We start from the raw sequence: 70,040 nt of genomic DNA, 5'->3' as shown, positions 1-70,040 counted from the left end.
ACCCATACTTTCCCAAAGGCGGGGTGAGGGGAAACGGAAGTAGCTTGTAAGTTAACTAGAGCAACCTATTTTGTGCACTAGTTCATGTAGAAGCCAAAGACTATGTCCAAAGCAAAGCCTTATTTCACACAGATGGAGAAAATCTCCACATTTTAGGCAGTAGCCGTCATGGCTTTAACTTGATGTCTTACATCAACAAACAAGAACATCTCTCCTTCTCTTTATCCTTTTCCTCCATTAAGAAATCATTATAATTTCAGTACAAATTTGAGTCCTCACTCCCCCAAAAGCCTGGATAGATATAGATTGGGGGGTGCATTTACATCAAAGTTCCTTTCTCTTACATGTTGCTATAGAAACTTCCCTTTAGACTACACCAGACAGATGGTCTGCTTTTTATACTTTTCAAACAAGGGATTTCCTTTATTAATTCTCTGGGGCAGTTATCATTGATCACATTGGTAATGTCCCATAGTAACAATATAGTCTTTTTAAAAATTATTATTCCTTTTTTGCTCATTTCTTTATAGACAAAGGGTTTACTTTCCTTTCAAGAAGGTAACTGAGACCTTATTGGCCAGAAAGGAAGAGTTATTCTCTCATTGGTTGGCATGAATTGCCTTATCAACCAATAAGAGAATGCCATTTATCCTTTACTGACTAGCTGAGAGAACAGGTACCCAGAATGATTGAATCTGCTTTAGTTTTATCCAGTAGCAAAAGACAGGTTCAGGGTTCTGGAACACAGGATAGAGAATTTGCTTTAGCCAGTTCAGATTGACTTGATTTATAAGGCTGAACTTTCTACCTGGCTGTTTGCAGCTTACTTCAGCCTACCTACATAATACATTGTTCTATTTTCCTACCTTATAATATACCATAAATATATTTACAAGTTAGTGCAGGTTATTTCTGACAAGCAAGGATTTCTGTGATCTTTAGAAACACAGAAATGGTCCTCAGTGTTAGAGATTTGAAGAAAACTTCAGGGGATGAGGACGGAAAAGTAGAAGAGGGGGGCGCTGCCTTACCTGTGACCAACAGGAATCTTTGTGTCTGGACTCACACTGCTCAGCTTGGTGTTGTGGTAGCTTTACTTGTTTTCATACTTTGAATCTAAACAGGTACCTCTTTGGTGCACTATGACTGGATGGAGACAATGACTCTACTGCAGTGGAAGAGCAGACCCACCACTCCCCCAGAAAGGCCAGTAGCAGGTAGGTGATGACAGTCCCTGGAACTGGAGTCAGGCAGGGCTGGTTTTCTGTTATTTCTTGTTTTCTTCCTCCTTCCAACAAGCCCTGAAATGCTGGTGTTGGTTTTTACCTCTCCAAAAGAAAACAGTTCATCAAAGATCCTCTCCATCCAGGACAAACTCTCTGGCAACAGCCTGGAAGAAGTCTTAATGTGAGTACAGTCCCATTTGGTTGGTCTCTGTTTGGTTCTCCGGAATAGAGAGATGCTTGATTAAAATGTTGCCATCAAAGGCCACCTCCTTTGGGGTCCTTGCATGCTGAATTCAATGGGAACATGGGCTGAAATACAAGATCCTGCACTTCTGCATTAGGGACTGTGATGTCCTAAGCTTAGTCATGCTTGAGGCAAAGGTTCAGCACATGTCCGAATCAAATTTTTCTAGCTAGTACAAGTCCCTGAACATCTCCTCTGTGAGAGTGGGGGTTCAAGCCCTGCACCTACCCTCATTTCCTTCTTGTCCTCTAAACCCAAAGCGTCATATTCTTCAGTCTGCTTCACAAAAGATAAATGAAGACTCAATTAATTGTTACCATGGTTACATAGAGTGGCCACACTGAGGATCCCTATCACCCATTACTGTCATGAGGTAAAAGAGAGGAGGGGTTTGGTGATCGTTGTCATGGAGGAAGCCATGGAAACCAGGATTGCTAAGGGGACAGCTCTAAATTCAGGGGAAGGAAGTGAGAAGTGGGGAGTGGGACTTTGTGGGCCCAAGGGCAGGTCACTGAGACTACAGCAGCAGTTTTTGTTCCTTGCATCTTCCCCTGACTCAGAGAGAGACCAGAGTTTAAGGGCATCTTCACTGGATCTATAAGGAAGAAGTCAGTCAAAATGAATTGATCCTATTCACGCCACACAGAGCTGCCCTGTCTCTGGGTCTGCCTGCTTGCCTCCATTTCCCATTATGGGTCAGGTTACATGCTAGACAAGAGGGCTAGCTATTTAGCAAGAATCCCTACTACCATGGGGAGCTTAGCATAGGCCAGTGACTTGGTTAGTGGCTTTAAAGCCAGGGATACAAATCCAGGCCTACAAAGTTGTATGCAGATTGCTGCAGAGAAATTCTTTCTGAAGTCCCTCAGGATACCTTTGAGTAGGTCTGTTGCCACCCAAAGTTCATGTGCAAGATCCCTGAGAAAGTCCTGCTTTTTCCAGAAATGCTGTCAGTGTCTACTTCTACAACCTTGGCAAGCTTTAGTATCTTAGTCTGACTTGTTCTTTCCTATGCTGCTGAGGTCTTTGTCTCTAAAAAAAAATACAGGAAGAATGATGTGCTAGCCGGCTCCCCACAGTGGCAAAGAGATGCAGATTTTTTTAAAAAGAAATTTGAGACAATAAATTTCTCTCTGATCTGGATAAAGGGAGAAAGGGAGATGTCTCAACTCCCTGAAACTTGAAGTTTCAGACCAGCACTTATTGGGAGAGGGTGTAGCACTGGGAAGGGACATGTCTCTGATCCATCCCCATGAAGAACTTCTTAGAGTTTTGTTAGGACTACGAAGGACTGTGTCTTGTCCTGGGCTATGGGCTGCAAGGGGTTGGAGTGAGAGCTGGGTACTGCTAGCCATCTCCACAGCATCCCCGACCCTTGCCCCTGAATTTCTCCATGTCTAGGCAAGCTCTTCCCTAGTCTGGGCGAACAGAATAAATCAAAGGATGGAGGGGTGGACCAAAGAGGAAGAGCTGGCAATTAAAAAGCAAAAGAATTAAAAGCACCAATCGGGAAGGGTAATTATCTTTCAGCTGCTGCAGAAATACAATTAGGGCTTCGCTCTTGGAGCCACCAGGATATTGTGGCTTTTGCTAATTAAGGAGCGGATGTGCCCTGCCCATGCAATTAGAGACTGGTCCAGGCAGTGGGGGCCTCACCTCTCCTCTATCAGCCCACTGCAAGGGAAATTAACCAGGCAGCCTGTATCCCTTGCCCATTACTCCCACTTGTGTGGCTCATGAGCCCTGGGAGGATGTTCACCTTGGGCCCTGGAGACCCTCAGGAAGGGGAAGAGAGACCTGGGGTTGGGGGGGGGGATCTACCTAATGCTCTTTCTTTTCCCTTCTCTATAATAGTCCAGGGCTCTACAATGCCTGAAGAAAAGGTAGAGAAACAACCTGCCCATCTGCTTTCCCTATGATCGAGGGACACAGTATATTCGTTGTGGAAAACTGAACACTCCAGAAAAAAAAGGAAAATTATTCATTCCCCATCTTAAGCAGATTCTAGGGAATTCTGAGGAGAGGGATGAGTGGGGGGGGACACAAGGTAGGTAGTAGGAGGGAGGGACAAATGTTGGTTCTCCTGTGGGAGTATCCAGCAAATGACAGGTAGCAGACCAAGATAGGGAGGCGATGGCCAGGAAGGCCACGGACTGGCCAGCCCCATCTGGAAGACTAGTGATTTTGTTGTTGTTTCTCTATACCCAACAACAAGTCCCAGTCTGCCTCATGGTGTGAGCCATCACAGCAGGTGCAGGGAGGGGGTGGCAGTCCCATTTCTGGATATCTTTTCTGTGCCTTCTATGTTTCCTAGCTAACACCTCATGAAACTACCAGAATACTCCTGTTACCCCTCTACTGAGCATGCCTTGGGCAAACTCCCTGAATTCCTCCAGAAACAAAGATGGTAGCTCTGGAGTAGGAGAAAGGACAGGGTGTCTATCCTTTGGAGCCCTGGGCTGACCTGTATCCATGAACTCCATAAGGAATAACTAACTCCTTCACCCTACAAGTTTCTTCAACCTCCCTTCCCCCAGTGGGAGGTACCATGGGGCCAACACATATGACTCACAGATGGTGGTATGTGCCCTCACAAGGGCTTGTGTTCCTAACTGCGGGGTTCAAGTGCTTGGTACTCTGTAAGCAAAGTGGACAACCACCTGACCCTGGCTGGTTCCAAGCTTGTCTGTGTCTGCCCAATGGGAAGCAAGAGTGTGGAAGGAACTATCTGGCCTCAGAATCTGCTTCAATGCTGACACCAAGAGAAAAATGGGATTAGGGAAGCCCCGTCCCATCTGTATTTGGGGGCCACCTAAATACACCTAAAGTGGTTAAAAAAGTCATTTCTTGGCAGGCGTGGTGGCATATATCTGTAAGAAGGTCTCTTAGATCTGCCTGGTCTGCATAGCAAGTTCCAGGCTGGCTAGGGTCACATCCTGAGAGCCTATCTCAAAAGAAAGAAAGAAAGAAAGAAAGAAAGAAAGAAAGAAAGAAAGAAAGAAAGAAAGAAAGAAAGAAAGAAAGAAAGAAAGAAAAGAAAGAGAAAGAAAGAATAAATAAATAATAAATTCCAAGTCTCCCATTCCTCTCCTCCCCTCCCCCTTCTCCCACCTTCCCCTACTTCTCTCTCTAGAGCTCATGTAACCTAGGCTGGCCTTGAACTCTCCATGTCGCTGAAGATGACCTTGAACTCTTTGGTTTAGGCAGTGCTGAGGGACAAACAGAGCTTTACACCTGATAGGCAAGCACTCCACAGTCTGTGCCCTCAGCCTTCTTAGCTTTCATTTTCCTTTCCTTCCTCCCCCAGTACGAAGAAAAAATTTACAGTTTGTACACACAAAGCAAGCTCTGTACCCCTGAGCTATGCTCCAAGACCTCCCTTTCTTGATGCTCCAACCTGGGGATATCACCTTGCCATAAGGTGGACAACAAGTCCCAAAGCTGAGACCCTTGGTGAAAATAAATTTCTCAACAGCAATTCAAGTGTCCTCTCTATTCCTTTCCAAGCCAAGTCCCACCCTGCTTCTCTACCACAAAACAGAGAACACCACAGCACTTTATAACTTAGATTGTCTTGGGAGTTGTATACTGTTACAAGACACTAAAAATGTAACCATTGGCTAACCTCACCGGGCCAATAACACCTGCTAGCTGTGTGACCTTTGGAAAGGCACTTAGAGTCTCTGAACCAAGTCATCTCCTCCTGTTGTGGCCTCCACTGTGCCTTCCCCCCCCTCCGAAGTACACTTCTTCCCAATTTCCAACCTCTTAAATTTCTCCTTGCTCCAGCCCTGCCAGTGGGCAGCCAGTCCTATTAGAAATTTCATTCACACTTGACGAGTCTGCAAATTGGGTTACTCAGCAGGTGCTGGTCCTGCAAGGGATGGTGTATAAGTGCACGCACCCAAGAGTGTAGAAAAAGACCAGATGCACAGACCTGGGAACAAGAGAGGAGGGGAGGTGAATCTCTCCCTAGCAGCCCTCAGCATCCAGGGGTGATATAGGGATGGGAAGAGAGCTGTCTTATTTTCGTGAAGCAAACATCTAGGAAGGAAAGTAGGGTATGCCTCTGATCTGAGAGCTGGATAAGACAGCCCCTGTGGATATGGATGGAGTGAGGAGAGTCCTGACTGAAATTAAACGTACCTCAGATTCAATCCTCACTCCTCTACTTCCAAGCTGTGTGACTTGGAGCCAGTTGCTTACCATCTCTGAGCCTCAGCGGCTTCAACTGTAAAATGGAATTGATCACATCTACCTAGGTAGGTCGTTATGACAATAAGGTAGAGGGAGTGTTACAACACATGATGACAGTTTGGTCTCTATTCTTTTTTGGAGACTGGGTCTTATTATGTAGACCAGACTGACCTCACAGAGATTTCTTTGTCTCTGCCTCCCAAGTGCTGGGGCTAAAGGCAAGCACCACTGCCCCCAGAGGCATTTTGGTCTCTTTTGCCTCTTCTTTCATAGTTTTCCTCACCAGCATTGGACATCACAGGTCTTTTGCCCTGAAGTCAGAATGAATCAGAGCCACATCTTTCTACTGGTCTTCACTTCTTGTGTGGTTTTATCCCATTTAAATATTGACCTTTCACTTCTCCAGAGTAGCCCTGTCTATTTCAAAGTGCTCAGTGCATAATGAAAGAATGGAAATAGATCAAACCCTTCCTTTTTTTTTTTTTTTTTTTTTTTTTTTTTTTTTTTTAAAAAAAAAAAAAAAAAAATTCTGGTCTTTTTGAGACAGGGTCTCCCTGTAGCCCCAGCTGTCCTGGAACTCACTATGTAGACCAGGCTGGCCTAGAACTCATAGAGATCTGCCTCCCGAGTGCTGGGATTAAAGGCATGCGCCACCATGCCCAGTTTACCCTTCCTCATTTTAAAGGCACAAATCAAGGTTTAAAGAGATTGTAATTTGCCTCCAAGTTACTCTGAAAAAATGGACAAAATGTTTCACTTCCTAAGGAAAAGTGACATTCCAGGAGCTTCAGAACACAAAAAAATGGGTCACTTAAGGGTCAGGCCAACTGGATCACCCTCAGCCACTTCAAGGCTTCTTACCCCATCCAGGACTTATGTCCAAGTGGCGGGATGTCCATACTTACGTTTCCCAAAATACATAGGGCCGCAGCGCCCTCTGCTGGCCTCCCTGTTCTTCAGCCTTAGTTCTCAGTGGACCCGGTCAACAAGACCTGGGAGTTTCGAAAATTTCCCCATTTAGACCCCAACCCAGACCTTGATAAATCAGAATCTTGGGGGGTGACCCAAATGTTGGTAATTTTTCAAATTCTGCATGTTCAGCCGGAACAGAAGCTTCTGAATTAAAAATTAATTTGATATGTGAAGAAGCTTCTGTCTAGAATGGAAAAAGCAACGGTGGAGAATAAAACTCCCCTAGATGGAATTCCTCCAGCCTCCCATGGAAGATTAACCGTGCAACACACCAACCTGTGCCTAAGAATCTTAGACATTCTCAGGAGTTGGGGGACAGTATAATGGTATCACAAATGTCTTGGTTGACATATACCTTGGTAGTTCCAAAGTCCAGCCACTGTTGGGTTAGAAGTGCTGTTAGAAGGGGAAGCCGAAGTGAGTCGAGTGAGTAAATGATTGACATGAGGTCCCTTCTATCCTCTAACATGTGGATCTTGAACTTGCCCCTACTTGTGAATCACTGCTAAGCCCCTAGTCAGATTCCAGGCAGATTGCTGGGTGGGGATGTGGCTCAATAGTATAGTACTTACCTAGCATGTGCTAAAGCCCTGGGTTCCACCCCCAGTAACACACACACACACACCTCACACTCTTGCTTAGCTTGCCAGGGAACAAGCTCAGAGATGTTGAATGACTTGTCCAAAGACACTTGCCAAAGAGTGGCAGACCCAAACTGGAACCAGGTAATGACCTCATACAGCTTTGGGGTGATCAACTTACAGTATTGCATTGGTGCACACACACACACACACACACACACACACACACACACAATTGCTAGATTCCTCATCTTTTATTCTGTATGTCCAACAAATTCCCAGATAATACCTATGTCTTCTGGTCTGGGACCACATCTAAAGAGATACCACTCTGAAAATTGACCAGGTGAGCATCCCCTTTCAGATCTGCACTCGATCCAGCATCAAGGGGTCCCCCACAGTACCGTCTAGTTGTTTTCACAATGGGTACACATGGCAGGCAGAACAGAACTTTGTGCATAATAATTTGAAAAAGCGAAACAGAACAAGTCTCATGTCCCCAATGATTCCTGTCCCCGCGCCCCCCCCCCAAACTTGCTATGTAGCTGAAGATGACCTTTAACTCCTGATCTCCCCTTGCCTCCACCTCTCAGGCGCTGTGATTGCAGATATGCACCACACATCTGGTTTACGCACTGCTGGGGATCAAACCCAGGGCTTCCTAGGCAGGCCACTCTGCCAGCTAAGCTACAGTCCCGGGTCCTCAAGTGCTTCCTGATTGAAAGGGGGGAAAGGAAGGGAAGGGGTTCCTAAAGGTGGGGCTTGAGCAAGGCCCCAGATCAAAGGGGTTCTGTTACAGAAAAGCTCCGATCTTTGGGGAAGGAGAAGACAGACATTTTCACTCCACTGGGAAGGTGAGTTCAGAGGCTTCCCTTAGGAAGTGGGATTGGGTCCTGCCATCTGCAGTCAAGATGCCATCCTGACTGAATGCCTAGGACCTCTTTTTTGTTGTTGTTGCTGTTTGTTTGTTCTTTGATAATATTTCTGTCATAAATTTAAGTAGTCACAAAGGCTGTGCCAGAAATATTGACATCTTAAATCTTTCTTCAGGCCAGTGAGATGGCTGAACCTGTAAAGGTGCTTCCCGCCATGACTGAAAACCTGAGTTCAATCTCAGGACCCTTGTGGTATAAGGAAAGAACTGACTTCAGAACACTATCCTCTGACTTGAGTGCATGTGGTAGAGTGCTCATCTAATATGCAGGAAGTCCTGGGTTCAATCTTCAGCACCCCATAAACTGTGCATTGTGGCACATACTTGTAATCCCAGCATTGGGGAGGTAGAGGCAGGAGGATCAGATATTCAAGGTTATCCTTGGTTGCATAGCAAGTTCAAGGCCAACCTGGGCTACATGAAACTATTAAAAACAAAACAAGGGCTGGAGAGATGGTTCAGTAGGTAATGGTGCTTTCTGCTAAGCCTGATGACCTGAGTGAAATCCTGAAACCCATGTGGTGAAAGGAGAGAACCAACTCCCACAAGTTGTCCTCTGACTCCATACCCACTGTGTGGTACTGAAGCACCCACACAAATACGCACATAGGCACATACAAAATAAATACATGTTCAAAAACAAAGTAAAACAAAAAGCCAAAGGAAAAATCAAAATTAACAAAACCCAAGATTATCAAATGAACTGAACCAAATCATAGTCATGTGATTTTAACTTTATCCATTTTATTTTGTTTTGTTTTTGAGACAAGGTTTCTTTTAGCCTGGCCTCAAATTCACCATATAGCCAAAGATGGCTTTGAATTCCTCATGCTCTTTCCCTTGTATTTTAGTTTCTTTCTATTGTTGTGACAAAAACACTGACCAAACCAACATGGGGAGGAAAGTGTTTATTTGGCTAACAGCACAGTTCATCATCAAGGGAAGCCAAGGTAGGAACTTAGGGCAGGAACCTGGAGCACAGACCATGGAGGAACGCTGCTTACCGACTTGTTCCACTGGCCTGTGCTCAGCCTGCTTTCTTATATAATAGAGGACCACCTGCCCAGGGGTGGCATGGTCCACAGTTGGCTGGGTCCTTCCACTTCATTCAACAATTTAGAAAATGCTCCACAGACATGACCACAGGCCAATCCAATGGAGAAAATTCCTCAGTTGAGGTTCCCTCTAACTAGGTGTGTCAAATTGACAATTAAAGCTATCCAGCACATCTCACCTGCCAAGTGCTGAGATGAGGGGCATCCACCACCACTACCCAGCATTTTTTTTGTTTGTTTGTTTTTTGAGGCAGGGTCTCACTACATAGCTCTAGCTGGCTTAGAACTGGCTAGGTATACCAGGCTGGCCTCAAACTCATAGGGATCTGCCTGTTTCTGCCTCTCAAGTCCTGGGATTAAAGGTGTGTACCACCACACCCAGCACATTATCCATTTTAAAGTACCTGTTTAAAAAAAAAAAAAAAAGCTTTGAAAGAAAAATGTTGATTTTTACTTCCATGCCAGTCTTGAAGAAAACAGAAATTGTTAAGGACCCCCTTCCACCTTTTTGACTTCTGGAAATGGGTTACTGTAAAGCAACACCTCTCCTCATATAACAATAAAAAAATTCTGGTCTCTGAGGGGACAATAGACATTTCACATTTGCATTCTTTGCTTCCTTGGTGATTCACTGGACTCCTTGGCCCACAGATCAACTGGAACAAATAGCTTGTTAACCCAACTTTGGTTAAGCTTTGTACCTCCCCAAGGTCCCAGAATTCTTACCCACTCAAAGCCTGAGCAGCCTGGATTCCTTCTAATAATAATAATAATATATGAGGAAGAGGAGATTATTTGAGAGAAGGGGACACCAGCAAGAGGACAGAAGGACAGGAGTGAATGCAGAAGGGGATGAAGTACATTTTCTATAGGAAGGAGCATGTCAATGAAACCCGTTGTTTTGTACAAATGATATACACAAATTTTAGTTTTCCTTTTAAATTTTAATTTTTAATATTTTACTAATTCTTTGAGAATTTCATACATGCATAAAATGTATTTTGATCATATTCACCCCCAAATTCCTCCCCCTAATTCCTCCTAGATCTACCACCCACTCCCTACCCCATCTCCTAACTTCAAAGTCCTTTTTAAAAATGTTTATAACCCCCTGAATCTAATTAGTGCTACCCATATTCCCAAGGTGTGGGACCATCAACTGGAGCATGACCAACCTATAGAGGGCCACACCCTTAAAGGAAGATGACTCCTCTAGCAGTCATCTGCTGTCAGGAGCTCCTCAGCTAGAGGAGTCTTGTGAGTCACTCCTGAATTCATGCTGGGATGCTGACTGGCTTGATCTTGAACAGGAAACCACAGCTGCTGGAATTCTTGAATGCAGCAGTCCTGTCATGTCCAGAAGACACAGCTTTGCTCTGGTTCTTCCTGACCCCTAGTTCTTACAATCTCTCTGATTGTAATGATGGTCTCTTCTATGATGGTCACCTAGCCTTGTTGGGATATGGACATGATAGAGATAGCCCATTTATGGTCGAACACTCCACAGACCTATTCTTTGCACTCTGACTAGTTGCAAGTTTCTGCATTAACCTCTGTCCGCTGCACAATGAAGATTCTCTCATGAGGACTGAGCTGCGCTAATCTATGAGTAAGTATAGGGATTGAATTTTAGAGGGAAGTTTGATACTATGTCCATTTAGCAGAATAATAGTAGTAAGTTCACCCCTGGAACTGTGAGCCCTCCCTCGCTTTTGTTTCCTAAAATTAGCTTTTACAAATGTATTTTGTGTTTGTGTATGTGCGTGAGAGTGTGGTGGCACCACGGCCCACATGTGTGGGTCAGAGGACTTTTTTCAGATTTCTGGCTTTCCACCTTGTTGAGATAGGGTCTCTTGTTTCTGCCTCTACTCTGCAGGCTCGCTGGCCCCAGCTGGCCCTAGCTGACCAGAGCGCTTCAGGTGGATTCTCCTGTCTCTGTCTACAATTTCACTGTGGAAGTGCTGGAATTACAGATGCACACCATTGCATCTGGCTTTTTACAGAGGTCAGGGGATCAAAGAATCTCAGGCTAGTACTATTAAGTGCTTTTGCCCAGTGAGCCAACTTTCTGGCACTGAATTTTTTTTGAGGGGAGCGGAGTGGTTGAGACAGGGTCTCCGTAATGCCCCAGCTGGTCTTAGAACAGGCTGGCCTCGATCTCGCAGAGATCCGCCTGCCTCTGCCTCTCCCTCCCATGTGCCACCACGCCCAGCTCTGATCCTAATTTTAGAAATTTTCAAATTTTCAGAGGGAAAGGAGTATTTGAGTAAATTATCTCAAAGGAATAAAAGAGCTGGCTGTGGTGGGGAAAAGTTGTAATCCCAACACTCAGGTGTTGGAGGCAAGAGGATCAAGAGTTCAAATTCATTCTTAGCTACCTAGCAAATCTGAGGCCAGCCTGGGCTACCTGAGATCCTGCCCAAAAAACCAAAAATAAATAAATAATGAAAAAGCAGTGCACACGAAGTGAACTTGACTTTTTCAATACTAATGTTCATGGCTTACTAGGATTCTCAGAACCCCTAGGGAGGGAGGGGCTGTAGTCCGCCTCTGGAAGACGCAGGAGTGCTCTGAGCTTTATTGGTCTTTGAATGAAGACCGGGTCTTCCTAAACTCCCAGCCCCGCCCTCTCGCCACATAGGCCACGCCCCTTCATGGGCCTCGCCTCTGGCACGCCTACCCGCCGCGGCAGGCTCGACGAATCAGAAGAGTCCTTAAGGCGGGCGCCTAAGTCCAGCGAGCCAATCGGCGGGCAGCCAGAGCCGGACTAGCCCGGGCACGCAGCTGCTGAGGTGGGCTTCCACGTGTAGGCCGGGGAGCCGCCGGGGGCTTCAGGTGAGCTCGGGGACCTGCTGCGGGCCTGTGGGGCGGTTGGGCCGCCGCGTGACCCTCGGGCCACCGGGCCCCGCGGTCGGCCTCCGCGCGGCTCTCGGGGTGGGTGGCTGTGCAGCCCAGCCCAACATGCGGCCTCACGCGGTCCCAGCCCGGCTCCCGAGTCGGGGGGTCGGAGGGGGGAGCCGGCCACAAACCTCGGCCAATCGGCCGGAGCGGAACTACGCCCGCGTCTTTCTGGGAAGGCCAGGCCTGGCGTCTCACTGCGAAGCAGGCAGACGAGGCCCGCAGGGAGTGCCGGGTTCTACTCCGACTTTTAAAAATTCTGGTCCGCTGAACTTTTGAGAAGTATCGGGAATCTTATTGCCCTGGGCTGTCTCAAATTGGGGCTATTATCCAAATAGTGGCTTGAGGGGGGGGGCACTTTAAAAAAAAAAAAGATTCTTGGACCCTACCCCTCAACCACTTCTACCATGGGCTGCCCATTCAAGCCTGCAGTTGAAAGTGAAGGGACCGTTGACTTCCTGAGGTCATTTCAGGCCAGAGCAGGGCCTGGAACTGCCCACTGCCAACGTGATCGGCCAGCGGACGATTCTGGCTTTGCAATTTCTTGGCGGCGTTTGCATCTGTCGTCCTTCTCTTAGGCCAGGGACCCCCACGTGAAGGCCCAGTGCCTTCTATACTGATTTCCGGTTTCAGACTGCGGAATGATCTGTACTTGTTCTTGGTGAAAGAGTTGTGTCCTCCAAGCACTTCCCTCCAGCTAAATTAAGCCCCATCTGGTACCCGGAGCTGGGGAAGTAGGTGAGCTTGGTAATTGTTGGTTCTGACATGTCAGCAGGTCAAGAGATTATAGGAAATGGCTGCTTTTATCTCTTCAAATAACAAGGACACAGAGATCTTTTCTGGGGGAACCTAATTTTGGTTTCTTTAAAGCCTTGTCAGAAGGGTCAGGAAAGCTCCCCATCCCACTCCAGCCTTGACCTCAACTCCCCATGGTATAGCTATCAAGAAAGGGCTCTCCCAACCTCAAGATGATCATCAAGGCGGGCATGAGCTCTTCTCTGCCAGGTTTTCTGCCATTAGTGGACCAAGACAAATTGGTATTCCGAGTTTGTCAGTTCTGAGATGAGGTTTGTGAATATGAAGAAGTTGCTGACAGCTTTTTAAAAGCGGGGCTGCTGCTTGGAAAAGGGATGAGCAAGCCTAGAGTGAGTGAGTCAGCCTGGGTCCTGGAGCCTCCCCCTGGTTCAGAGGGCCCCAAGTGCTCATGCAGGTGGTGGCTTCAGAAAATGGGACTTTGCCTCACTCTTACCCCCTTCCTATTCTGGCAGTCTTCTGCTACCGTTTTGTTCCTTAGTCTAATCGGGACTACTTCATGTAAGGCAGCTGTGATGCTCCACTGCCTTCCTAAAGCTCAAGCCCTCCAGTGGCTCCCCATCTCTCTCTGATTGAGCCCACCCTTGTATCCCTTCAAGGAACAGTGTTGGCCTTCACCATCCCTGTACCACCTATCTCCGCATCCCTTGCCACCTAGCTGCTGTGCCAGTCTTTGCCCTCCCCCAAGCTCCTGGCTTAGTGCCTGCCGTTTCTTTTTCTGAATGCCCTTCCTTCCCTGGGCTGCCTGGTCCACCCATCTGAAACTCTGCAGTACCTCCCCACTGCCAAACCCTCCGTAGCCCAGTGTTTTTGCCTCTTCTGGTGCCTGTTCCTGCTCTCAGGTGCCCTTCTTGCTAGTCCCATTTTGCTCACTGAGCATGCCCTTCTAACTTTCCCTGCCTCTCTTGCCACCAAGCCAGGCAGCACTGAACTCTAGCTCTGTAGTCCTCACTGACTGGCCAGTGGTAGGCCCGCTTAGGCTTCTGAAGAGGGCCTGCCATGGGTCAGCTTCCGGGCTAGCTGTTAAGAGGGACAGACACAGTGGGCTCTGTAGCTGCCTTCAGAGAGCCCTGAGAAGACTGTACCTGCTGACTGAGGAGTGCAAAATTCTCTGTGTTGTCACACAAGGTGATTCCCTTTGTTCTCCTAAGACAGTTAATGTCCTAGATCAGAGCTACTGGGCCACACTTTAGTCACCTTCCTAGATGTCTCTAGGGCTCTTAGACACCATCCTGGAAGGGGTGGCTTGTGGAAGGACCACCAAAGTCAGTGGCAGAAGATGAAGTGGGAAAAAGGAGTAAGCAGCATCACCAGTCATGATCTGTCTTCTACTTTATAGCCAGCGACATCAGGCTGCTGATGGCCCCTCTGCTCAGCCCTGGGGTACTCCTCTGTCACACTTTTTCCTCTGGTGTCTCCACTGCCCACTCCCTCCTCCCTGCAGGGTTACTGTTCCGCATGTACACTGAAGTGACTCCTAGGAATCATCCTGAAGACTCTTTGTCTTGTGTCCTTGCACCTCTAACCAGCTCCCGACACCATCGGCTTCAGAGTCCAGGATCCATCTTTGTAACTGTCCAGCCTCGGGCACATGTGAGACCTCAAAAAGCCTCAGACTGGAGAGATCCTGGGGTTTTAGAAAGGCTTCTGGCTGGTGCAGAGCAGCAGCTGAGTCTGTAAAGGTTGGAGGGCTGTGGGTTGGGAAGAGCAGTGAGTTCAGACAGAGGCAACTCTGGCCTAAGGATAGTTGACCACCCAATATAGGCAGGAGAATTTGCCTCTCTGGGGAAAGGAGCAAATGACCATTGAGCTCTACTGTGTGTAAGATGTATGCATGCCAGATACTAGAACACAGCAGTTTATTAAGACCCAGGTTAAACCCTGCTCTGCCCTGTGCTGACCCTGCATCAGATTTCAGAGCTTTACATATTCTGGGTTTTTAGATTAGGAATGTTCAGTGGGAATACTGGTTCTGGAACTTTTGTTTTCCTGTGGCCATCCTTATAACAGTCTTGAATCCTGTCATGTTTGGAGCTTGAGGTTCAGAACAGGGGACTCTAAGGTTCTTACCAGCTTTTATCCCTTAGTAATTGGCCAGGTTACTCAACTTCTGTACCTGGGTTTCTTTCTTGTAAAATAAGGGTGGTAATACTTTGTGGGGTTAATGAGGAGGTGGAGTGATTGCATGTAGCAGTTGCAGAGGGGATTTACAGGAGTTGTGTATGACATACATGGCTCTAGTACAGTTCTTAATAAAGATTTCTGAGTCTCGGGTGTTTGAGCTTTGGAATGCCACAGGGTGAGAGACAGGGCAGCCTGGCACCCTCCTCCCAGCCCTTTTTCACATGTGTTCTCTCTCCAGCACACTGCCCCGTTGGAAGACAGCCTCCAGGGCTTCTCTTGCTCCCAGTAGCAAGCTGCCTGGCATGGTGCTGGGGGAAGCCCCTGAGTCTACTCAGTATCCATCCCTTACCAGCCTGAATGCCAAGGATGCCAAGGATGTGGTTCGGAGAAGACACAAGAGGACGAGCCGACAGCATGAGCGGTTCATGGCCCGCAAGGCCTTGCTGCAGGAACAGGGACTGTTGAACATGGCACCAGGGCCGGGATCCTGCCCGTTACCCTCCCCATCACAGGTGCCAGCAGGCATAGAGGCTTCAGGCAGCAAAAGGCAGCATCCCAAGGCTGGATCTGGTAGCCGTGGACTATGCAAAAAAAAACATGTCCCCAGAGAAGCCCCAGTGCCTGGGCCCAGCAATTGTGTGGCTATCGACTGTGAGATGGTGGGCACTGGCCCCCGAGGGCGGGTGAGTGAGCTGGCCCGATGCTCTGTGGTAAGTTACAATGGTGATGTCCTCTATGACAAGTACATCCGGCCTGAGATGCCCATTGTGGACTACCGCACCCGCTGGAGCGGCATTACCCAGCAGCACATGCGCAAGGCCATCCCCTTCCAAGTAGCCCAGAAGGAGGTAAGGACTGGGTTGGACTGGGTTCTTGTTTGGGCCTTCAGAATAGGCTGGGGAGAGAAAAGCAGCCCTGAGTTTGAGTCACCACTTTGCCACTGGGGGGTGAGCAGCTTTGAGAAAGTTGCTTCAGTTCTCTAAACATACGATTGCTTTTCAGGAAAATAGGATGAATATGAATCATGGGGCTCCCTCTGTAAAGACTTGCCAGGCTGTTAGGCAGGGTAATGTTCATAGAAACATTAAATAACAGTAATGGTAAGGGCACAACAACAAAATGTTTGGTGTCTGTGTAAAATTTGCACAGCCCATAGTCTTGTCATGTTCAGGGGCTATTGTTTCCTATTATGTTTTTTAGTGTTTTAGAGGAAAAAATTAATTAGTGGTTGGGTCCCCACTAATGTACTAGGACCCCTTAAAGGCATTTGACCATAGAAAACAATTAAGTGTTATGAACTAGGATCCTTGCTCTGATCCTGTAGCTCTCCAAGCTCTCCAAGCTTGACGTGTGTGTGTGTGTGTGTGTGTGTGTGTGTGTGTGTGTGTGTGTGTGTCTGTGTCTGTCTGTCTTAAAATCATGACTGGGAAAATTTGCACCATACATAAACCACAAGGTTTAGTCACCTGTTGGATAAAATAAACAGAACCATCCCTAGTACTAGTAAGGGGATGCTCGTACCAGTTTTAAGGTTCACAGTCCCTACCTTAGGAATCTGCCCCCTCACTCAACTGCCTACTGACTCCTGGCCTTCTGAACCACAGGGTTTTTACAAGGAAATAGTGTGCAGATATACAACACTCGGAAGACTCAATCTGTGCCACCACAGAAACAAAAAGAAACCTAATGAAATATGGCATTATAATTTTTCATATATTAAATGGTGAAGAGATGCATGATACACCAGTAAACAGGCTCTTGACTGGGAAAGGCCTGAAGTTTGCTCATGGAAGCCAGGAGCAGGAGGATGCTCCTGGGGCTATTGCAGTGGCGACAGTTTCTCTGAGTGTGGCACTACTAGATTATGCTAGTGTAGCTCAGCACCCAGGCAAACAGAGGTTGCTGGGAGATGAGAGGTGTGCACATTGTGTGTTCTTACTTAGCTCTAGTCAGCTGGCTGCAGTTTTCTGCATCTGTGCAGTATTTCTTCAGGTATAAAATTGTCCATAAGCAAAGGAAATCATCACATTCTGAATTTGTATCCTATCAACTACACTGAAAAAATTTGCATTTTCAAAACAAGCAGTAGAACAGAACTACTTTTTAATGTTTCTGGGTTACTGAGATCAGCAAGTTTGGGAAATAACTAATACACCTCATCTGGTGTCTATCCTGACAGCCTCAACATTGCTTTGGAAAGGTTTGATTAAGAATAGAAGCAGTAGGAAGGTGGGTCTGTGGTGAGTCCTCCAACTCTTTGGTCCTTTCTGTCCACTCATGTGGTTGGTAGTGGTCTCAGGAACAGACTCGTTTTCTGTCTCTTCACTTGAGCTAGTATGGGGTAGGTTTGGTCTCTTCCTACTTGTTGGAAGGTGGAGTATGAGATGGGTGGTGGCCTAGACTCTAAATGCATCTGTCCATCTGCCACAGAAGCTGGGTTCCATGGCAGCAGAGTTAGGCTGTGGAAGGCCAGCAGCAGGCTGGAGTTGATGGGCCTTTGGCTCTTGTTTCCCTGAGCATTAGGAGGGCATCAGGCAGGAAGAGATGGAACACATTGTACAGGTGGCCTAAACAACAGCCACAGCAAAGCAGTTTTAGAGGGTAGAAAGGAGTCTACACAGGGGTAAGGAACTGTGTTCTTTAATACTAGCAAGGGGCTCTGCTTATTGTGTGTCTGTTAGCACCATGGTTCTGTTGCTTTTACCCAGCAGGTCTTTATTGATTAGAAAATAAGTTGGGTGTGGAGGCTCAGGACCGTAATCTCAGCACTTGTGAGGCTAAGGTAGGAAGATTGCTATGAATTCCAACCTGGGCTGCAGAGTAAGCCCTGTCTCAAAAAAGCAACCCAATAAACAAAAGTAAATCATCAAATGCTGTGCTCTAGATGGAACACCACCACTGGTCAAGTCAAATGGAGCTTACAGTGAGGGAGGGGTTCCTTGCATCCTGGTTGGAGCTCAGGCTTGAGAAGGTCTTCAGACCAAGCAGTGCCTATGCTGGTCCAAAACTGATTTTATTTGGTGACTGGAATACTCCTTCCACACATGGCTTCCCTTGACCATCACACCTGCCCCCTAAATTGCTATAGGTAGGTAGTGTCCCCTTTTACAGGTGTTAAGAAGGTCTTGGATTCTAACATGGGGCAGCATGGTTGGCTGGAATTCATGGGTCTCCCTTCCTCTGCTGTTTAGAGAGGTCCATATACCAATAATAGGGAGCTCAGGTATGACTCCTATCTGACAATAGGGCCTTCCTGCCTCTTCTCTCCGCTCTCAGATCCTTAAGCTCCTGAAGGGCAAGGTGGTGGTGGGGCATGCACTGCACAATGACTTCCAGGCTCTCAAGTACGTCCACCCTCGGAGCCAGACCCGGGATACCACTTACGTCCCAAACCTGCTTAGCCAACCCGGCCTCCACATCCGAGCCCGGGTCTCTCTTAAGGACCTGGCCCTGCAGCTGCTGAACAAGAAGATCCAGGTGCGTGGTGCAGAAGTGGTGGAAGGGAGGGAGGCCCAACTGACCTCCATGCCCATTGGGCTGTGGATAAGGCTGGTGTTGTGGGCTCTTGTTCACTATTCTTTCCCTGGCCCAAGCCACCATGCATGAAGGAGGAGTCTTCTTCCTGAACAAGCAGCAGATGTTTCTACCTCCTTCCCTGTGTACATTCCCCAGTGACAGCTGCATTCTTCCAGGCACATCTCTTTAAGTCTTTTCACACCTGACTCCTGGCTATGTCCTGTATCCCCGTAGATTGTATTCTGACACCCACACCACATCTAGAGCCTTTGATCAAGGGGCTTGTGACACCCTGCTGTGCTTTGTCATCCATCTAGTCTTCTAGCCTCCAAAGCAGGAAATTTTAAAAAATATTTTATTTTTAGTGTGCGAGTAGTGTATTGCCTGCATGTGTGTAAGTGTACCCTCATCGTGCAGTGCCTTTGGAGGTCAGAAGAGGGCATCAGATCTAGAACTGGAGTTAGGATGATTGTTAGCCACCATGTGGGTGCTGGGAATCAAACCCAGGTCCTTTGTAACAGCAGTCAGTGCTCCTAACTTCTGAGCCAACTCTCCAGCCCCAACCAGGAAATTTTTTTGCATACCTTATATTCAAGGAAAACAGGTTTACAGAAGCTGGGTGGCCTGTGTCTGTCCCCGGCTCCATCCTTTCTCTGCATTTCTGTGTTAGTGTCTTATTGTCTCTATGACAGAATACTTGACATAGAACAATTTAATTTGTAATTTTTTGTGTATGACTGGCCTACATGTATGTAAATGTGGTGCCTTTGGAAGCCAGAGAGGCCATCGGATCCCCTGGAACTGGAGTTAACAGGTGGTTGTGAGCCACCGTGTGGGTCCTGGGAACTAAACCTGGTCCTCTATAAGAACAGCTAGTTTTCTTACCTGCTGAGCCATCTTTCTAGCCCCTGCTTTTTTACTTTTTTTTTCTTTTTTAATTTTATGTGTATGAGTGTTTTGTCTGCATGTTTGTAAGTACACCACATGCATGACATAAACAGTATAGAGGAAGGATTATTTTGACTCATACTTTCAGAGGGTTCAGTCCATGTGCTCAGGTAAAACGTCATGGTGGTAGCATGTAGAGAGCTGTATACCTCATGGTGGAGAGGAAGCAAAGAAAGAGACAGGCAAAGTACTCCCAGGAGGCTGACCCTTGCAATACACTTATTTCAGTCAAGTCCCCTTTCAGAGTTCCTGGTTCCTTTCAAATGAGCTCCATCAACTAGGGAACAGTCCCACAACACCTAAGCCTTTGGGATACTCTTGTATCTGAATCATAATAGCCTTCATTCTGGGGTGTGTGTTTATTGAGCCTGTGTGTAGAGCCCTGGGAGGTAGGCCTTGCTTTTAGGGTGATGGATAGGCCATCTCACGGGGTAGTTATATGACATGTTTGGCTCCTCTCCACAGGTGGGCCAGCAGGGACACTCATCTGTGGAAGATGCCGCAACATCTATGGAGCTCTACCGGCTGGTGGAGGTGCAGTGGGAACAGCAAGAGGCCAGCAGCCCTTGGGACCACCCCGAGGACAGGGGGCCTGATAGCAGCACTGACATGGAACAGTATATGGAGGACCAGTACTGGCCTGATGACCTGGCCCAGGGCACCAGAGAAACAAGAGAGGCCTAGGGTAAAAGGGAGTGAGAAGGAGCAGGCAAGTGGGAAGTAGGGGCAGGGAGCCCTGGCTGGTTCTCCTGGGGCAAGCAGGGCAGGAGGTAGCCTGGCGGACAGGGTCAGAGCTCTAGAGATCATGCTCCACCACAGTGCTGCCCTGTTTCTGAGTAATGCTTCCCCCTTACCCCCATGGTTTTGCTAGTTGCACTTTGTAGACTCTGGAAATAACAGGTGGGTTATGTGAGTGCAGGTACAGGGAAGGTGTCAAGGGACTGTCTCAGACTGTTACTCCCCACTGTCAAATCTGGGGTCACCAAGCTCTGCTGTTTACCAGGGTAATGTCTCTTTCCCTGGGAGTGGTCATTGGCCATTGGTGTTCTTTAGCTCCCTTGCCAATTCTGGCTGTGTGAAAGTCTCTTCTTGTGCCACGTCTTTTCCTCCTGTTGTACAGGACTGCCCTCTGCATCACAATCTGCTATCCTCCTGTGCTCAGCTGTGCCCACTTGCCAACAATCATCAGAGCTGGGCTTTTTGACCGTTGATGCCCCCTGCACTTGTGCTCTGAGGTTAAAGTCTTAAGGCCACTGAAGGATACATTTATTCCCCATCTCTTAAATTTTGGTCGGTTTGGTTTGGTTTGGTTTTCTTGAGACAGGGTCTCCCTGTAGCCCCAGCTGGCCTGGAACTGTATGTAGACCATGCTGGCCTTGAATTTACAGAGATCCACCTGCCTCTGCCTCCCAAGTGCGGAGATTAAAGGGATATACCACCATGCCTGACCCCATTTCTTAATTTCTAAAAATGTCCTATTTCCTAAGTGGCAATGTAGGGGTACTGGTAAGCTCAGGGCAAGTGGCCCTCTAACAGAGCCCCATCGTTACTTCCACTTAGTAGTGAGACATTAGACAAGCCTATGGCTTCCCCCTTGAGCCTATTTCCTCTATAAAGTGGGGAGAGTAATAGAACCTACCTCACAGGGTGTTTAGTGCCTCAGATGGTGCCCTGCACAGATGAGCTGCAGTTCATTCAGGCCAGTGCCTGACTTCTGAGCAGCTATGGCTGACAGGACTGTCCTTGGTTGGCTCTTTCAGCAGGTGGAGTAGGGATACCACAAGGGAGTTTAGAATTCTGGCTTTATACATCCTGCCACTGGGAAAGTAATGGGAAGGAGGGACACTGCTGAGTCCACACCACCCACCATCAGCTGAGGTTCCAGTTGCACAAGACCTGGGTCACAGGTGGTTCGAATACTGGCTCTTCCCTGTCAGGGGAAGAGGGAGCTGGCCAAATCATTACCACTGCTGGCCTGGCGTGGGTACTTAGCTCTGGCTTCCTTAAAAAACTGTAACTGCTGCCAGACTTGCTGCCAGGCAGTAACTTCTGAAAACTTGCTTTGAGACTTGAATGAAGATGGAGCTGTAGCCAGTAGGGAAGTGTACTGTGGAGAAGGAGCTTTGTTGTAAAACCAAAACTTCTGTCTATGAATAAAGCTTCATTGGAAAAGTGGGTAAAGTCCTTTCTGTGAATGCTTAAACCAGGCTGGAGGGGGTTTCATTGTGGGTTTGGGGAAGGCTAGGGTGTTGAGCTTTGCTGGGTGTTGGCCTTGATGGTATCTTTCAAGATGGAAATATTAGAACTATGGTAGTTTCTGACCTATTATTCTATCTGCCCTATTACACAGCACATTTTATTTAATCTTTCCTCAAAGCTATATACTCACATTTTTTAAAAAAAATGCGTTTTGAGCCATGAGTGGTGGTACACGGCTTTAATCCCATTACTTGGGAGGCAGAAGCAGATGGATCTTTGAGATCAAGGCCAGCTATGGCTACAGGGAGACACTGTCTCAAAAAGGAGCCCCCCCCCCAAAAGATCATTTTGAGGTTTAACTGTTTGGTTTTGAGACAGGATTTCATGATAGAACCCAAGCTGACCTGGTACTTACTGTGGAGCTCAAGGACATCTCAAAGTTGTGATCCTCCTGCCTCAGCCCACTCAGTGCTGGGATTACAAGCATGCATCACCTTTCTGGTAGGCTTTGCCTTTTTAGGAGGGTGCTCCTTTGTACGTACTGTGTTATTCCATCCACCTGTCCTTGCACCCCAGCTGCTCCCCTCTTGGTTTATATGACTGTAGCAGCCATGAACAGGCTGAGATCCTGTTTTCAAAGCATTTGGATATATTCCCAGAAGGGAGCTGCCCAGTCATAGGATAAGTGTGTGTTTGGAAAGCTCCTACTTTTCCTCAGTAGCTGCATCACTTTTGTTGCCACCAACAGTTCACAAGGGCTTCGTTGTTTTACTTTCAGACAGAGTCTCCTATGTAACCCAGGTTGGCTTGGAGCTCATGATGAGCCTCCTGCCTCGGCCTCCTAAGTGCTGGGCATACTACCACACCTGGCGACAGCAGTTTCATTTCTTCACTTCCTTGGCAACACCTTGATTATAACCACCCTAATGAGTAAGATGCAGATTTGATTTGCATGTCTTTAGTAATATGTGATATTGGACATTTTTATATGTTGATTGGTACATAGTTTAACTCATTTAATTCCCTTTAATATGTGTGCTCTCTGTGTATTCCATTAGCATAGGTTTATACACATTAAGTGAACCACATGGAATTGCTGATATTTGGTTGTTTCAGATGGTTCAGCCTTTAGTGTATAATTTAAAAATACAGATACATATTTTAGGGGTATGTTTTTGCCAAGACTGGAGACAATTGATCTGGAAGGGCTGGTGGCCTCTAGGGAGAGCTCCCTCTGACTCTACTATCAGTTATGGTAATCTGCTTTGTGTTATATAACAAAACACCCGAGACCAGTACTTGATAAAAGGTTTATGTATGTAAATCACATCCCCAGAGATTTGAAAACAGCTTTGGTCTGCCTGGCTGTGCTGAGATGGATGGATGATGGTGGATGATGGTGGATGATGGTGCATGATGATAATAGTGGTAGGACATGTGGAAAAGATCACATGATAAGGTAAGAAGTCAGTGGGCTAACAGCCCACTCTTGTAATACCAATGTAGTCCCACAAGGCCTAGAACTTCAAGAGACAGTATTACCCATGCAAGCCTCCCATCCCCACCTCCCTCCCTCCTGCTAGACCCTCTACCTTTTCATGATCCACCTTACTGGGAACCAGGCTCCCAAAACATGAACCTTTGGGAGACAAAGCTATTACAGAGTCATAGCATGAGTTGTCCACATATGTGCCCAGGTCTCAGTGGGGATTTCAGAGAGCCATTTAGTGGTAGCCTGCCAACTATAGTCAAGATAGGTGGGCAGCTGATGGGATATGTCTTTGGAAGGCTAATAAGTTTGTCCTGAGTGACTCACTCTTCTGCTGTCATCTGATCCAACAAGGTTTGTGGGATTGTCCTGCTGATTGGTGCTATCAGGTAAAGCTGGGAACATCAGGAAACCCCCTAGCTGGGGTCAGGGCTTCTTGAAGGCTGTTTAGTCACCAGTGACTGGGTCCAATAGAACATTGTATACTTGGGTGAAAATTCAGCATAATCTGGGCAGGGGTCTTGGTGCTGAGGCCCAGCTTTGAGTTAGATATTTATATGTCCCTAGAAAAGGAATTCTTGAAACAGCAGGGTAGCAAATGTCCAGACGTGAACATGTGTGGGATGTACTATTAAGTCCTGCAAGTGAGCAGGTAGAATGCAGTGTTTCTAACTGTGCTTTCTATGGGAAAGGTAAGGCCATGCGTGGTGATTCACATCTGTAATCCCAGCACTTGGGAGTTTGAGGAGTATTAGTTCAAGGTCAGCTTTGGCTACATAGTGAGTTCAAGGTCAGCCTGGGCGACATGAAACTTTAAACCATAAATGTAGGATGAGAACAGGAGGGTGCACTTACACAGAGAGAGCTGGAGGGGGAGCAAACCAGGCAGATGACCTGGTGGGAGAGCTTTCCAGAATGTTGGAGGGCAGATGTAGAACACTGTTCTCCAAGCAAAATAGCTGCCGTCTTTATCAGATCAGCTGGGCTGTTTGAAAGAGCCCATCAGGAGCCATTGATCTTGATGAGTCTTGATGTTCCCTCTTGGAGGAAGGAGAAGGTTAGGGAAGGTTGGTGAATCCTCACCTAAGATTCCAACCGCTCTACCCATCCATTTGTAGGCAGTTCTGCCCTGATTGCATGGGGTCTCAGGTGTACATGGCCTGAGGAAGTTTAATAGAAGCTTCATCTATGCAGCTACAGGAAAGCCATCATCCATGCAGGCTGAAGGCTTCACAGTGTGTCTGCTTTGGGGTCGTCCATCTGCTCCTGTAAGTAGCCTCCTCACCCATGCTCAGTAAGCACTATAAGCTCATCGATCTCCTGAGTCCTACTTTGGTTTGTTGTTGGGAGAAGGTAGACATTTTTATATTGCCCAGAAAAGGAAGTCTTAAAACAGCTGGGTAACAAATGCCCAGACCCATGAACATGTCTGGAATGAACTGTAATAGTCCTGTTGCAGAACTCCCATCTGGAACAGGCCTGACCTTACTGGTTCGTCTAGCCACTGGGCCTAGAGCTGGGGAGCATGCTGGCATAGGTGTGTGAGGCCTGTTGATGGCCTGGAAGGAGTCGCCAGGCATACATTAACAAGGACCCAGAAAAAAGATTTAAACTACAAGAGAGGCCATGGGTCAGAGCAAAGCACAAATGAGGGGAAAAAAAGGTGGGGGGGGGCAAGTGGGACAGATGGGAGACCCTGAGACTTGAGGTGTGGCTTTTTAAAAAATGTTTTTTACTCTATGTATATGAGTGTATTGCCTACATGTATGTAAGCACACCCATGTCATACAGTGCCTGCCGAGATTAGAAGAGAGCATCAAATCTGGAACTGGAGTTAAGGACAGTTGTTAGCTGCTGTGTAGGTGCTGGGAACCGAACCCGGGTCCTCTGCAAGAGCAGCCAGCTCTCTTAACTGCTGAGCCATCTCTCTAGCCCTGAGGTCTGACTTTTTTTAGCAACAGAAAATCACTAAATTCTTAAGCAAAAAAGAGCTGTGACAATGGTACATGAGGTCATAGTGGAAGCTAATCTAGAACAAAGTTTTGTTTTTTTGTTTTTTTGGTTTTTTTTTTGAGACAAGATCTCACTATAGCTCTAGCTGGCCTGGAACTCAGAGGTCCACCTGCCTCAGTCCCCCAAGTTCTGGGATTAAAGGTATGAGCTACCATGCCTGACTGGGATTTTTTTTTTTTTTTAAGACAGGGTCTCAATGTAGACCAGGTTGGCCTTGAACTTGCTGTGTAGCTGAGGATGTCTGTGTCCCCCAGTATTGAGATTACAGGATACTACCATGCCTGGTTTATGCCCAGATGGGGATTGAACCCAGGGCTTCCTGTGTGTGTAGCAGACACTACCAACTGAACTATATCCTCAACCCCAATATTTGATTTTTGAGGTCTATTAAAGTCAGCCATCTGGCTTAGCAGAGACACCACGGATCTGGGGAAATTCCCTTTCAAACCACAAAGCTCTGTGATAGCAGGGACCATCACAGCCTCCTAGACCTGCGCAGGGACGTGGGGCTGGCTCTCCCCTGGTCATTGTTCCCTCATTCCAGGATTACAAGAGAGTGTTCCTCCTAGAAAGCTGATTACCTTTCTGACCAAACTGTAACTCATTTGTTTATCAAAAAACAGAGTGCTCCCTGCTCCCTGCACATTAAGCACTATCCTAAAAGCTCTGGAGTCCCATTCCAGGAGTGTAGCCCCTGACGAAGAATGGCCTGGCTGCTGGCTCAGTGCCTGCTTCTCCTTGTCTTTAAACTGTCCCAGCTTGAGACTGGGCCCACTGAGGCACTCAACTGGTAGAGTCCAGTAAAGGTTCCCCACAACCTCCCCTGTGCTCACAGAGGCAAGGGCTGGGCCTCTCCTAGCCCAACCGTCTGCCCTTCCCAGTTAATAGCCCCTATGTCCCCAGAGCAGCTCGCCCTGCCCTCAGAAGACCTCACAAGAGTATGAGACTGGCAGCAGATCCCAGAAGTTGGGGACATTCCCCAGGCTCCAATCCTGGAGATGTTTATTCTCTGGGCGGAGAGTGAGAAAGCAAAGAAAGATGTTGCAATCCACTCCATCCACGTCAGACACGTCATCTTAGGTGGGGGAGGGCAGGGCCAGAGGAGGGACACCCAGAGGCAGCCAGCCCCGACTCAGCCTGCCAGATCCCCACCTGGCGGCATTGGGGAGATGGAGTGGCCCAACCCACACGCCCAGCCTCCCGCCCCTGACTTCCCTTGATAACAAACCAGAAATTGAAACGGGGTCGGGATGCCGGGCTTGAGTTAGAGATGAGTCACTGCCCAGAGTGACTGAGAAGTGGCAACAGAGAGGCAGAGGAGAGCCCAGGGAACAGAGAAAGCAGGTGAGAGCGGGAAGCACACAGCTGCCCAGCCTGGGAGGCAGTGGGAGGGGGGTTTCTTGGTCCCTAGGCAGCAGACAGGGCCAGAAGGACCTAGGACCCACAGCATAGAGAAGCCGGGTGGGATGGCAAGAGGCCAGCTTCCCCTGTTGCTGGATGGCATTGGAAACCACTCTCACTTCAAAGGGGACGAGAGATAGCTTATTCTGGCCAAATATGTATGACACAGATTCAGGTTATCCCAAATTCCATGTTCCAAAATTCCGTGTTCCAGCGTGGTAACAGTTTCATGAAGTTTTTATGGTAACAGAACAAAGAAAAGTCATAAATCAAGACCCTTTTCAAATACTTAATGGAAAGAGTAAGCAGCAAAGAGAAATCTCAGCTACAGGCCTCAGATGCCATCTGATGACACTCAGCCTTTTGGTTGGTCACAAGAAGTTAATTCTGAAACAGGTGGGCCAGGACCAGCTATTTAAGGGCTAAACAGTATCCAAGATAAATTGTGGATAGACTCTGGATCTGCAACTTTCCAAACTCTCCACAGTCACTGAAGTGCTGATCAGTTGGTCAACCTTGCAGGAAGTTCAGTTCAAGATGCTAGACTTTTCTGAGACTTTTGTTCACAAGACAAAGGGCAAGGCTGAGGGTGTTGGCTGGCTAGGTGGTGGCCCAGGATGTCTGGAGGTTTATTGGTCCTTGAGTGACATCCTGCTTTCCCCCTGCCCCTCCAGAACTGTCTGAGAGTCACCCAGGAACATGGCAGGAAGCCCAGAGGTGGTGGCCATGGACTGTGAGATGGTGGGGCTGGGACCTCTCTGTGTGAGTGGCCTGGCCCGCTGCAGCATTGTGAACCTCTGTGGCACAGTGCTGTATGACAAGTACATCCGGCCTGAGGGAGAGATCACTGATTACAGAACCCAGGTCAGCGGGATCACACCTCAGCACATGGCAAGGGCTACGCCTTTTGGGGAGGCCAGGCTAGAGGTAAGTGAAAGACCAGGAGCTACCCAAGCCAGCAGGGGTTGCATGGGACCCTCTTCCACCTCCCTAGCTCCTTTTACTAGGGTCTGTGGTTTATCACTCTACCATGGAAGATTCCCCACATTGCTTGGTAAAAACTCTAGGGTGTCCCCATCATAGCTCCTAAGGGAAGGTTCCTGCCAGCAGAAACCATAGGCTCCTACCTGGAGCTTCAGAGCATCTATCTGGTCCAACTTCCTGGTGTTGTGATGGAGAAACTGAGTCCCACCTGATGTTCCTCTCTTCTACACCACACTGCGCTGGTGTGCCTGAGAGATAAGGCTCCCAGACTGAGCTGGTGCTGACACAGAGGCCAGAGCTTCCTGGGCCAAAGGAGATCTTGCCTTCAGACTGTGTTCTGGCCTAGGGCCGGCCACCTGCTCACCTTGAAGCCCAAGGTTTCCCACCCTCTCACCCATTAGCTTGTGGTCATGTTTTCACCAGGTAAAACTTTCTGTTTCTCTGCATGACTAAAGGGAAAGCAAAACTTAACTCAATAGAAACTTCCCCAGAATAGTCATACCTGGGCAGGTTCAGCAGGGGCTTGGGGAAGTTCTCAACATCACAGGAACTGAGGTTGGTTTGAGGTTGGTCTCCACGAAGATGCCCAGTGTATGCCAGGGCCCTGAAGGCTGGACATAACGTCCCAACAATGCTGCTCTTTACTGAGTACGTGAGACCCGTGGTGCCCTCCTGCACTTTTGCCCTGAGCTCATTCTTTCCTCATCCCAGCCCTGCCCAAGGGGCTCTCAGGAATGAACTGTCTCACTGGGAAGTGGATACTTTGAGTCCTGGCTGTCTTATCAGCAAAATGACCATAAGCAAGTCACAAAACCTCTCTGCATCCAGTTTCCCCATTTGCAAAAGGAAATGGGGAAAATACTACTGGCAGCATACTGTTGTCGGGTGGGAAAGGGCCCCAAAAGAACGCCTGTGCAAAGTTCCTGAGTGTTCCACAACTGTGGATTCAACCTTCCATGACTTGAAAGTGTTGGAGAGAAAATCGCCTCTGTACTTGCAGAGCTGTTTCTCTAGTCATTGTTCTCCAAACTGCACAACAAAACAATGTTGACATTGTGTTTACACTGTACTAGGTACTGTGAGTTATTAGAAATTGAAAGTGTGGGGAGGACATGTACAGGTTCTGTGCTGTTCCATTTTATGTGAATGGTGGGGTTAGGTATTCATGGGGGTGTTGGGACTGATTCCCCTCAGATAATGGGACTGCTATACTCAAAATGTTAGCTCTTATTGCTGTTTACCTTTTTTAAATTTTATTTTATTTGGCTTTTAGAGATAGGCTCTCATGTATCCCAGGCTGGTCTTGAACTTGCCATGTAGCTGAGGATGACCTTTAACTTCTGATCCTCCTGCCTCTACCTCCCAAGTGCTGGGAATACAAGTGTGCACCACCATGCTTAGCTCTTTATTGTTTACCTTATGATCCCAAGTTACAGATGAAACTGGTTCCCTTGAACTAAGGGTACTGGCTTCCTAAGACTGCTATTGCAAAGTACCATGGCTTGGTGACTTAAATGACATTTATTGTATTGTCTCCATTCCGAAGGCTGGAGGTCTGAGACCAAGGTTGACTAGGCTGATTCCTTCTAAGGCTGTGAGGGAACAGATATTCTATTTTGGGTCTCTTAGTTTCTAGAGGCTGTCGGTAACATATTGCAGAAATGGTGTTCTCTGAATGTGTGCACCTTTATCCAAACATCCTGTTTTTAGGATACCAACCATAATGGATTGGGAGCCCACACTGCTCCAGTTCAACCTCATCTTAGCCCATTATGGCCCCAACTTCTACATCTATGAGTTCAGTCAACAACAAAGGAAGATCTGTGAAAGGAAGTTTCATTGGTATGGAACATTTACAGTCACTGGTCCTTAATACAGTTTGACAATTCTCGGTGTGGCATCCCTATTGCATTAGGTATTGTAGGTGATCCCAAGATGAATTAAATGGAAGGAGCGGACATGCCAGACAAGCACTCTATCCCTGAGCTGCATCCTAAGATGTGATTGCTTATATTTTTAAAAGAGCCATAACATACTGCAATAATATTTTTAGTGTTGATCACATGTTGAAAGGATCATAAATTAAATTTTTTTTTCCTTTTGTTTTTTGAGACAAAGTCTCACATAGTCCATACTGGCCTCAAACTCACCATGAACTTCTAATCTTTCTACCTCCACCTCTGGAGTGCTAGGACTACAGGTGTATACCTCCACACTTCGTTTATGTGGTGCTAGAGATCAAACACATGCTAGACAAGCATTCTACCTGCTGAGCTACATCCCTGACCCCATTTTTACTGTTTATGACTGTTAGGTGATATAAAGTTGCACTTGGGGCCTACATTCTATTTCTGTTGAAACAATGTTCTAAGGTGCTGAGGGGATATTGGGGGACCCCAGGGAGGGCCACAATATGGTCAGCATGGATCTGGAAAGACTGAGACTAGTAGAAAGATAGAGAAGAGCATGTATATGCAGTTTGGCTGGCCATAAGGGTGCCATGGAAGATTCTTGAAGCATGGATGGATTAATAGCCAGTTTCAAGATAAGCAGAATAGGGAGGGGTGCTCTGGGGGTAGATAGGGGTGAAGGCTGGGTCAGCACAAGGCCCTAGAGAGCAGTTATGAGGGCCCGAGTCATTGTTGGCAGATAGGAGGAAAGGTTTGGAAAGAGAGTGAAGAGGAGAGTCCTCAGGGAAAGAGGGACAGCAAGATGAGAAGCAGGAGCTGTCCAGACATTATGGGAGGTTCAAAGACCTTCCAAGGAACTCCCCATCCTGAAGTCCCCATAGAATAGTCAGGGTGGACCATATGTCCCTGGACCCCCTCCTCAGCCAAGTGACAGGAGGAGGCAGAAGAGCCCAGAGCAGAACAGAACTCTCACATTTCAGTTCCCCTGGTCCTTGGGCACCTTGGCCTGGGAGTTCACACCTAGACTGAATCCAGAGGTACAAAAACACCTGCTTCTGTTAGGGACTGAGCCACATCCTGAGTTCCAGTATAAGACATAGGGTTCAACCCATCACAGGAACTTGAAGCCACTAAAGACTAGGCAGGTCTCTGGAGACACATATGAACCCCCAGGTACTGTTAGGTTTCTTCTCAATTTGTGTGACTTTGGGCAACTTTTTGACCCTTGAGTGATTCAGTAATAATTCCCCTTCCTGGCCTTGTGTAGGTGACTTGGCTATGGCCCACATGGCACCTGGCTTATGGCTGCTGTTCACTAAATAAGCCTGGGAGAGTAAAGGGCATAAAACCTGGGCATACCCCAGCATCCCCAGAGTCCCTTGAGAGTGCAGCCACTGCTGCTGGCCCTCATTCTCTGCCTTCTGGCAGGGAAACTTCTCCCAGCCTGACTCAGATCATAGTTGCCTGCCATTCACATACCTCAGAGGCTCCCCATTGCCCAAGGTAGCCCTGTCAAACACCCAGGGCTCCGCAAACTCTGACTGCCTTTCCTGCCTCCTCAAATAGCTCAGCCCTGCCCACCCTGAGCTATACTATGCTCCCTCTGTCCTCTATCCCCAGTCCTCTAAATGATGAAGGTCTCCTAGCCTTAGGGGTTTAGCATGCTTTTATCACCTGCTCACCTTCCCTGCACCCTCTAGCTGGATTCTCACATGTGAATCGCCAACCCTCTTGCTGCCCATGAATTTCATGGCCGGCCTGGCCACAGCTCCAGCCACATGCTTCATCTGTATGCACTGAGCACATTGTGCCTGGCATTGGAAGGCTGCCCTGGAATGGCTGTAGGATGAGAGTAGAACTGATTTTCAGCAATAAAGTTGCCTCTGTGCTCAAGTCGCTTTTGGCTGTTTACCCCTTTGTGAATTGCAGTGCTATTCACACAGCCTGTGGGTAGGGCCAAGGGCAAGCACGACCCTGCACTGGGGCCCACTCCCAGCTCTGCCACCTGCTGGCTGTGTGTCCTTAGGCTTGTTGCTTAACCTCTCCAAGCTACCTCATCAGAGCCCTGTAACACAGGGATGTCACAATAGCTCAGCTGTACCTAGCATGATGTTCTACACAATGTTCTAGGTGGGGACACACTTTATTTCCATGGCAGTGGCAAGAGGGAGGTAACCAGTGTCATCACTCCCACTTTTCAGATGAGACCAAGGTGCAAGGTCTGCTGTGCAACGAGGAGAAGAGGTAGAACTTGTTCTGGCTCCAGACCTGGAGCTTAGATGCTCTATTGTGCCTTTCAGCATCAGAACATCTGGCATGTGTTAGGGGACAGGACCCAGTACCTGGCCCTAGGGAATGGCTTGTCCTTGGTTTTCAGGGTCAAGGACAGAGTATCGTGTTGGTCAAGACCCTTGAGACAACTGGATTCCATTCATTAGTCATATTATTTTGTTGTTTTTTTTTTTGTGGTACTGGGGATTGAACAAGGCTCGTTCTGGGCAAATGTACTACTGAGCTGCTTCTAAGTCCATCATCCATAATTTTGTGTATGTGTGTTTGGTATGTATGTACTTGTTCACAACTGTGCATACCTGTGTATGCACATGTGTAAGGGTCAGAGGCCAACTTCCTGTGTCTTCCTTGATTTCTTTCCATCCTATTTCTGAGACAGGGTCTCACTGAACCTGAAGCACATTGATTTAGCTAGGCTGACTGGCAAGTGAGCTTCAGGGATCCATCCATCTCCACACGTGTATCCAGCACTAGGATTACAGACGTGGGTGCTGGGGATTCAAACTCGGGTTCTCATGTTTGTGCAGCAGGCATTTTACTGATTGAGCTGTTTCTTCCTGCTCTATCTATAATGTTTTAATCCCAAAGAAAGATCATCCTCATGGGCCCCCAAATGGACAAGGGGCCCCAGAGGGCAGAAGTCCGCCATCCCTTTCTCAGAGCCACAGGCAGTGGCAACTGTCAAGTGCATCTAGAGTTTTCTGTCCAATGCCCCTCAACCTCAGGTTTCTTCCTGTGGCAGGAGCAGTGGGTAGGCCCAGCTCACAGCACACAATAAGCCAGGCTGTTGTAGCCAGAACCTGAGCCCCCTGGATCTGCCCAGGAGTGCTGGCACTATGAGCCACTGGGACCAGCCCCACCCTCTAATTTTTAACTTATTTTACTTTATTTTGAGACACAGTCTCATGTAGCCCAAGATGGCCTCAAACTTCTGATCCTCCTGTTTCTGCCTTCCAGACCCTGGGATTATAGGCGTGCCCTGTTCTTCCTTTTCTTTTCATTAGCACTGTGATAATATTCCTTTTACAGTGTAAAGCAGATGTCCCTTATCACCCCACATAGCTAGGTCTGACCATTATCTGGAGCACTGGTTCTCCATGAGATGCAATTTTGCCCCCATGGAGACAATTCTGGTTGCCACTATGGTGGGAGCAGCTAGTAAGTAAATGCTGGGCATGCTGCTCAATAGCCCCCACCCATCACCCCACACAGCACACACCTCAGGCCCCAAATGGCAATAGGGCTCTAATGGAGAAACCCTGGAGGGTTCTTTCAGGAGGAGGGCCAGAGAGAGGCAATGACTTGCCTAAAGACACACAGCAGGTGATATGTCAGCACTCAGTCTCAGGGCTTCCTCTTGGCAGGTTCATGTGGTTCTTTCTCCTGGAAACCTAAGAGTAGTTTCTCATAGCTGGTTTCTCGCCTTTGTGAGTTAATACAAAGACAGAGGGAGGTAGCTTGTGGACAGGGGACAGTTTCAGCTAGAACCTGCCCTGTGGCTTTGCTGGGGCTCTGCCACCTGGCAGGTCCCTGTGGAGCTCAGCCAGGTGTGGGAGGCAACTTCACTGTGCCATTAACCCAGGGTAAGCAGTGTGAGCTGGGGGTAGGGTGATGGGAGAGCCTGGCAAGAGACAAGAGGAAAGAGGGAGATTGAGGCCACTCCTGAAGGTGACAGGAAGGCACTGCATCCCTACTCACAGCCCCTGTCACCTCCGCTGGCAGCCAGCAATGAATCACCAGATACAGGAACCAGGGGAGGACTGCATATGTGGAAGTGCGATGAAGCAGCAGGCTCCCAGCTGCCACCAGGGCCCAGGCTGATCAGGGAAGTGGAAACTGCAGTGGCTGGCAAAGCCCTACTCCTGGCCACTTTGATCCTGTACCTTTGCCATGGGGTCCCAGTGCTCCAGATCAGGCCCGCCCATCTGGGAAATGCTGGCAAACAGGAGGACCCACAGAGAAAGGATGTGCAGGCAGGAGAGCAGAAGGCAGCTTCCTCCTCTGTGAAATGAAACTCAGAATAATCTTGTTGAGGGCCCTGGAGTGAGATAAGCTCCTGGCCACGAAAAGGGCATCCACCATGTCCCCACCCCTATTTCAATTCTTTCCAGGAAACTGAGTTTCCATTCTCAGTGTTAGGCAAAGTCAGTGCCAGCTGGTCAGAGGGCCCTGAAGCTCCTCCCTCTTCCTCTTCCTAGCCCCCATCTCAGAAAGTTGGTGGAACCCCAGCTGCTACTGGGCCCCTGAGGCCTAATCAGTCCCCAGAAGAAAACTGAGGCCAGAAAGGGTCCTTAACACCCTGAGGCCACTCAGCAAGCCTAGCAGTTTCCCTGGATTCAGATCTTTGAAGAGTCCCTGACAATTACTCTCTTCCCCTTTCCCTGCTTCCTCTCCCTTCTGTTCATTGGCCCCCTCTACTTTCACTTGTCTCATGAATCCCGCCTCCCACCCCCCATCCCCAGCCTCTGGCGCTCAGGAAATGATGAATTTCCCAGGAATCTCCATGTCATAATACACTCACACAGTGTCTAGGACTTGCTGTGTCCATCTCTGAGCTGGTGGCAGACCACTTCCTCTGGGTTTTGTGTTAACTGGGCCTGGGTGACTCTTCAATGAGGAAAAACAGGCCCCACCGTTCCAGAACCCAAAATATGTGAGCAAGGAAAGGAACACTACCACAGCCCCCTGCTGCCTCCTGCTCCCTGCTCCCTAGCAGCACAGTCATTCCCCTGCATACCAGCTGCTCCTTGCCCAGGGCACTCAAGCCACATGCCTCACAGTCATCTTTGAAAGCCTCAGTGTGCTCCTCAGACCAGTCTTGTCTCCATGGCCTGTTGGGAATGGAAAATCTGGGTTCTGTGTCCACCTCCTGAATCTGCCTCTTCCGTCAGTCCTCCATATCCACAGGTTCCACTGTGGAGTCAACCAACCAAGCTAGAAAATAGTTTCAAAAACTTCATCTGTTCTGAGAATGTCAGACATCTTCCTTTTTCTTTGTGTGTATGTGTAGATGTGGGTACATGTGTAAATACTGAGGCACATGTGTGTGAGTGTCCAAGTGGAACCCTGGGGTCCACTTAAGGGAGTATTTCTATTGTGCTATCTACCTGCCTGCCTTTCATTCATTTTTTTTCCTCTCTTTTCTTTTTTCTTTCTCCCTCCCTCCCTCTTCCCTTCCTCTCCCTTCCTTCCCCAGGAAGACAGGGTCTCTCACTGGCCTGGAGCTCAGCAAGTAGACTAGGCTGGCTGGCCAGTAAGGCCAGAGATCCACTTGCCCTTGCCTCCCCTTGCCTCCCCAGCCACCACGCTGGCTTTTTACGTAGGTTTGGAGGATCAAACTCCAGTCCTCATGCTTATGCAGCAAGCACTTTGTAGAATGAGCTTTTTCACCTGGTACCCAGACTTTTCTTGTCATTATTCCCTAACAACACAATAGAACAGCGGTTTACATAGTGCTTTGTGTTAGTTATAATCTAAGATGACAAGGTCTACAGGAGAATGTGAGTAGGTAAGCACTGCACTGTGAGGATTCTGGTGACCATGAGGCTCACCGGCCCTCCCTACAGACAGCAAGGGTGACTGCGTTTAAGTGACACTCCCGGTTTAAACACATGCCTGGTAAGGTACAGGGTACCTTTGTTCTGACGGTATGCTTTCTCAAAGGCCCCCAAGTGGAATGCAAGCCCTACCCAGCAACCACCTCCAGCAGAGCCTTGTGAGTGGCACCGCAGGCTGGAGAAACAGCCCAGGACAGCAAGCCAACGTCTCATGCCAGTGAGGCATGGCCTAGAGACACAGCTCCAGGCTGCACTTGCAGCAGCCTGCAGAGTTCCTTCAGAGTCCTCCACTCAGGTGAAGGAGGGTTTCCTGACTTCACCACAAACAGGAATTTCTGGATAAGCCAGTGTGAAACGGAGTTTATTAAGACCTTCCCTCCCTTCCTTCCTTCCTTCCTTCCTTCCTTCCTTCCTTCCTTCCTTCCTTCCTTCCTTCCTTCCAGATAAGATCTCACACTATAGTCCAGGCTGACATCAAACTTACTATGCAGTCCAGGCTGGCTTCAGATTTTAAAGACCTTCCTGCCTCAGCCTACTGAGTCATGAAATTATAGGCATGCACCACCAAGTCCCACAAGAAGATTAGATAGATGATAGATAGATAGATAGATAGATAGATAGATAGATAGATAGATAGAAAGATAGATAGATGATAGATAGATAGACAGAGAGAGATAGATAAGATAGATAGATAGACGGACGGATGGACGGACGGACAGACAGACAGACAGACAGACAGATAGATAGATAGATAGATTTTTTTTTTTTTGAGACAGGGTTTCTCTGTAGTCCCAGCTGGCCTGGAACTCGCAATGTAGACCAGGCTGGCCTTGAACTCACAGAGATCCACCTGCCTTTGCCTCCTGAGTGCTGGGATTAAAGGCATGTTCCATCACACAAGAAGAGAGTTTAATAGAGTTTTAAGCATGGACATTGAAGGAGGGGGGGTGTCTGGGGCCGTAGCTCAGTAAGAGAGCACTTGCCTAGTATGCATAAGACCCTGGTTTGATCCTCAGCACTATATAAAAGCAGCAGTCCTTCAGAAAAGAATGGCAATGCATCCCAGCATAGGCTTCTCTAGAGCGTCCTCCTTAAGTGTTTTCTTCTAAATATTTATTACTATTTGTGTATATGTCCCTGTGTGTATACACACATGCTTGTGGAGGCCAGAAGAGGGTGTCAGATCCCCTAGAGCTGAAGTTAAGGACAATTGTGGGCCACTCGATGCAGAGCAGCAAGCACTCTTAACTCTCCAGCCCCATCCCCTTGAGTGTCTTTATAATAACCATAGATATATTTGGGTGGCTTCTGAATTTGCATCTCACACCATTGCTAAAGTACTTAAAAGAGATCATAGGGTAGTTTCCATTGTGCATTGGATGGGATTACCCTAGGCGACAAGGGTTACTTGGGGACTTAAGACATGTTTTTACTCTTTTAAAAAAGTACCTTTTCTTGTGAGATTCCCAGAATATTGCAGTCATATCTAGGAAAGAGGAAGGATTTTGTTGGAAGGTCACATGTACTCTGACCTTTGAGCACCTTGCTACATTGCTATTTTAATATTATTTGAAAATATCTCTATATAAAAGAATATTGCCCCTGTGTAGGCAATCTTCACAACAAACGTTATTGATGGTACTAGAAATATTTTTGCATGTGTATGCATGGTGTGCATGCCTGTGTGTATGTATGTTTGCATGTGTGTGCATGTGCGCATGTCCGTGCATGCATATGGAGGCCAGTAGCTGATGTCTGGTATCCTTGATCACTTTCCACTTTATCTGTGGAATCAGGATCCCTTGCTCAGCTAGTTCTGATTAGTCTAGCTGGCCAGTTTGCCTGGGGATTCCCCCATCTCTGCCTTCTCAGTGCTGACTTACAGGTAGCTGCCATGCCTGCTTGGCTTTTATGTAGATTTTGGGGCTCTGAACTTTGGTCCTCATGCTTGCATGACAAGTGCTTTAGTCACTGAGCCACCTCCACAGCCTGTGCTGGAATTCTTGACTCAGCTGGCAAGAAACTGGGGAGACTCTGGGGGAGGAGCTCCTTTTCCTTTTCATGCCACCTTAATTTTCCCTGTCTTTCTCTCCTGCCTCAGATAGAACGGCTTTCAACATTCTGATATGGACAAGGTACATCTGAGCCTTGGCTCCTGGGTTGTTAAGAAACTATATATAAAAAGGGACCACATGATGTCCCTGGAGGCCAGTGACCATCTAGTAGGAGAAACAGGCAGGGGAGCAGTGTTAGCCAAGCAGTGAGCTGTTTCCTGGATGCAGGTTAAGGTAATGGCTACAAACTGAAAAAGGTGAAGGCAGCTAGAGCTGCCCCAAGGCCCAAGCAGGGGACAGATACCCGGTTCTGTTTCCAAATGCCCCTTTCTAGCCAGGATAAAAAAAAAAATGGCTCACTTGCTACGTGCCAGGGTGTGGATGGGAGGCCCAGGGGAGGCTTGTGAGTACACGTAAGATGTGGGGCTGGGCATTCTAAGGTCTGCTACCTTCTCAGCTTACCCAAGTGTGTGACATGCAGGTGCTTTGAAGCCAGGCTCTGGCACTAACTAGCTATGTGATGGTTCCAGTTCTCTGAGAGTGCTTAGCAAACCACCCAAAGCAATGGCATAAACAATGGCAGCATTTGTTTTGCTCTTCCATCTGTGGTCTGGCAGGGCTGTGGAGCAGGGATGGTGTGGCAGGGCCAGTGGACAAGAATCATATGTAAATTCACTTGCCTGCTGTCTGGTGGCAGGTACTGGACTTTCTCAGCTCTCTGTGTGGCCTTTCCCCAGGGTCTCCCCAGCCTGGAGACTTTTAGGTAAGCCTAGATGGAAAGGGAGGGGCATTCCAGTCCATCTTTTTTGGTTTCTTTGCTCGCTGTTAAAACAGGGTCTCATGTAGCTTAGGTTGGCTTTGAACTCACTATGAAATGATCATCCTGCCTCTACCTCCCAAGTGCCAGGATTACAGGAATGTGCCACCATGCCAGGTTTATGTGGTACTGGGGATAGAACTCGGGGCTTTGTGTATGCTAGGCAAGCACGCTATCAACTTAGCTACACCCCCAGCCCTGATTCTTTTATTCAAAATTGTCAGAGACACTTTGGGTAAATTATTTCACTCCTTTGTGATTCCATTTTTCTCTTTTGTAAAATTCAGTTAAATCCAGCCCTCCCTCCTAGCTGAGTTAGTTTTCTAAAGCTGCTGAGCAAAGCCATCAACTTAATGTTTTAAAACAATATGAGTTTATTATCTTAAAGTTCTGAAGCTCAAAAGTCTGACCTGGGCCTCATGAGACTAAAGAAGACTAAAGCTGGTTCCTCTGTCTCCCTTTCCAGCCTCTTGACCTTGGCTCTTCCTCTGTATTTATAGCTACCAACACCGTGCAAGTTCTCAAAAGGAATCACTGACCTCCATAAATAAGGGACCCTTGTAGGGGACCCACCCTGGAAACATGCTTAGGATTGAACCTAAGAGCTTTCCCACTGAGCTACAACCCCAGGCCTGACATTTCCCTATTTTAAGGTCATCTTAACAATCTAAGTTCTACCTGTACATTAGACACCCCACCCCCAGGTACATGTTCACAGGTTCTCCTCAGGGGGCGTGGACATCTTGGGCAGGTTATCATTCTGCCTGCCACAGCAAGATTGCTGAACAGGGTCCAACTCTGCCCTTCCCATGGAGCAGTCCACGGTAGGGCTCCTCACAAACTTGGGCCCAGGGGTGATCTGGGCCTCTCTCTGTAGACAGTATGTTTGTAGTTCAGTGAGGGAGGTTGATTTGCCCATAGTCATATAACAAGTCCAGGAGGGGCTTCCTGCCAGCCCCATGACTATAACGGGGTAGGGTCCCTGGAGCATCCAGGGTGGACGTGTGCGGAGCATGTGTCTTCTTGGACAGATCCTGCAGCTCCTGAAAGGCAAGCTGGTCGTGGGCCATGACCTGAAGCATGACTTCAATGCATTGAAGGAGGATATGAGTGGCTACACCATCTATGACACGTCCACAGACAGGCTGCTGTGGCACGAGGCCAAGCTAGACCACTGCAAGCGAGTGTCCCTGCGAGTGCTGAGTGAGCGCTTACTGCACAAGAGTATTCAGGTGAGGAGCCTCTCCTCTCCGTCCTCCTACTCCAAGAGAGGAGCCTCCTCCCCTTCCTCCCCTTCCCTCCCTCCTCCCTTTACCCCTGCTCAAAATGAGCTTCCTGCTTCCCCTCCCTTCTCCAAGCAAGAAGTCTCTACTCTCTCCTCTCCTTCTCTCTCTCCTTGCTCCTGAAAGTGAAGAGCCTCCTTTTCTCTTTTCTCTCCCCCCTCCCCCTCCTCCTTCTCCTCCCCAGCTTCTTCCTCTTCTCTCCAGGCAGGTCAGTGCCATCCTATCTAAGCTGGCTCCAGGCCTCACCCTCCAGGACTCCATACCACCACTTCAGGGGCTCCAGTGCAAATGTGGAAGCACAAGATTCTTCCCCCAACTCCTGAGAGGCTGTGTGCTTATGTGTGGTGTGTCAAGGAATTGAGTGCAGGATCCTTCTCGGCAAGGTGATCCCAGGAAGTGAGCTACTAGGGAAAGAAAGTGGATGCACCCAGTTCAGGCTTCCTGGTTTAAATTGAGCTGGTGACCCGATGCATATGAGGCTTCTGCTACTGCAGTTCCTCAGAGGCAGTAAAGCCTGCACCTTCAATGTGCTCACAGTGGGTCCTTACACATTACTTCCTGTCATGTATTTCTGTCAGCAGTTTCCAAGTGCTGTTTCCTTAGGACATGGGGGTGGGACTCACCTCATCCAAGTGGGAAGAGCTGAGAGTCTTGGGCCAAACACTGCACTGCACAAGGGCTGTCTTGGGCAACAGCTTTTTAATTTTATTTTTCAGTGCTGGGGATCAAACCTAGGACCTTGAACGTAACATGTCAACTAGCACTCTACCTCTGGTTTTTAAAGACATAGTCTTGAGATGTAGCTCAGTCAGGCCTCAAACTTACAATCCTCCTGTCTCAGCCTCCTGAGAGCCAGTATTGTGGGTTTGTACACAGCTTCTGTGTTTCTTTGTTTAGCACCTGCTCCATGCCAGATGCTGGGTCTCAGGGTGAACACAATCTGCCCCTGTCTGAAAGGAGCTCTTGGTAGGAGGCAGCCCAGTTTCAGATCATCAGCATGCTCTACAGAGTGTCAGATAGAAGAGAAGGCAGGAGGGATATAGCACAGAGTGCTTTCCTAGAATGCACTAAGCCCTGGGTTCACTACCATAAACCAGGAATGCTGGTGCATGCCTATAATCCCAGCACTTGGGAAGTAGAACAGGAAGGTCAGAACTTTTTCTTTTTTTATATAATTTATTATTTTTATTTTATGTATATGAGTGTATTACCTGCGTGTGTGTAAGTGCGCCCGTGTCGTGCAATGACCTCAGAGATCAGAAGAGGGAGTTGGATCCCCTGGAACTAGAGTTACAGACAGTTGTTAGCTGCCATGTGGGTGCTGGAAATTGAACCCAGGTCCTTTGCAAGAACAGTCAGTACTCTTAACTACTGAGCCATATCTCTAGCCCTGAAAGGTCAGAAATTTAAGGTCATCCTCAGTTACATAGCAAGTTTGAGGCTAACCTGGATTACTGGAGACGCTGTCAAAAAAAAAAAAAAAAAAAAAAAAACGGAAGGAAGGAAGGACAGTGTCCTGAGAACAGGGATGAATGGTGGTCCCCAAGGCAAGAGAACAGTGAAATGCAGTGAAATTTGCAGGATATGTCCTGGTCACAGAATGCTGGAGAGAGGGATAGAGTGGGAAGGGGAGCATGAGCCTGCAGTGAGGAGATGGCTTGGTTAATTGAGGGGGCTGGTGGCATGGAGACCTATCCTGCATCTGCAAGAATTATTTTGTAACTAGGACTGGACCTGAGCCTGGCCTCTATTAGTCTTGTGGTCCATGATGACTGTCCTGGATTCTTTTGTACCCCAGGGGCATGCTGTAGCCTGGGGATGAGTCAAGTGCCTTATGAGTATCTGTCTACCTGCCCTTCACTGCTCTCTGTGGCTCTCAGCTGGGGCCCTGTCCTGGGGGTCTTGAGCCTGGTCAGCAGCACCCCTAAGCTCTGTCTCTTCATCCCTCATTATTCCAGGGACTCGGTGCCCACCCTTCCCAGCAGCTTCCCACCTGCATAGATGTCCTTAGAACCTGGCCTCTGGCCCTTGCCTAAGGGGAGTGGTTCTGCTCATCACAGAGACCAGATGTGACCCAAGGACAGGCTGACTTGGGAGCTTGTCGGTGTCAGAGGTGCCCTCCCCTCAAGGTCATGGGGATCTGAGCCTCCCACAGGAGGGGAAAGGCCTTTGTGGGTGCTGGGTACCAGCATCCTCTCATTCTTTTCTGTGAGGCGGGTGTGCCCAGGTCCATTTTACAAAAGAGGAAAAGGCACAGAGAGGCTCAGGGCTTGCCAAGGTCACAGAGCCCCTTAGGAGAGGAGTTGAAACTGGAACCAAAGTCAGAGCTGTTGACTTCCCCCCCAGCTGGTAGGCAGAGGATAGATACTTCAGTCACCTGCAGCTTCCTCCTCAGATAGTACGCTGGAGTGCAAAAATGCCCTGTGCCTCAGTTTCCTCATCTGTCAAGTGAAGGTGATAGTAGGACAGGTCCTTGGAGACACCTAGCACAGTAACACCTGGAGCATTGGAGGCACCACAGCCACCTGCTTGTTAATAACATGGAATGAAATGTAGTCTATCTGAGCTGTGCCTCCCTGGGGTGCCCCCAACACTGTCTGGAGTATAGAAAAGAAGCCCTTGTGAGGACAGACAGGTCACTCTGGGCAGAAGGACACCAGAAGAACAGTCAGACTTGAACATTCCACTGGGCCTGGAGCTGGGTCACAGGCAGGAAGGACTTCAGGACAGGCCAGGAAGGTGGTAGAGGTGAAGGGTGCCTGTAGGAAGTTGGTTTGGTTAAGGCTCCAGTAGGATATAAGACCCAGCTCCATAATCCTTTGTGATCCTCAGTTTCATTACCAATAAAATGGAGGGTGATCAGATCCAGCTCCTATATTGAGGTTCCATGGGCCACGTGAATGGCACAGAGGTGGCAGGTGGTAATCACTTCTTCCTGAATGGAAGGTGTGGCCCTTGAATTCCTTGGCACCCCATTCCCATGAGTTTTCAACTTTTTGGCATAGGCTGGCATAGGCCATAGCCTTCAAGGCTTTCCCTGGCAGGCCTCAGCTTCACCCTGGCCCTATCCCTATCTTCACAGAGCTTGTGTTTTAGTGGCTCATCCTCCCCCTGCTCCCAGGTGCTAGCAATCCCTTGGGGGAGACAGAAAGGGAGGATATCATCCCATCTTATCTTCTGTCCAGGGATGGTCAAGACTGCTGGTTTCTACTAGCTGAAGCCCTTTCCCTCTTTGAACAGCCTTGTCCCCCTACCTTTCCCTCACTGGAGTTCCTTGCTTACTCCTTGTGTCCTGCCCTCCTTTTAGAGCTGCCCTATATGTGACAGCAAAGCCAGGCCACCTCCAGCCACATGCTGACACCTTTTCAAACTCTGGGAGTCAGGGGCCTCAGGGAGACCCTCCTCTGCTGACCCACTTCAGGAACAGGGAGGTCAGGGTGCCTCCAGATGCACCCCACCCATAGTTCCTATTCTACCTGCGTCTGCAGAACAACTGGTCTGGACACAGCTCAGTGGAAGATGCAAGGGCCACAATGGAGCTCTATCAGATCTCACAGCGACTCAGAACCCGAGCCCAACGAGGGGCTGTCTGACTGAAGTTCTTCCAGCCCCTTCTCCAAGGAACAGAGGCTCTACTCCTTCAAGACAGCAGCTTTCCAGAGTTAGACTTGTCTTTAAAAAGAAAAGACTGGAAAAAAAAAAAAGCAAAAGACAAAACCCATCCTATAAAAAATGACAGCAATTCTCTTGCTTTTGGAAAACAATATATCTTTAGTAATAAATGGCTCTATATTTTGTCTACTCCATCTGTGGATCTTCTCATCTTTTGTTTTCTCCTGTCTGAGCCCAGATAGCAGTGACCAGGACCCAGTATGCATGATGGTGACAGAGAAGAAAGACTTGTGCTCAGGAAGTGGGCAAGTGTCAACTTCCTTCCCTCTCTCCTTCCCTCCCTCCTTTCCCAGGTTTATTTAATACACTGCAGAGAGCAGTGTACATGGCAGTAACAGGAAAACTCTGCTTTTTAATTCTTTTCTTCCTGAGCCCAGGTTCACCTAGAACTTGTAATTCTCCTGACTCAGCTTCCTGAGTGCTAGAATTGTAAATATGAACCATCATATCCAGCTTAAATGTATAGAGGGTTTTGATGTTGTTTTCTTTCTTACAGTGCTGAAGACTGAATCTAGGGCCTAGTGCTCTACCATTGCTACATCCCCTGTCCTTTCTCTCTTGACTTCCCTTTCTATTTTTTCTCTCCTTCCTTCCTTCCTTCCTTCCTTCCTTCCTTCCTTCCTTCCTTCCTTCCTTCCTTCCCCTTACATCCCTCTCCCTTTCTTTTTCTTTCTTTCTTTTATTTGTGTGTTATATTTGGGTACACTTGTGCCATGGTACACATGTGGCAGTTAGAGAACAACCCTTGGATTTCTCTTCTTTCACCTTGTGGGTCCCAAGGATCAAACTCAGGTCACCAGGATTAATGACAAGTACCCAGTGAGCTATCTTGCCAACCTCTCTCCTTCTTTCTTTCTTCCTTTCTCTTTCTTCCTTTCTCTTTCCTTTCCTCCCTCATTCCAATACTGAAGATTGAATGCAGGACCTTTGTGCATGCTAGGTGACTACTTTATTACCAAGCTACATCACAAGGACACCTCCTTTTTTTTTTTTTTTGACTTCTTATTTTAAGATAGGGTCTCATTAAGTTGCCTTGGCTGACCTTGAACTTGACACTCTTCTTGCTTCACACTCCCTAGTAGCTGGGATTATAGGCCTGAGCCACCGGGCCTGGCTCAATTTTCTTAGTATCTTGAACCCTGCACATTCAAGAAGTCACTTTGGAATCATGCAGCTTAAGGGCTCTGCTGCCCTGTCCCTATTGCATTTATATTTGTTTCCTGGTGTGGTTCCCTGCTCAGGGGTCCACCTATCTCATCTTGAGATATGGTGAGTCATCCTCCCTTATTTGTAAAATAAAGACGTCTGGAGTCAGAAGGAACTAGGTCAGAAGGCTGGCTTTGTGACCAACAACAGTTTACTCAGTCTTTCTGTGTCTCCGTCTCTCCATCTGTAAAACAGAAAATCATAACATTTGGTATTTGTGAGATGTCTGCAGAACTCCCCCAGCAGCATCCCTGTTTTCAGCTAGGCACCCACCAAGTGTTATTAACTATCTTCATTTCATGGATTGTTTCTGGAATCCGTCTGGACTCCCCTGTCTCCCTAGTCCTTGTGATTTTCATTGAAAGAATTCAGAGGTGACCCACAGAGTACAGGGTACAAGACAGAGTTTATTGCAAAGCAAGCGCCTTCCACTTCCGCAAAGGGGAGAGCAGACAGTACAAAGAGACCACTGCCCCAATCTACACAGCAGGCAGGCTTCTTACTCTATTATCTCTAGAACAACAAACCCTCAACTTTCCTTTGAGGCCTTTGTTCTGTTCCATGATGGGAAAATGTGTTTGGATTAGCTCCCACTGACTCTTCAGGTAGAGGATCAGTGATGCATATCTCAGAATGTTGTTTTTGTTCTTTATTGAAAGGTTTCCAGTTATCTAAGAATCTCATAAGCTTCAGGACTTCATGGAGCCTGTTTTCAAATGGTTATTCATTATTCAGGCAGTTGAGGTGGTCACTTCAGCCTAGGAGGTCACTTTTCCTCCCACATAGAGAAAAATGATTCTGGTCCCAATTTTCTGATCGTTAACAACCAGCTGTTCCTGTCCTTTGTTTTACAAGCTGAAGACTATGAGGGATGGTACAGCCCAAAGTCCTCCATGCCTGCTAATATCTAAACTACCTTACAGGGGCCACCTGCAGGTTCTGGGGACCCGAAGGGAGAGTTCAGCTGCCTGAGGGAAGAGCTGAGTGTGTGGATAGAAGGGTCTCAATTCGTTTGAATCAATTGTGTGGTTGATATTTTCACCTGTGCTGGGTCCCACTGCAGCTCCACTCACCTAGGATACCTGCAGTAGGGTCCCTGGTGTATTTTTGTTGTTGTTGTTGAAGTGATCCTGATTCTTGGCACTTTGAAGCCCAGAAGTGCTTTCTGAGGAACCCCAGGACCTTAGTGCCTCTGGGCTACTGCCCCACTCCAGCAATTTCCCATTCTACTGGACTGGGTTGGTGTGGGTCTCTTCTTCCCTTCGAGGGCCGTGAGCCACCAATCCACGAGGAAGGAGAGACTGCCGAGCCTCAAGGGTGGGATGGCCAAGGCAAAGCTGCCGCTACCCTCTTGTAGAGAGAGGGGGTACTTACTCTGCGCGTTCCAGGAGCCCCACATTGGGCGCCAGCTGTGGGTCTCTCCCTCCCCTCAAGGGCCGTTGGCCACTGATCCACGAGGACAAAGGGAGCAGAAGCGACGGACGGGGTCAGGACGGCCAGTGGGCATGACATAAAAGACCTTCTGGGGAGTCAGATTCAGTGATACAGCTCTGTTTATTCAGTGGGGGTTAGGGAAAATATAGTGTAGAGGCAGATTATCATACAGAAAAAACCTGGGGGCAGTTTTATTTCAGGTAACTATGCCAAAGGTCATGTTCCAAATAAGGTCAGGCATCTGTGCTTGGTGGCACTTTTCAGGTAAGTCAGGCAGAGAGGAGGAGGCACCTGCTGAGAAAGGGAGTCCTTCCATATAGCACCAAGCCCCTTAGAGCTATCTGGACATGGTGGACTGCAGCCTTAGCAGCAGGGTCCCCCAACAATTTGGAGCCCCAAAATATGCTTGCTTTTTTTCCCCTTTTCCCTCTTTCTTACTTTGTTGTTGTTTTATTTCTTTTAGGCGGGGTCTCACTCTTTAGCTCAGGCTGTCTTGGAATTTACTATGTAGCCCAAGCTGGCCTCAAACTCAGGGCAATCCTTCTGCCTGGGCTTTCTGGATGCTGGGATTGCAAGCATATGACACATTTCCAGCTCTAACAAGTTTCTGGCTGCTGTTGCTGCTGCTGCTGCTGCTGCTGCTGTTGTGGGGTCCAGGCTTTAAGAAGCACTGCCTGAGTGGCAGGTGACTGCAATGCGTAACCACAGTTGACAACTGTCCTATCAAGGCACCTGAAGACTTGGTCATCTGCCCAGCCTCTACTCCCTGGGCTTCCTGCTCATGCAGAAAAAGGATTGAAGCCCCACAAGTTGGGTCCTAGGTAACCCTGCTTCCCAGACAAGGGGCTCAGGGAAAAGGGGCTGGGGATGTAGCTCATTTAGTAGAGTGTTCACCAGGTAGTCACAAAGTCCTGGGTTCAGTCCCTAGCAACACGTAAACTGGATATGGTGTTATGCACCTGGGATCCTCAGCACTTGGGAGGCTGGCAGAGGAGGACCAGAAACATCATCCTCAGTTACATAGCAAGCTTGAGGCCAGCCTAAGCTACTAGAGACCTGTTTCAAAACAAAGCACAAAATAGGTAAGTTTAAGGACTTGAGGGATTCCAATCTGGTCCTGCCTGACCACAAACCTGAGGTGCCTTATGATGGCAGTGTCTTTCATCTATGCTACTGACCTCTGGAGACTTGGGAGCTCCCTCCCATGAAGGGAGAATGCAGCTTGTATTCTCAGGGTCCACCCCCCGCTGGTCTGTAATTTTTCTATGAACCTTCAAAGCCACTGGGTGCTTTGAAGCCAGCTATATCTGACTGCCACTGGCCACTAGGTGGCAGCCTTAGGTCATGTTTTTGCCTCGAGGGCAGAGCCAACACAGGATGAGTCATTAGGTAGCTTTAAAAACAAAACAATAAAAATAACTGATGAGGGGGCTGAAGTGATGGCTCAGGGTTAGAGCATTAGCTGCTCTTTCAGAGGACCTGGGTTCGGTTCCCAGCACCCACATGGCCGCTGACAACCATAAGTAACTCCAGTTACACAGAATCCAACACCCTGTTCTGACCTCTGTGGGCCTTGCACGACACGGGTGCACTTACACACATGAAAGTAATACACTCATACACATAAAATAAAAAGAATAACTTTTTAAAAATAAAATATTTTAAAAGAAGAAAACAGAAGGGGTCATGAAATTGAGAGGTGTAGGCGGGGGAGGAGAGGGAGGAATGGAAATGATGTAAATACAGTATTAAGTTTAAATGTATTAAATTTAAAAAAAAGTTTGGGTGCTAGGTAGGGATCTGTTAGTTTTTCCTCACTTGGTTATTACTCCTGATTCTCAGAGAGGAGCTGAGTTGTGCCCCCAGGTCCAAGGTGCCCCCAGGTTCTGTCTCCCAGCCTACTGTTCTTTCTGTGTCTCAAGCTGTTTTGATAGGTGGGATGGACCTGAATTCTCAAAAGCAGAGCGTTCTTAAAGGAAATCAACTCAACTTCCTACTTCAGGTGGGAATACCTGGATGCCCCAGAGCCCAGTTGTTACCCAGGGGTACAAAACCTGTGGGAAGAGGCTACATCTTACAAGGCACTGACTCCTAGTTCCCCAGCTGTCCTGGGGGCACTCCCAGATTGACTCTGAGGAGGGAGAAAAATTTGTGGTCAGCTTCTGCTCAGAGGGCCCAGATCTAAATGCCTCAGGCACAAGCCCAGCCACGGAAAACTGGAGTGCCCTCCCTGTTGGAGAGAGCAATAGCCACTCAGTCCTCGCAGACTGTGGCTACCCAAAAGACTGGCCAGTGGTCCCAACTTCAAGGCTGCATCTGGCTCACAAGGCACAAGTCTAACATCTAAGCTGTAGACCACCTCTTCACTGGTACTGACTTCCCTTCACCTGGGGCCAGCTATCCTAGGCCTAGAGAGATCCCATGACAGATGATTAACTACATCGTGCACTATATTTCTTCATTGTTTTCACTCAGATGCCCTACTCAGCCCAACACCCCACACCACCCTACCCAGTCCAACACCCCACACCCTATTCTCCCTAACCCAGCCCTCCTCACCTTCCCCAGGTATCACACAGTGGGTCCTTAACCAATGAGGAAAATAAGGGTGACAACTCAGACCCAGCCCAGCCAGAAAAGAGCAGTGTCACCCAACCAGCCAGGGCTGGTAGAAGGACATTTGGCATTGAGGACAAGGGTCACTCCCTGTTACCTAACCCTGAAGCATAAAGGAGAATTTGAGGGAGTCACTGGAAATGACAGTCTATCTAGAAATGACCCTGCCCGACTAAGCATACCTATCTGACTCACATCTCTGACTCAAACCCAGACTGGCTCTGCCCCTGGCAACCCCCTGGCCCTTTGCTCCTCCATCTTGAGTGGGGAAAATGTTCCCATCTGTTCACATGAGAGATCTTCAGCATTCTTCCGAGCCCCTGCTCTGAACAGTTCAATGTCCTAGGTGCATCAAGAACCACCCCCTGCTCCCATCCTCTCCAAGAGTGTCAGCCAACTCAGTATGGCCCAGCTTCCAGGAGCAGGAACCAACAGTGCCCAGCTTCCTGCCCAGTGTTATGGGCTGTGCTGCCTCCATGGCCAAAAAACTTACTCACTCTTGGAACAATTTCTCCTCTATATGGAAAGAACATATGTTTTTCCTGCTGTGGGATGAGAAAGCTGGAGGAAAGGGCAGGGTGCTGGCCCAGCCCCAACACCCTCCTTTCAAGCCATGTGCGGTTCATGGCAGAACCCGGAGGCCTCTGCTCCAGGCCCCAGGGAGGCCAGGCGAACCTGAGGAGGTCCAGGGAACACAGGTCTGAACCCTTGTTGTAGGCTGGAGGTCTCAGTGCTTCTCCTGTGCCATTATCTAGGTTTGGAGCTGGAGCAGCCCTGCTTGACTGACCCCCACCCATGACCCTCTTTCTGACAGAACAGCTGGGATGAAGGGGGAGCCTGGCTGAGGAACAGATTTTAAAAAGCATTCTTTCTTTTGAGTTAGCATCTTTCCTCCAAGGGACATGAAAAGACTGGAATTGCATGGCACATATTGGAGCACCTCTCCAACCTCAGAAATCTGGCCTGAGGTGCAACAGAAGAAAGGGCAGGACCCACAGGCGGAGGCACAGTCTGAAGTTGGTTTGGTTGCTTCTTGGCTGGGTGACACTGGACAGAATCTCTCTCCACTCTGGTTCCTGAGCTACTGTACCTTGGTGCTGATGGTAACCTCTTCTGAGGGTTAGTGTGAGGCTCAGAGATAGCAATATACACCTTGGGCTCCAGGACACAATCAAAGGGAGGCTTTGAGCAAAGATGCTACAGGGTTCGCTTTGGGTATCATCCCAGGGGTGGCACCAGCCTGGGATCAGCTGGTCCTTCAGGAGAGTAATACCCTGTCACACCTACTCCTTAGGCTATAGTTAGAAGACACATGCCATTGCATTCCTGAATCTTTATCCAAGAAAAACAAAAGTATGTTTTCACAACAAAAACCTGGGCATGAATGTTTCTAACAACTTTCCTCATAATAGTCCCAAAGTGGAAACAACCTGTATGTCTGTCAACAAGTGAATGATTAGATAAACTATAACGTGTCCATAGCATGTAATTCTGCCCAGAACAAAAAGGAACAAACTGTTGACACACTCAACAACTTGGGTGACTCTCCAGAGAATCATGCCAAGTGAAAATATCTATCTCAGCAGATATAATTATATGATTACATTATCAAAATGTCTTGAAATGATAGTTCTTAAAATGAAGATCAATCTTGTGATCATTAGGGGTTAAGTCTGGGGTGATTGTAGCATTCTGAGTTAGGGAGCCCTCTCACATCTGTCCGATTCTCCATGCTTTGCCCCCAGACTTGTCTGTCCATCCCTTCTCCCTGGTGTGAGGCTGAAGGATTTCTCTGAGTAAGTTTACCAAGACAATGCCAATGACCTACAGATATTGCTGGGTGGGATTCCTATTATTTAGATCTTGGGTGTCCCCCAAAGGCTCCTGCATGGAAGACTTTGTCCCAATCTGTGATGCTATTGGAAAGTAGAAGAAATATTGGGAGGTGGGGCCTAATGGAGGAAGTTAGGTCACTAGGGGCATGCCCTTTCTGTCTCTCTCTGCTTCTCAGCCATCATGAGCCGAGCAGCTGTGGTCTACCACATACTCTCTCTCATGATGCCCTGCCTCATCACAGACCCTAAGCGACAGGGCCAAGCAAACGGGCTGGAACCTCTGAAGCTGTTAGTCCAAATAAAGCTTTCCTCCACAGAAGCTGTCTCAGGTATTATGCCACAACAATGGAAAGGTGAGTGCAGCACTTCCCAAAGGCACAGATGCAGGTCTGTTCATCCCCCCACACCATGAGGCCCTGTTCAAGGCCATTCATACCAAGAAAGTTCTCAAGCAGACTTGTAGTGTCTTGTTCTTCAATGTAAATAGCCAGCAAAGGATGCCAGGCAGATAGCCAAACAAACAGAAGGTGAACATTGAGGGTAAGATGAGGGAAGGAAACTCAAAAAGAAAAAGGAAGAAAATAACCCGCTATAATTCATATATTCAGAGAATAGAGATATTACACCCCAAAAGTAAGTAAGAATACCATTTAAAAAGAATAAAAAATGTTTGTCACAGGGCTGGAAAGATGGTTCAGCAGTTAAGAGCACTGGCTGCTCTTACAGAAGACCTGGATTTGATTCTCAGCACCCATATGGTGGCTAACAACCATCCATAACTCCAGTTCCGAGGATCCAACATCTTCTGGCTTCCACAGGCACTGTATGACTCAGGTGCACTTGCACACATGCAGGAAATATGCCAAAATAAAAATGATAAAATATTTTTCTTTCCTTTCTTTTTTTTTTTCTTTTTTCCTTTTTCAGTCTTTTGAGACAGGGTCTCCCCTGTAGCCCAGCTGGCCTGGAACTTACTATGTAGACCAGGTTGATCTTGAACTCACAGAGATCTGCCTGTCTCTACCACAATTAAGAATATAGCATAAACATTAAAGTCTATGAAACACCATGAAAATATCAAGTTGTATAAATCTTTCAGAAGACTAACCAAAAGGAGAAAATAGGGAAGATTCGATGAGAAAGTTAGAGGATCCAGCTAGGAATTTAATGTCTTTAAAGTAGGAGTTCCAGAAAGAGAAAAGCAAAAAAAAATAGTGTCAATACAAAAGCACAACTCTCTCCTCAAAGGGGATGAGAGTTTATTCTGCAGCCAAATATTCTGACCCAGGAAGACAGCTTCAGGTTACTCAAAGCCCATGTTCTAACATGACAGAAGTTTCATAGTTTCTATAATAACAGAACAAAGAAAGTTATAAATCAAGAACTTTTCAAATACATTGATGGAAACAACAGGTAGGCAGGTTACAGCAAAGTGGGGAAATCTCACCTCAGGCCTCAGATGCTGTCTGATGACATTCTTAGCCTTTTTGTTTGTTTGTTTGTTTTGAGGCAGGGTCTCTCTGTACCCCCAGCTGGCTTGGAACTTTCTATGTAGGCCAGGCTGGCCTCAATCTCGGAGTGCTGGGATTAAAAGCACCACCACACCAGGCTCATTCTCAGCCTTTTGTTTGGTGGAAGCTAACGGTTTGTTTGTACATCCCAAAGGATTTACCTAATGGCCACAAAGACGTTAAGTCATATACAGAGCTGGGTAATAAATGACTATGAAGGGAGCTAAAGATGACCCAAGTTAAGCTGTAATCAGGCTCTGTATCTACAACATTCCAACCGTTCCATGATCATGGAAGCACTAATCATTTATTCAGCCTTGCAGAAGGTGTGGTTCTTTCCAGGAACTTTCCTTATAACAGAGAGGAGGAAAAATTCCCAGAACTGGGGATATGATCTTCTGAGTAGACAAAGGACTTGAGAGAGGTTCAGCAAGGTGGAGAAAGGAAGGCTTGCACCAAGACATACCACTGTGGAAGTTAGATCACTGCAGGTAAAGAGAAGCCTCTAGAGAGGAGTGGCAGGGTACACGTCCCAGGCTAGGCATCAGAAGGGCATCAGACCGAAAGCTTGAAGATGAGTTGCTTCACTATCCTGAGGGACTGTTTCCAGCCTACAGTTTTTACCTGCCTTAACTACAGGTCACTTATGAAGGCAAAATAAAGGTATATACTTAAAGAAATTTTTGATGGTACATGCCTGTAACCCAGCACTTGGAAGGTTGAGGCAGGATGATTGCTGTGAGTTCGAGGCAAGCCTAGGCTCCACAGTGAGTACTGGGCCAACCAGAGCTACATAGTAAGACCCTGTCTCAAAAAAAAAAAAAAATGTACTTCCAGATACTTGCTTTCCCTATTCCTTCTTAAAGACGCTTTGGTGGATGTGCTTCATACTAAATGGAGGAGGAAACTGAGAAAGAGGAGGCCCAATATGAGACACAGGTGAAAAAAATATTCCCAGTGGAATGGGGAAGGCTGCACCTGAAGAAGCTGTGTGTAGAGCCCAGAGAGGGGGCAACTCAAGCGCAGCAAAGCTGCTCAGAGTCCTGGCTATTTTTAAACAGAGAACGGAGTCGTAACAAAAGGAGAGCTGTAGTTCTATTGGTTACTTTGAACTGAATTGATGATAGGCACCTAGAAGACTAAGTTCTTAAAAAATGAGACTATGGGGGCTGGAAAGATGGCTCAGCAGTTAAGAGCATTGACTGTTCTTGCTGATCTGTCCCCAGCATCCATGTGGTGGCTAACACCTGTCCTTAACTCCAGTTCCAGAGAATCTGGCCTCTGTGGGTACTGTATACATGTGCATTTACATACCACCAGACAAAACAGTCATACACATAAAATAAAAATGAAAAAAGAATTTTAAAACAACACAGTGGATCTCTGTGAATATGAGGCCAGCCTGGTCTACACAGTAAGATTGTGTCAAAAAAAAAAAAAAAGAAAGAAAGAAAAAGAAAGAAAGGAAGGAAGAAAGAAAAGGAAAAGCCAGGCATGGTGGCACACACTTTTAATCCCAGCACTTGGGAGGCAGAGGCAGGCAGATCTCTGTGAGTTCAAGACCAGCCTGGTCTACATAGTGAGTTCCAGGACAGCTGGGGCTACAGAGAGACCCTGTCTCAAAAGAAGACAATTATTCATACTAAGAAATTTTTTTTTAAAAATGCACAAAATAGTAGATATTCTTCATGTAATAATAATATAAATTTTTTTTTTGGTCTTTTTGAGACAGGGTCTCCTGGTAGCCCCAGCTGGCCTGGAACTTGCTATGTATACCAGGCTGGACTTGAACTCACAGAGATCTACCTGCTTCTGCCTCCCAAGTGCTGGGATTAAAGGCATGTGCCACCACACCCAGTATCATAAATTTTGAATATTGATTTACCACCCCTGCTCCAATTTGATGTAAATCTTTTGGGAAGATAAGGGTCAGTGAGATGTATGTATACATACTTGTTATCTTCATATTTCATATTAAGGAGTCAGAAAGCAATATTCCAAATAGGAAAGCAGGAAAATATCTAACATGTACGATGTGATTTAGAAAATAGAGGTAATCCTGCTGGGCATGTTGGCACATGCCTTACTTCTGTGCACCTCAAATATCAAACAGATATTAATTTTATTACATTTATTTGTGTTCGTGTGCATGTACACATATGTGTGTGGGCATGTGCATCCCACAGCAGACATGTGAAAGTCAGAGGACATCTTGTGGGAATCTGTTCTCTCCTTCAACCATGTGAGCCCTGGAGATGGAACTCAGGCTATCAGCCTTGGCTGCAAGCACCTTTACCTTCTAAGCCATCTTGGTGGCCCCAGATAGCAATTTTTATATATCCATAGTAAAGTAATGCTTTCCTGAAAGGCAGCTGAAGCTCAGAGTCATGGAGTGTAGAGATGGGCAGAGCATGAATGACAACAATAGCCTGGAAGAAAGGACAGTTCCAACCATACCAAATGAAGAGTGAGATACTGTGAGGATACAGAAACAGAATTCTAGTGGGGAGAAGTACAGAAATTATGAACTTCACTGCAGGAAGTAGAGTTGGGTCCTGGTTTTCAACTAAATAGCTGAGAGTTTGGGGAGTGTATTCTTTTTCTCAGGACCATAACAAATTACCACAACCTTGAGGGCTTACAACAATAAAAGTTTATTTTCTCAGTACTAGAGGGCTGGAAGTCTGAAGGCAAGAGCTACTTTTCCTCTGCAGAGTCTTGGGGGTGTTATGGGTTAGATCTGAAATGTTCCTTGTCAGCTCACATGTTGCATGCTTGGTCCCCAGCTGGTGGTGTTACCTGGGGAGACATGGAAATTTTAGGAGATGAGGGTGTTCTAAATGGAAGAAGTATGTCATTGGGGCGTGTCTTCGAAGGCTGTGCCTGGTTCACGGTCCCTCTGTTTGCTTCCTGGTCACCAAGAGATGAAGAACCTCCTCCACCACACAACCCCGCTGTCATGACGTTCTTCCTAAGTGCATGGGGTCAACCGACCCAGGACTGAACCCCCAGAAACCATAAGACAAAGTAAATCTTTCCTCTTCTACGCTGTTCTGTCCCAGCTAATCAAAAGTCTTCATATGAAGTGGGGTGCTCCTTGCCTTGTCTCCCTTTTGGCTGTAGTCAGCATTCCATGATGTTCCTCACCTTGTGGAAACCACACTCTCCTCTTGGCCTCCACCTTCTCTTGACATTCCTTGGTTGTGGTAGTGAATGATCTCCTCCTGCCTCTCTTTCAGAATACCTGGGATGACATCCAGGGCCCATCCAGGTAATCCAGGATCATCTCCTCATTTTGAGACCCTTAGTAGCATCTGCAAAGGTCTATTTCCAAACAAGGGAACATTTACAAGTTCTGGGGATTTGATACAGATGTATTTTGGCAGACCACTTTTCAGACTGCCACCAAGAGTGACCGAATTTAAGAAAACAGAAAAACTTGAACTAATCCTCAGGGGAAATTCAACAGGCAAGCAATAAGAGCAGAAAAATGGTTGCTGGATAACAAAGAAATGGACTTGAACCAACCAGCATGAAATTTTGGATGTGAATCTTTTCAACAACTGTAATAGTTTTAAGTCATTTTTTTTTTTAAATACATGTCTCACTGGCCATAGTCTCGTAGGCTAGGCTGACCTCAAAGATCCATCTGCCTCTGCCTCCCTCAAATGGCTTTTTATTTTCTGATTCATTAGCACTTTGAATAACAAGAAAATTGAAACATTTTTCTTAAGGAATGTGTAAGTTTTTTGTGTGCTAGTCAGGTATGGGCAGCGCCTGGGAGTACTTGGGAGGCAGCTGCAGGAGGATTGCTGCAAGTTTGAGGCAAGCCTGGTCTACAGACCAAGTTCTAAGCCAGCTAAGGCTATTTAGCAAAAGAAAAAAGAGAAAGATTTTAGGTACATCATGGAAAAATAAAATCAAGCAAACATATGGAGAAGGCTATTTTGGACAAGTGTAAATCAGGCAAAGCCTAGGTTACAAACTGAATTTCTGACAAATATTTTAGGTAGCAAATATAAGGCATTTTATAAATTGATGAAAGAAACACAGAGGAAACAACGATAATGAGCAGTGGGAATGACTTATGAAAACAAGCACAGTCTGTTCTAATAATCTTTAACTGCAGCAAAACCATGTACTCTTATGTCTTGTGCCCTGGGAACTTCAATTTGGTACTCCTTCCAAAAAGATAATGAATGATATACCTGAGAATTAGAATATCAAAGTGCTGAAATCAAGAACACTAACCTTCATTGCACACAGTAGAAATGGGGAATGACTCATGACCTTGGGTGAATGAGGTATTCTAGAACTGGGGATGTAAAGGCTAGATGGTCTGTTAAGATTAGTGTGGAGCCAAACTTGTACTTCCCCAACTGAAGCTGGAGAAACCATTTTGAATAAAATTATGAGTGGATCTGGGCTGCAGGACACAGTTCCAGGGAGAGAGTTCCAGCAAGAGAGTTCTATCAGCACAGTTCCAGGAGACAGTTGCAAGAAATCTCTGAGGGGATGAGTATCTTCTGAAGTTGGGCTCACTCCTAAAAACTAAATGCAAGAGTCAGGCTTTGTTGTTGTTGTTGTTCAGGTAATTATAATGTTGGTGTAGTAATGCTGCAATGAACAAGTATGTACCTAACCACATAGCCTTGGGTTATGTAAAGCAAGGTAGTCTGAACAAAAGATATGTTCTATATCTGTACTGTTCTGAACAATAACCAATAGCATGTGGGTATCGAAGACTTGAAATTGGCTAGAGTGGTACAGGAATTAAATTTTAGCTCTTACATTACTTTAATTAATTGAAATTTAAGTAGCCACACATGACTGTTAGCTACTGCATTCTACACTAGAAAGCACTTCTGAAACAACAGCTGAATGAATTATGAGGAAAAATATATAGACCTGCACTTTGCCAAAAGGCTGAGAAGTGATAAAAGAAATATAAAAAGCAGAAATACTAGAGGGAGACAGCAACATGCTCCTCATGGAAGCAGATTGATGAAGAAAGCAAGAACAAGCCAGGCATCTTGGTGCACACCTGCAGTCCTAGCACATGGAAGGGGGAGCTTCACAGGAGGATCAGAAGTTCAAGGCTGCATAGGGAGCACCTGATCAGCCTGGATATATGAGTCCCTGTTTCAACAAAGCAAAACAAAACAAGCCTTCAAAGCAAGAATGATAGCTAGTATTAGCAATAGATTTCTCCACAATAATAGCCTCTTTTTTTTTTATTTGGTTTCCTGTTTTAATTTTTTTTTTTTTTTTTTTTGTCTTTTTTGAGACAAGGTCCCCCTGTAGCCCCAGCTCTCCTGGAACTCACTATGTAGACCAGGCTGGCCTTGAACTCATAGAGACCCACCTGCCTCTGCTTCCCAAGTGCTGGGATTAAAGGCGTGCGCCACCATGCCTGGCCTTCCTGTTTTGACTTTTAAAAGTTGGGCTTCTTACACAGTTTGATGACAAACACATTCCACTATTTGCATAATTGATTCAATTCACTGTCATCATGATTCATAGCTGATCATGTTTCAGGTATTAAAAACTGTTTTCCCCTTTGGAACCTTGGGTCAATATTTGGATGTTCTGGTGGATTGAAGTCTCAAAACAGGAGGTGCCATGGCGTGCACCTATGTTCTGTGACCCTGGGCTCCCTCCAGCTACTGCTGTATCGCCCTTTCCCCAAAGAAGTCTGTGGTCGCTGTCTTCTCTCCTTGTCCCTCTCCAGTGCTGGCTTCGTCCTCAAATCTTCACTGAAACTGCACTAAGGCTCTCCATGACCTTCCAGAGGCCCAGCATAACAGAAAATTTCCAATGCTGATCTTTAAAGGGAGGGTACCTGCAGCATCAAGCAGTGTGATCATACCTTCTTGTGGCTCCCTTCTCTCATTATTGTTGTTAATATTATTGTTGATACAAGTCTTCTGGTTCGCTGCTTACCTCTTAGATTGCTCTTCTTGCTGCTTAAATATCAGTTCCTGCTGCACTAAGCTCTTAGCCATTCCTGCGTCTCAAGCGTGTCTTGCCTCCCTGGGGAATCCTGCTTAGCTCTGTAGTTGCAAGGATCCCATTAGCTGATCACTCAGCAACCTCTTTCTTTCTTTTCTTTTTTCAATATATACATATCTATATATATTTATTGAATTTTGTGCATTTCATACAATAAATTTTAATCATATTTAGCCCCCCTCCCCTATCTGCAGCCCCATAGTGCTCCCACTGGATTTCATGCATTCTGGCATATATGTTAAGGCCTATTGAGTCAAGTTTGTGTTCCCAGATGTCAGCTTCCTTCTTAAACTCGAATCCTGTTCACCTTCACAGTCCTGAGGCTCAGCCTGGCCCATGATTCTCCCCTGCACATTGCTTCCACCTTACCTTTCTTATACAGTTCTGCTTGGTGTTGTGACTCCTTCATCTAGCTCATCACGAAAGTCAGAAGCTAGAACTTAACTGGGCTCTCCTCTCTTTTTTGTGCTTCATGCCATTGTTCTCCAGTCCTAAGATCCTTTGATCTGAGCATCTCCTGCCTCTCTTCTCATCTTCCTCGCCTCAGCTCAAGACCTCCCCTGTGCTCTCCTGGAGCACTCAGGTTTTTGTGGAGAGCCGTAGGCCCCCACCCCAGAATATAGCAAGACCTGGTTCCTGGCAAAGCTGTTTTCCAGACATCAAGGCTGACCTGGTTTGAGATTAACCAGATGACTATACTTGAAAGCCTCACACAAACATGTTGTTCTAACTTGGGCACTTACTGCTTGAGAGACTCCCTCATTTCTCATGGAACTGCTTAGAAAACATCTTTGCATTACCTTGTAATCATGCAGGTGTAACCCTATAATTGATTTATAACTTGCTATAGAATTGTGGTGTTACTATGGAATTTACTCTGTGATTAGTTGGTGTGGTGTAATTATAATTGTTCTGTTAATTGAATTGCTCTGCCTCAATGGATTTATCCCTGCCAACTTCCCCCTTTTCCCTCACTATAAAAACTTTGTGTAGATGTTCAATAAACGAGACTTGATCAGAAAGCCTGTCTTGTCTCCATTCTTCGCGTCTCTTGTCCCTTTCAGTCCCCTCTCCTCTCTCCAGGTACCCACGTTGACTGTCTCGCAGGTCGAGACAGGTTTTCTCACCTGGCCCCCTACCCACAATCTTGCTTTCTCTCACTCTGTATTTTGTACTGCTTTTTTTTTTTGTAAGCTAAGACTTTGGACTGAGGGGATGGCTCGACGGGTAAAGTACTTACTCACTGGATCTGTTTAATTCCAAGAACCCATGTAAAGATGCCAGGCATGGTGGCTTGTTCCTGTAGTCCTAATACTGGGGAGAAAGAGACAGGCAAACCAACCCAAATGAAACAAACACCCTCCACCCAAAGAAAAAACCCAAAGGGACAGTGCCTGAGGAGCTACACCTGCAATTGAACTTTGGTCTTCACATGCACACACATATCACACACACACACACACATACACACACACACACACACACACACAAGTTTAAGCCAGGTGTGGTGGCTCATGCCTGAAAGAAATTCCAGTATTTGGGAGGCTAAGGCTGGAGATCTGCCAAGAGTTTGAGGCTAGTTCGGGGTACATAGTGAATTCAAGGCCATTCTGGGCTACAGAATGAGATAGTACTTGAAAGTGCAGAGAGAGAGAGAGAGAGAGAGAGAGAGAGAGAGAGAGAGAGAGAGACAGACTTGGGAAGATCAGGAAGAGTTCAAGGTTATCCTCAGCTCTATAGTGAGTTTAACAGTAGTCTGGGTTAAAGGAGACTAACTCAACAAAACAAAACAAAACAAAACCAAAGAAAAAGCAAGCAAACAAAAAACCAAGTCAAGCGTTCGCCATTGTCCTAGTCACATCTTTCATGATAAAGGCCGCCATATTCTTTGCACTCCATCAACCTCGCCTTTTGAGAACAGCACATCAATCCTTCTTGGATCTGCCCTGTTGCATACAGACCTGATAGAATCATAAGTCAAGAGTCCCCAGCCTTCCCAAACCAGATCACTGATCTGTTTCCAAGCACTTCAGGTCTTGCACAGATTGATTCAATGACGAGAACGTGTCACTCAGACTTTGCTCTGCTGTGGAGCCAGCTGCACATTCCTATGGGCCTTTCCCTCCCAGTTCTGTCAGTTCCCAGTTATTATTTTCATTTCTTTTCTGATGAAAGCAGAAAAAAAATGATTTTTGTTGGTCACGGCTAGGAAACCTGTTTCCAAATAGGAGCCTCCCCTCAGTTAGTGTCCCTCCCCTGGTGTGATGCTCAGCCATGGTCTACCTGTGCCAGGGGCTCCAGCTTCTGTAATAATGTGCTGCAGCCTGGCACACTACACCTAGAAAATTCCTCTTTTCCCTTCTTCAGTGCTCACCTCTTGCCATTTCCTCTGTACAGGCTTCCTCCCTTGTTACCTGTGAGCACTTGGTCATCCAAGGGCCCTTGTATTTCCGTCTGCCTTGTACTGAAGTTGCCCCTTTATGTGTATACCCCCCCTCAGCCTAACACAGTAGGTGCTCAGCAAGTGCTACTCTGTACCTCAATTTCCTCATCTATAAGCTGGAATAACAGAAACTATTTTTAGACACCAAAGTTTTAAATTATAACTCAGGAGAAAACATCATTGTCAAAGTAAGCAGAAAACAAGTCTGTTAGCAGAACAGCCATGCCTTGGAGAAGAGTCTTTCTGGTTGAGGGCCAGGATCAGAACTCAGGCAGGAAGGAGGGTGCTGGGAAGCCAGGGTCTGGAAAAATCTGATCTTGTACCTCTGTGTCCAGGCCCCACTCATGGGCAAGGGCAAACATTTCTCTGGTCTTTTAAACTTCTGTAATGAGAATGAAGCCCAGTCTTACCATGACTCCTACCATGGGGACATCCTCAAATATTGGGTTGTGGCAGTTTGAGTGCTCAGCTGTATTGCTTCATGAAGATATCCACCATGAGCTGGAGAGATGGCTCAGTGGATAAAGTGCTTGCCACACAAGCATGAGGACCAGAGTTTGGATCCCAGAACCTGCATAAGAGCCAGGCAGGCATGGCAGCTGCCTGTAATCCCAGTACTCAGGAGACAGAAAAGGTGAGCTTTGAGTTCATCAAGCAGAAAGTGATTGAGGGAGACACCAGGTGTCAGCTTCAAGCCTACACACACACACACACACACACACACACACACACACACACACACCTGCTGTGTGACAGACTCTCTTCCCAGTGCTAGGAACACATCAGCAGACAAAACAGACAGGACTTGGGTTCCGATGCATCTAGATTGTAGTGTTTATCTGGTGTTTTGCTTGAAAATGAGTGTGGATGTTTACATTTTGTTTCTTTTAAAAAATGTTTTATTTATTATTTTTTAATGTGCATAAGTGTATTGCCTGCATGTTTGTGTACCCTTGTCATACAATGCCCACAGAGGTCAAAACAGATTGTCAGATCCCCTTGAACTGTAGTTACAGACAGTTGTTAGCTGCCATATGGGTGCTGGGAACTGAACCCAAGTCCTCTGCAAGAGCAGCCAATGCTCTTAATTGCTGATCCATCTCTCCAGTCCCTACATTCTGTTTCTTATGGGACCAAGGGTAATATACCTGAAACATATCAGGGCTTGTTTCAATGCAAAAAGAATTGCTTCCTACTAAAAGGGCAAAGCAGCTGCCCTGCTTCATTTGTGCAAGAGATGGTAAATGGTGTTTTTTTATTTGAGCACATTTTGGTTGACACCAAGAGTAAAACTTTAACTGTGGTGTAGAGTCTGTGGTGGAGAGAAGAGAAAGCCAGGGGAACGGGGGCAAAGGATGAGAGCTAATGAAGGGGCAGAGACCTTGCCAGTCTCTGTCAAGATCAAGGCACAGAATGTTCTGGAAGGCTCTCCCACTGCCTGATGAGCCAGAAAGAATAATATACTTTCTTCCTTTTTTACTTTTTGCTATATTTTATTTAATTTTTTGAGACAGGGTCTCATGTAGCTCAGGCTGGCCTTGAGCTCCCTATATAGCAAAGGATGACTATGAATTTCTGACCCTCCTGCCTCCACTTCCTGAGGGCTAGGATTAAAGGTGTGGACCACCATGCGCAGTGGCAAGTATGGAACCCAGAACTTTGTGCATGCTAGACAAGCACTCTACCAACTAGGCTACAATCTGCAGCCCAAACACTCTTTCTTTAAGGGGCTCCTGTGGAGACTGGCCTCAAACTGGCAGCAAGCATGCTATTGGTGGCAACAGTTCCGGACTAATGGGCCACAGGCTCCTGGCTCAGCATGCACTTGACCACTGTGGTCATCAGGCTGGCTAGGGAGTAGAATGTGGCTGGCAAAGAACCAGAGAGGTGGCTACCGCAACCATGACAAAAGATAGTAGCCTCCCTCTGCAGAGGGGCAGAGAGGCAGCAATGGCCCTAGAGTTTACAGAGCCAAATGCCAAGTTGGCAGAAGGCCTAGGAGACCCACTTACCTCATGATGGGTGGTTTGGAGGGCTTTGTTGCCTCAGGCACACAACTGAAGAGATTTATGAAAAACAGATGCTGGTTGGAGAGGGATGAGGGGAGGTACAGCTCCTCATCCTGAAGGAAGGTTTGGAAGGGGCTTCCTACCCTCCCCCTCTGGTCAGAAGTAAATCCAGAAAAGTCCGACTTAGGTGAGCACTTACCAGCCTAGCCTGGAACAGAAAGGGAGCCCGTGGCCCAGAGTTAACACTATTCTAAAGTCCTTTGTTTCTCCAAGCAGTCTTGTGTACTATGTTGGAATGATCCCCATTTTCATAACCACAAAGACTCTAAGTAACTTGCCTGCCCAAGATCATCCAGCTAACTAGGACTTGAACCAGGGCAGTTGGGTTTAGAATCTTAAATCTCACTTGGCACTAACCTTGCATCTTCTACCCTAGAACAGAGGGTAATCCCTTTTTTTTTCAGCACCAATTGTCTGATTAGATGATTTATTACCTCTATCTCATGTGCCTTACCCAAGATCACATGGTTTTTGGCAGAGCCTGGATCTGTTTATTTATTTATGTACATGTGTACATACTTCCACACACACAGGGGTATATGTGCATTCAGAGGCTAGAGGTTGATATCAGATGTCTTCCTCAATCACTCTCCACCATATTTTTCAGACAGAGTCTCTCACTGAACCTGGAGCTCACCAACTGGCTATACTGGCTGGCCAGGAAGTCCTAGGGATCCTCTTGTCTCTGCCTCCCCAACACTGGGATTATAGGCACATACCACTATGTCCGGCTTTTAAATTTTTAATTTACTTTTTAGTTTCAAAATAACAGTTATGTATTTATTTTGTGTGTATATGTGTGAGTGTCATGTGTGGAAGTCAGAAGACAATTTTAGGAGTCGAGTCTCTCTTACCTTGTGGGTCCTGGGGATTAAACTCAGGTCATCAGGATTGGTGACATGTACCTTCACCCAATGAGCCATCTTGGAACTCCCCCTTTTAAAAAAATTTATTTATTATTTTTATTTTATGTGTATGAGTGTATTGCCTGCATGTATGTAAGTGTACCTTAGTCATGCAATGCTCACCAAGGTCAGAAAGAGGGTGTCGGATCCCCTCGAACTTGAGGGTTGTTAGCCATCAAGTGGGTACTGGGTATTGAACTCAGGTCTTCAGCAAGAGCAGCTAGTGTTCCTAACCACTGAGCCATCTCTCCAACACCCCCCTCCCCAACACTTTTTTAGGTGGATGCTGGGGATAGATCTTAGGTCCTCCTGCTTGTAACGTAGGCACTTTAGACTGAGCCATCTCCACCATCCCAGAGCCTAGGTTTGCAGGTCTCTGCCACCGCAGTGCTTGGCAGGTGGGAGTACCTCAGTGAACCTGAGTTCTTCCCTCCTCTCTGACACCAGGAGTGTACCCAGGCCTGACGGCAGAGCCCAGTGCAGAGGGCTTTAAGGATTTTGCAGCTCTGTCCCTCGCTTCAGCTAGACACCGCCCAATGTATGAAGCAGCCAGAAAAGCCAGAACCTGGAGACATTCAGAAAGGGGCCAGTTGGAACCTGTGTCCCATTCCCAGTCACCACCTCCCTACAGCGACTTCGGCCCCGCGCCAGCCGTGCAGACAAGGGCTGCATGGACCAGTAGCCTGCGGCTGGCCCCCAGGGCGGGCAGCCAGGTGCCCGCGGCCGCAGGAGAGAAGGGCCGCTCTTCTCTCCACTCAAAGGTGGATTGAGAAAGGCTGGCTCCGTGATTTTTCCAAGAAGCTCGTCGGGAGCCAGAGAATGGGAACATCTGTGCTCAGGGCTCTGTCCTGGACGCGGCTCAGGCCACAGTCTGGGGCTGGCGTCGGCTGGAGACAGGCCTGCATCCTGCTGGCGGGTGGGTGGGGCCGCTCCTGGCCGGCTGGCAGAAGAGGGCAGCTGCTAGCCTCCACCCTCGGGAGCCCAGGAGCACAGCCAGTCAGGGGAGAACTCAGGGAGCATAGGTCTGGGACACCTGGGAGCTCCCACGTGCACAGAGGGCCTGGGGGTGGCTCTGGAGACTCAGCAGGTGGGCTTCCCGGACCCCAGGCCTTGCCCTTCCCCCTCTGCCTTTGGCAGCAGGAATTCGTAGGCATTCCATGTTCCCTGGGTCAGCTATTTATCAAGGCTGCAAAGGAATCTAGAAACTGTCTAGTCAAGTGGTTCTCCCCTGATCTTTTATTTATTTATTTATTTTGTACTATGTGTGTGTGTGTGTGTGTGTGTATTAATTTCAATTTTATTTTGAAAAGGTAGTGTTTTATGGTGAGGATATAACTTAGTTGGTAGAGTGCTTCCTAGCAGGCAAAGAGAGAGTCCTGGGTTCCATCCCCAGCACCACATAGATCAGGGAAGGTTGTTCACTCCTTAATCCTAGCACTCAGGAAGTAGAGGCGGGAAGATCAGAAGCTCAGGGTCATCCTCAACTGCATAGTGAGTTTGAGGCCAGCCTTTATTATATGAGACCCTGCCTCAATAAGGGAGGAGGTAATGTATTTATGTCATTCAATTTTTTATTTTTGTTTTTAAATATTTATTTATTTATATTTTGTATGTATGAGTGTTTTGCTTACATGTATGGAAGTGTACCATGTGTGTACAGTGCCCACAGAGGCAAGAAGAGGAAGTCAGATCCCCTGGAACTGGAATTCCAAATGGTTGTGAGCCGAAATGTGGGTACTGGGAGCTGAATCCCAGTCCTCAGCAAGAGCAGCCAACGCTCTTAACTGCTATGAGCCAACTCTTCAATGCCATCATTTACATTTTAAAGGCAGTATATACTGATAAATATCACTTCTACTTGGGTTTCATCTTTGCCATAACCACCCCCCACACCTCATTGCATAGCAAGATATACCCTAGCTTCAAGAACATCCTTCTAGGGTTTTGGTATGTAAATCAGGCATACACTGATATATTTGCTTTTATTTCTCTATTTTACTAGGTAAGAAATAGCATTCTACATGTTGTTCTGCATTTTGTCTTTTGGATAAACATTTATTATTAGTATTTAGAGAGCATCTTTATTTTTTCTCTTTTCTCCAAACATTTTGAATTTATTAAGGTATAAATAATATGCTCAGATATAGCAATAGGATCAGTATTTTCTTTTTTTTTTTTTTTTTTTGGTCTTTTTGAGACAGGATCTTCCTGTATCCTCCATCCGCTGACCTGGAACTCACTATGTAGAGCAGGCTGGTCTCGATCTCACAGAGATCAGCCTGTCTCTGCCTCCTGAGTGCTAGGATTAAAGGCGTGCGCCACCATGCCCAGATATTCTTTTAGAGTCTTCATTTTTTCAACTGTGTGATAGTCCCTGTGTGGATATACAATCATGTGTTAACTGGACTGTAAAGAGGGACATTTGGATGGTTTCCAGTCTTGTGTGGAGGCTTCATTTATACCAGCTTGTTCTGGTCAGAGAAAATAGGAAGTGAAGCCAACACTGAACTTGCAAACTCCACCGTCTTTGCCAGGCTTTGGAAGAAGTACACAAAAAGCCTAGGGCTCTGTGAAACATACCTTATAGGCCACAGTTTTAGCCCCATCTGATTAGTTCATAAATAGAAAACTAGGGCTTATACTAGAGGTAAGGCCAATTAGAGGTCTCAAGGTTAGCCTGTAGGAGAACTGGAACTGCAAAGCGGTCTCCAGGGCTCTGTTCCCCACTTTATCTGTAATAACAGCAGAGGTTCCAGACCAAGGCTCTGAGGCCACTTGTCTAGAATGATGCATAGAAGTTACTGTGAGCCCAGGAACAGGAAAGCTGGACATCAGCCAAAATTTTAGCCACAAGCCTATCCATGAGCCCAGTCATAACCCAGCCATAGGCCCCTCTGACCTAGCCCATGGACCCAGGCATAGATCCAGACATGGATCTAGCTGTGAACCCCATCCTGGATCCCACTTTGGACCCAGCTATAGACTGATCCTTCAGCTCAGCCCAAGTCCCAGCTGTGGACCCAGACATAGACTAAGCCATGAATACAGCCCTGGACCCAGACATGAACCCAGAAATGGATTCATCCCTGATCCCATTCCTGACCCAGCCATGGACCTATGCCTGGACCCAGTCCTAGACCCAGCCCTGAACTCTGCTATCAACCCAGGGATGGACCAGTCATGGACCAGGCCATGGATTTGCTCATGGTCCTGGTCACAGACCAAGCCCTGTACCCAGCCATGGATCCCAGATCTGCCTCCTCTTGCTCTGGGTGTCTCTCTCTCTCTCTCTCTCTCTCTCTCTCTCTCTCTCTCTCTCTCTCTCTCTCCCTAAGAAAGGGCTTTGAGGGAGGATAGGCTACCCAAAGAGAATTAGAGCTGTTGAGCTGGATCTTAAGAAATGAAGTTCTGAAGTCAGGAACAAGGAGGTCTGTGAGACCTCAGTCTTTACAGGCAAATGTAAGCAATCCGTATTCTTGAAAAGAATTGCTGGAGAGGTTTATAACTGGTGAGTGACTTGGAAACCCATCGGCTTGTTGTCATGTCTGTTGGGCATTTTTTTTTTATTGTTGAGTGATGTGGGAGGACCCAGCCCACTATGGGCGGTGCTACCCCTTGGGCAGGTGGTCCTCTATTGTCAAAGAACACAAGCTAAGCACTGGTCGGAGGAGCAAGCCAGTAACCAGCTATCCTCCATGGTCTGTGCTCCAGATTCCTACCCTGAGTTCCTGCCTTGGCTTCCCTTGATGATAGACTGTGCTTGTAAACCAAATACACCCTTTCCTTCCCAAGTTGATTTTGGTCAGTGTTTTAATCACAGCAGTAGAGATGCTAAGACACAAATTTTGTTAAAAAAAAAAAAAAAAAAAAAAAGAGCCGTTTATAAGAAGCAGAAGTTAAAGCAAAGGGTCTTTCTAATCAGGAAAGATTTAACTCCAGCAGGTGGAAAAGAAAACAAGCAGAGAAGGGAAGGGAGGTCTCCCAGACTGGCCCATAGGGATCTCTGTCACCACCCCCATGTTGTAGATGAGATGTGACTCACTCAATAATGAAGCGACCTCCTTGGGGTTAGCATGAAGGTTTGAGAATGAAGTGGATGTGCCATAGGTCTGGCCTGAGGATGTTGCTTCCACACTTGTAGTATGTTGGGTGTGTCAGGGGAAATACTGCTGGCCCAAGATGAAGGAAACCCTGGGTGTGTTCTTGCTAAATATGGAGTGATTCTGGGCAAATCATGCCACTTCTCTAGGGTCTAGCTTCACTTATGACAAGAGGATTGGGCTATGTGGAGATTTCAAACTTCCTTTCAAGATCCAAAGTGAAGAACCAGACCTTTGCTTTGGAGTTCTGACTGATGCCCCTTAATTGCCATCAAGCAGAGAGGGATGGGACAGCTGCATTTATGAATCATGCAGGCTTGGACAGTGAGTATCTTGGTGGCAGCCACTCTGAGCCCATTCTTCAGCATTCTTGTGCTTGAAACAGAGGGGAAGTTCTGAGCTGGAATTTCTTATCAGTTTCAAACTGGGGAAGTGTGCATCCAGGGTTGTTTCAGTGTAGTTTAAGAAAATAGAAGAATGTGGACTTTTTGGAGTAAATGCATACCAGTTTAACGATCTATGCCTGCAAAGAGACCATCACCTGGGAGCCTCCCACCTGAGTCTGCTGGCTCCTTAGGGTCCTGTGAGGAATGCACATTTCGTCACTGCAGGGAAAGGAGTGACAGTGCTGTGGGTTCTTTCTTGCCCTTCTGTTTGCCTGGCTGTTCTAGTCCAGGTGGCACAGGCTCTGAGACTTTGTCACTGGAAATCAGTCAGAAAAATGGTTTGTACCCTCCCAGCTACCAGTGACCATAAAGGACCTCAGCCTCACATTGAACGGAAATGCTTGTACGTACCTTTAAAGAGGGAGAGGTGCCTAGGTACTGACAGCATTCCTTTAGCAGTCAGGAGTATTCTGGGAGGAGTCCAGACTTCTTGATCCAGACTGGACCTAGAGTGGAGAGGAGGGAGCATCAGTGTCCAAGAGCCTGGCAGAGATGGTGGTATGGGCAAAGATGGGTGTTTCCAGGCCCCATACCAAACATCTACTCGGAAGCTTCTGAGCTCTTGGTGGGTCTTATGTAATCAAGACCCAATGGTTTGGGATCAGTCACCTTTGTGATGCATGGCCAATCCAGTTACTTACCCCACCCAGAAGCCTCATTTTGCTATAGACTTGTCTTTCTCCACCCCTCACATCTGAGTCTGGTCTGGCCTCAGGTCGTGAACAAGAATGAGCCTCTTTATACTGTGCCGTTGTCTATGGGGACTCAGTGTAGCTTGGCCCTTATCTATAACTACAAACCTCCAAGGCTCTGAAAACAGAAAAGAGAAAAAGAAATAATTCATGCAGTAACACTTAGACTTGCAGTGACACAGGGCCTGTATTCATCAGGGTTCTCTAGAGGAACAAAATGGATGGAATGTGTATGTATTATGAAAGGGGAGCTGTAAGATTGGCTTATATAATATAGGGACTCATTCAACGATGGCTGTCGGCATGTTGGAGAGGCAGAGAGCTCCTAGTTTGTGAAGGTGGACACCGCCACAGTCCAAATACAGAGCTGAACATGTGAGTTTCCTGGAGAGCTGCTGGTACCCTATTGAAAGCAACAGTGATGTGTATACTCATTCAGGAAAACATCCTTTCACTTAGAACTCTGTCTGCCCACCCATTGGAAAGTGCTGCCCACTTTAAGGGTGGGTTCTCTCCTCTCACATAATGTCTGGAAACACCCTCACAGACACACTCAGAGGTGTATCTCCTAGATCGTTCCAATTGCAGTGGACAATCAAGACCAACCATCACAGGGCTGTTTTCGGCCTTTGTGAATTTCACTCTGTGTGGATGTTCAAAATACCGATGCATTTGATTACATAGGATTTCAAGGTCAACAACCCATCTTCTCTTGTGTCAGGTAACCCAGTGAGTGCCCCCTGAAACCTATCTGAAAACTGACACATTCTGAATTCTGGGGCATAGCTGACCCCAAGAAAAGACTTTTTTAACATAGTTTCTGGGGCTCTAACTCAGGTCATCAGGCTTGCTCAGCTAACGTTTTTACCCACTGAGTCATCTCTCCATCCCTGTAGTGTTTGGTCTTTATGTTCCTAAAGCCATCATTCCAGTGCTGGCCCAGAAAGGTCTAGGAGGGGTGTTACCTGGGTGAGGAATTTTCTGTTTGGAAGACTATTTAGCAGCTTCTGGACTGAAGAGAAAAAGGGAGTTGGGGATGACCAATAGAGCTTTGATTGGATGCAGAAGGGCTTTCACCTCACCCCGGGGTGGGGATGGGGTTAGAACCTAGATGGATGAAAGGCCACATTTAAAGGCAGGATTTGAATGAGGAGGGCACCTGAGGCTGGAACTCAGAGATGGCAGTGCTGGGGACACTTCAAGTTTGGGGAATGCTGCACAATAGAGGTAGTGGGGTGGATTCTGGATCTGCGTGACCCCAGGGCAGTCCAGCAAGAGTCTTGAGGAATGGAAGGGTGACAGGAGTGCAGCCAGCCTTCCCCATGCTATGAGCAGGACTTGCCATAGAATGAAGGGGAAGAACCAAGATCCTAAAGGGGTCCCAACATGATGACATGGGACACCATGATGTAAAAGTCAGAGAACATTCTTTCAAAGTTCATGGAATGGGGTTGGAGAGATGACTCTGTGGTTAAGAGCACTTAAAGAAGATCCAGATTCAGTTCCCAGCATCCACATGGTGGTTCACAGCCACCTCTAACTCCAGTTCCAGGGGATCTGATGCCCTCTTCTGGCCTCTGAGGGCACCAGGC

General features: G+C 47.2%; 2 protein-coding genes and 1 long non-coding RNA gene across 8 annotated transcripts; 2 read left to right on the top strand and 1 right to left on the bottom strand.

The window, feature by feature from the left end:
- Positions 1-10,515: 10,515 nt before the first annotated feature.
- Aen (apoptosis enhancing nuclease) lies at positions 10,516-21,683 on the top strand. Of its 4 annotated transcripts, XM_029555953.1 has the most exons (6): positions 10,516-10,818; positions 11,086-12,044; positions 14,365-14,513; positions 15,283-15,892; positions 18,321-18,521; positions 19,974-21,683. In XM_029555953.1, exons 4-6 carry the CDS (start codon positions 15,347-15,349, stop codon positions 20,190-20,192), a joined length of 966 nt encoding a protein of 321 aa, XP_029411813.1. In that variant the 5' UTR covers positions 10,516-10,818; positions 11,086-12,044; positions 14,365-14,513; positions 15,283-15,346; the 3' UTR covers positions 20,193-21,683. The 4 variants fall into 4 exon arrangements, with proteins under 4 accessions (XP_029411813.1, XP_029411814.1, XP_008851065.1 ...); XM_008852843.3 differs by lacking the exon at positions 14,365-14,513 and having other exon boundaries at positions 10,517-10,818; positions 11,851-12,044; XM_029555952.1 differs by lacking the exon at positions 14,365-14,513 and having other exon boundaries at positions 10,517-10,818.
- A 4,648-nt stretch (positions 21,684-26,331) lies between these two features.
- Positions 26,332-43,225, top strand: Isg20 (interferon stimulated exonuclease gene 20). Of its 3 annotated transcripts, none has more exons than XM_017803087.2 (4): positions 26,332-26,553; positions 27,285-27,537; positions 39,256-39,456; positions 42,815-43,059. In XM_017803087.2, the coding sequence occupies exons 2-4, from the start codon at positions 27,310-27,312 to the stop codon at positions 42,863-42,865; spliced, it is 480 nt and encodes a 159-aa protein (XP_017658576.1). In that variant the 5' UTR covers positions 26,332-26,553; positions 27,285-27,309; the 3' UTR covers positions 42,866-43,059. The 3 variants fall into 3 exon arrangements, with proteins under 3 accessions (XP_017658576.1, XP_029411824.1, XP_008851076.1); XM_029555964.1 differs by lacking the exon at positions 42,815-43,059 and adding an exon at positions 39,712-40,642; XM_008852854.3 differs by having other exon boundaries at positions 26,336-26,553; positions 42,996-43,225.
- Positions 43,226-54,321: 11,096 nt separating this feature from the next.
- Positions 54,322-58,497, bottom strand: LOC108491753. The gene is made up of 3 exons (XR_001872909.2): positions 58,163-58,497; positions 54,929-55,105; positions 54,322-54,580 (listed from the first exon to the last, which is right to left on the bottom strand). It is a non-coding gene; the product is annotated as an uncharacterized LOC108491753 (long non-coding RNA).
- Between the last annotated feature and the right edge of the window lie 11,543 nt (positions 58,498-70,040).

Source organism: Nannospalax galili, unplaced genomic scaffold (assembly GCF_000622305.1).
Source record: "Nannospalax galili isolate Female #2095 unplaced genomic scaffold, S.galili_v1.0 scaffold185, whole genome shotgun sequence".
NCBI lineage: Eukaryota > Metazoa > Chordata > Mammalia > Rodentia > Spalacidae > Nannospalax > Nannospalax galili.
The sequence above is the reverse complement of the archived record's forward strand: the minus strand, read 5'-3'. Positions and strand labels throughout refer to the sequence as shown.

Coding starts and splice junctions, on each gene's coding strand:
- Aen (XM_029555954.1), top strand. CDS start 15,347: ATGGTGCTGGGGGAAGCCCCTGAGTCTACTCAGTATCCATCCCTTACC. Junction 15,893..18,320: donor TCCAAGTAGCCCAGAAGGAG/GTAAGGACTGGG, acceptor CTCCGCTCTCAG/ATCCTTAAGCTCCTGAAGGG. Junction 18,522..19,973: donor TGCTGAACAAGAAGATCCAG/GTGCGTGGTGCA, acceptor TCCTCTCCACAG/GTGGGCCAGCAGGGACACTC.
- Isg20 (XM_008852854.3), top strand. CDS start 27,310: ATGGCAGGAAGCCCAGAGGTGGTGGCCATGGACTGTGAGATGGTGGGG. Junction 27,538..39,255: donor TTGGGGAGGCCAGGCTAGAG/GTAAGTGAAAGA, acceptor CTTCTTGGACAG/ATCCTGCAGCTCCTGAAAGG. Junction 39,457..42,995: donor TACTGCACAAGAGTATTCAG/GTGAGGAGCCTC, acceptor CTGCGTCTGCAG/AACAACTGGTCTGGACACAG.